The 72,089-nt window shown below is 38.1% G+C and overlaps 5 protein-coding genes across 5 annotated transcripts; all 5 read left to right on the top strand.

Moving 5' to 3' along the window:
• The first annotated feature begins 16,814 nt into the window (after positions 1 to 16,814).
• On the top strand, positions 16,815 to 17,973 carry LOC149155772 (glutathione S-transferase U19-like). Its single transcript, XM_089445996.1, has 2 exons — positions 16,815 to 17,209; positions 17,435 to 17,973. Exons 1-2 carry the CDS (start codon positions 16,883 to 16,885, stop codon positions 17,798 to 17,800), a joined length of 693 nt encoding a protein of 230 aa, XP_089302122.1. The 5' UTR covers positions 16,815 to 16,882; the 3' UTR covers positions 17,801 to 17,973.
• A 7,045-nt stretch (positions 17,974 to 25,018) lies between these two features.
• Positions 25,019 to 26,231, top strand: LOC149155771 (glutathione S-transferase U19-like). The gene is made up of 2 exons (XM_089441152.1): positions 25,019 to 25,419; positions 25,645 to 26,231. The coding sequence occupies exons 1-2, from the start codon at positions 25,093 to 25,095 to the stop codon at positions 26,008 to 26,010; spliced, it is 693 nt and encodes a 230-aa protein (XP_089297278.1). The 5' UTR covers positions 25,019 to 25,092; the 3' UTR covers positions 26,011 to 26,231.
• A 6,991-nt stretch (positions 26,232 to 33,222) lies between these two features.
• On the top strand, positions 33,223 to 34,434 carry LOC149155770 (glutathione S-transferase U19-like). The gene is made up of 2 exons (XM_089441151.1): positions 33,223 to 33,622; positions 33,848 to 34,434. The coding sequence occupies exons 1-2, from the start codon at positions 33,296 to 33,298 to the stop codon at positions 34,211 to 34,213; spliced, it is 693 nt and encodes a 230-aa protein (XP_089297277.1). The 5' UTR covers positions 33,223 to 33,295; the 3' UTR covers positions 34,214 to 34,434.
• Positions 34,435 to 41,429: 6,995 nt separating this feature from the next.
• On the top strand, positions 41,430 to 42,637 carry LOC149155769 (glutathione S-transferase U19-like). Its single transcript, XM_089441148.1, has 2 exons — positions 41,430 to 41,825; positions 42,051 to 42,637. The coding sequence occupies exons 1-2, from the start codon at positions 41,499 to 41,501 to the stop codon at positions 42,414 to 42,416; spliced, it is 693 nt and encodes a 230-aa protein (XP_089297274.1). The 5' UTR covers positions 41,430 to 41,498; the 3' UTR covers positions 42,417 to 42,637.
• A 26,937-nt stretch (positions 42,638 to 69,574) lies between these two features.
• Positions 69,575 to 70,616, top strand: LOC149155768 (glutathione S-transferase U20-like). Its single transcript, XM_089441147.1, has 2 exons — positions 69,575 to 70,043; positions 70,154 to 70,616. Exons 1-2 carry the CDS (start codon positions 69,720 to 69,722, stop codon positions 70,532 to 70,534), a joined length of 705 nt encoding a protein of 234 aa, XP_089297273.1. The 5' UTR covers positions 69,575 to 69,719; the 3' UTR covers positions 70,535 to 70,616.
• Positions 70,617 to 72,089: the final 1,473 nt, after the last annotated feature.

The following is a 72,089-nucleotide window of genomic DNA, read 5'->3' as shown; positions in this document are numbered from 1 at the left end:
ATGACTGTTCCAATGTTTTCGCCGTTGTCAATTTACCTGGAGTGCATTGGGAAATCATGTTAGACAAGTAGAGAGTATTATTAACCAATTCAACCAAGTTACTTGTGGTTGATTTGCATCTTGAAATTGCCCTCTCTTCTTTCATTAACTGGGACTGCCATTCTGTAAATAATATTTCTTTATGTGATTCTAAAATCCTTGGTAAATTTGCCGCTTGTCCTTGATCGGTATCTTGCCACTCAAGAAACTCAGTTAATGTTTCATCAACTTGATCCAAGTCTGTTCTAGCTTTTTCTGATTGTTTACTTATTGATGTCGTTAAATCGCATAATGGTTCCGCCTGGGCGATTTGTTGGCATAAAAGCTTGATCTGTGTTATTAATGCCTTATTTATCTGTAATGCCTCCGATTTGAATTCGGCTATCTGTGGAAGATCCTTTGTCTTCTCTAGTTGGGCTGATAGTTGAACAATCTGTTCATCTTTTAACTTTAGCATTTGTTCATTTACTGCCCTTAGTTGTGCCAATGCCTCAGACAACTCTTTCTACTTCTGGACTGCGCTGTGATCAATTCTCTGTTTCTCTTCCTGCAATTGTTGAGTTAATTGATTATTTATTTGCTGTTGTGTCAACAATTGCCGTTCTGCCTGCTCTGCCTTCTGCTGTGCTTCTGTTAGTTGTGCTTGCAATAAAAATATCTCCTGGTCTTTTGTTTTTAATAAAAGACTCACCTCTGATGCCTTATCTATTGTTGCTGCTGAATAGGCTCCAACATATTGTGATAGTTTTGTTAGGTCATCAGAGGGGTCAAATTCCTCCTTCCAAACCACATTGCCCGTGACCATTTGTTCTGGGAATAGGGAAGTTTGATCAGTCCTTCTCCTCTTCCTCTGTCGTTTTACCACAACTTTGTGTCTTGGGCTATAGAAGACATCCAAGGGAGGAATTTCTTCTATCTGCAAGATAATTTGATCGGAGGGATCCTTTGGGATTATTTCTACTTCCTTCAAACTGGGTAGGCCGTTGGTTCCACTTCGAACCTGTTTTGAAGTGGTCTCCTGTGTATCTGTTTGTTTTGAAGTTTCGGTGTCCTTTGAGCATTCAAGACTACTGATAATTGAATCAAATTGCTGCCATTCCTGGAGCAATTTGGGATCAATTTGAGTATCTACATTTACCTCTATGTTGCTCTGTTCCTGCTCTTTAGTCTGGGTTTTCTCTTGTACTTTCTCCTATTCTTCTGTTGTAACTGGAGGTTCCTTAGGATGTTGCTGTTCAGGCTCGCTTGGTCTTGTTGCTGGGGTTGTTGCCAATAGATCTAGAGGCAGAGTTTGCAACCTCTGTTCTCTAAGTTTGTTGAATTCAACTAACCCTTCATCTTTGTATTCCATTATGGCCAGAGATTCAACTTGATACATTGATTCAGCTGAGAGAACAGGTCATCAAACTTATCTTCTATATGATCAAACTTTGTCAATTTGGCCTGTTCGAGTGCATTATAGGTGACCTTGTTAGGATCAAATCTCCTATTAGGGAGAGTCGCTAGAGTTAATGACTTCATCTTCGTAGCTTCTTTTTCTGCATGTTTGAAATCATGCAAAGTGTAGACACCACATCTTAGAGGAAAGGAGGGCCAGACCTGCTTCTTATTTTTCTTTAGAGTTTGTGTAACTCCTTCTGCAATAATCTGATAGGCTATCTCCCTTGCCAGCAGTTTATCAGGTATGTACAAACGAAGGACATGAGGTTCGGCTTGGCTGCCGAAAATTCTTACATAAGTAAATTTCTCCTCTCCGAACCATCTTCCTATTGATGTCAAATCAATCCCCGCTTGGTAAGAAATTTTGGGAGCAGGTTTATTAAAAATAGAATAATGAATGGATAACATGAAGCCGTTGCAGACTTGGTATAAATGGTGCTTATAGGAAGTCTTCCACAATTTCTGATGGTATATGTGAATTGGCGTGGGGTCTTGTGTAGTCCACCTCCAGCTGAGTACAGGAAACTCAGAATTAAAACACAGGGTATATAGTATATAAGCATTGTAGTAGAATGGGGGTATAAGCCTTTCGGAGACATAAGTTTTAGTTCTAAAATTAAGAACTGTTGTCGCTAGCTTATCTGACAGTATGGTTGCCCAATCCATTATCTCACTATTACACGCCGCTTCCATCAAGGGAACCATTTCAATGGTGAAATTAGCGGAATCTTGCAACCCCCACAATCTACACATCATTATCCCAGCATAACAATACGGAGAACATAGAGAATCAACAGAGTGCTTACCAGAAGTTTCATGCTTATGTTTCGCTGGATTTTGCCTCCACTCCCGAATGGGTTCAGATTCAGTTTCGTTCTCATTTTGGAATTTCTCCAGAAATGCCTTGTTGTAATTTTTCTCTGGCTCAGGCAAATGATACATTTGCCTTAAATCATTAGCCTTGAATGAACCGAAGATTCTCCCATCTCTGGTGTAGAAGGTTCTGTCTGTGATTGGGATTTCCTCAATTGCCCATTTCACTACATCCGTATATGGGAGAATTTTTTCCCGAGCTGCTATCCGATGAAGGAAAGAGTCGGCCAAGTCTTTTAAAGTACCACAGATTTTCGACTGGAACCTGCTGTAGCTTGTATTGCTGTCACCTTTGGTTCTTTGACCTCGATCAAATTATAGGTACTTTGCCAAGTGGTATTGCCAAGTCCTGAACATGTAGTATAAAAATCAATCCTTTCTTTTTAGTTGCTGGATCAGTGACGACTTGTCCTGTGGCTGGTGCAGCGGAAGCGATTGCGGTTTTCTTAGACTTCTTCCCCATTCTGCTTGAATCTATTACTTCGAAAGAATTCTACACATTAGTGGAAATAAGCGTAACACAGAGAATTGGTAGTGAAAATCAAATATGAGTGAAATATATTGATAAATGCACGATGAATGATTAACTTAAAGTGGCCACGGATACAATCTATGAGAAGATTTTTAAATTTACTATTTCATTAAATGGCCGTTAAAACCTGCCAATCCTTTAAATGCCCATCATATCGCTTATCGGCCGAATGATTTGTTTAAGCGTGCCTTGGATGTTTTGGCGGTTGAGCACAGGTGAATCACTGTTTGAAAGATAAGGCCTTTAATACGAATTAATCGTAATATCCCTGCTTTAACAGTTTTTGAAGTTTGCACTTTTGACTTTATCGCAATCGGGCATCAGGGGAAAACTTAAATCTTTATATTGACACCTTTTGGAATTCCCGATTGCCGATAGCGATATCGCATCGCATCACATCAGGAGTATTGACTGGGGCACTTTAAAATGCATGCATGGTATATCTCCGATCGCCGATAGTGATATCGCATCGCATCGGGGCGAAAGGGGACTTGATCGCATCGCAATTGGAGCAAAAAGCACTTGATCGCATCGCAATCGGAGCAAAAAACACTTGATCGCATTGCATCGGAGCGGAAGGCACTTTTGTTATGGGAACTTATTATTGCCGATATTCGATAGCCTATTGCATGTTATCGCGTCGGAGAAAACCAAATGGGCCTTTAAGTTATGCCTGCTTTGTCATTGTGATATGCGATCTTGCGATTTCTTTATCGCAATGATAAAAGATTAATCATTTCTATTATTGGTTTGTAAAAAAAAAGGTTTTTGTAATGTTTTCATTTTGTTTTCGGGCCTTTTTTGAATGATACAAAGTTGATACCAATTAAAAAATAAAAAGGGACCCATTTCATATTATAGTTTTGTGAATAAAACTTGGTATGAAATGGGGGGTTGTTGTACAACACAACAGGTATGTAAATAATTCTGCAGCTTCTTGGAGTGTTGTATGCTTTTTACCCATTTCATTCCATTGATAGGAAGGCCTGTGATTGTTGCCAGGATTACTTCAGTAACTGTTATGGGCCTGCCTTTGACTGTTGTGCTTTCATTCTGTAAATTCTGCAAGAATTCCAAAGTTATGTTGTCATTAAACCCTTGTAGCTGAGCAAAATATTGTGCCCAACCTACATGTTCTAGAATTACGTGTACTTTCTCAGTGATTTTTAATAGTGTAGGCTCGTTGCAGACGGAGTTGCCACCCATATTTTCTATTTTTATGAGAACAGTTGCAATTCTGCATGCAAGACTATTGAATCCCAAAATTCTCATGATGAAACAATATATATTATGTTACTTGCAGAAGTATAGACAAAGGAAGCTTAACATACAATATTTGTGAATCATATCCTATCAAATCAATGTATGGTATGACCTTCCCCCTCCAATCAAAAAAAGGTCGACCACGATCTATTAAGCGTGGGAAAAAGGGAAGATATACAGAGTTAGAAATACGATGGGAATAATTCATATGAGCCATATGGGGAAAATTAAATGTAGTAAATGCATAGTCATACGACTGGTTAAAAATATCGTGATCATTAAAGCATAGGAGAGATATATCTCATGAGAAAAGATTTTCTTTTTGGGGAATCCGTAATGAATTCTGACAACATACTTTTTGAAATTTATTATTGCTTACGTCGCGTAAACAGAAAATGTTGATGTGTTCGTATGATATAAATATGCCACCCATACGAGTTATTTAAATACACACTTAACAAAGGTGATTTCTCCTTGTTTTTTTTAATAAAGAAATCCTAATGGCATAGTAAAGAGATGGCAATTCAAATTATACTCCAATACCACAAACAGAGCCACTACTACCAGGAGGCATCCATAACCTCGACAGGGTTGCCTTTTAACCCCTAGATGAGCCAATATCCTTAACTTATAGTTATAAAATGATTTTCCTCAAAAAGGCCATTGTGTTGGCATGATAATCCAGATAGTAACAATGCCACTCACCAGATCATAACAAAGTGAACATGTTGGCTTGTGATGAGACCTCCTATCCTTTGACATTTAATGTCAAAAAGGCCATTACTCTGGTGTGGTAGCCATAGTGGGAACATAATTTATGTTAATCTCCTATGATCATGGTAGGCTGGATCGTGATGAGACCCCCTATCCCTTTGAGAAAAAATAGCTTGGCATATGTCCACAATTATTTTATTTATTAAGGGAGGTTCATCATCTCCTTAAGAATTAGGGATGGTGTAAGAAGTAAGAAAAATGCCAAAGAAAATATGCCTTAGTTCCTTTATTATGTTTTTGAAGGGAACCACCATTTGAGTGTGTAAAACAAGGAAAACCAGTATGGTGGTGATAAATCATGAACGGTTTATAATATGTTCGAAAAACCAGGCATAAATCAGATATATACATGGATAAGACATGTAAAAAGATATTCACCAAAGGTAAAAAGAATCATGATAATCTAAAGATTAATGTTTTTTAAAGGTTTAAATCGAAATTCATAACCAACGAAATGACCAACATGTACATAACATCAATTGGCTGAAGGGAACATCAACACTTCTTTGGAAGGGAACAACAAGCGATCTTTTGAAAGGGAACAACAATTGTTTCTTTGGAAGGGAACAACAAGCGCTCTTTTGAAAGGGAAAACCAACTATTTTTTGGAAGGGAACAACAAGCGCTTCTTTGAGAAGGGACAACAACTATAATGAAGGGGACAGTAGTCATACCTTTGAAAGGAACAACAACTGTACCTTTAAAGGGAACATCAACTGTGTCGAAGGGATAGTAACTGTACCTTTGAAGGAAACATTAGTCGTGCCTTCGAAGGAACAACAATTGGATTTATAAAAACTATGTTTATACCAAAATTTCAATATGCTGAAAGGAAACAAGGAAAAAATAATTTTTTTAACCTGATTTCAAGAAAAATATATACACTATTTACAATATAGGAAAAAAACAATTTTCATGGAAACGAAGTTGCTGGGTTACCATCCCCTATAGCTACGATTTGAAGAGAAGGATCACTACTTACCTGCTGATAAAAAGAATCCTTTGTGAGTGCCTGATGATAGAGGCGTAGTCGATGTCCATTCACCTGAAAAGGAGCACCAGACCTGTCGATGGTTATTAAAGTTATGGTGCCATTGTCGTGCACTTCTTGAATTTCATAAGGTCTAAGTCACCTTGTTTGTAATTTCCTGGGAAAGTCATGGAATCTGGAATCATACAGGAGTGCCCAATCACCTTTCTAAAATGATTTCCTTTTGATAAGTCTATCATGCCACTTAGCCCTTTGTTGTTGAATAATAGTTATGTGTTGGAAAGCAAGTAAGAGTGCTTCATCTAGTTCATTTAATTGCTATAGGCATTGTGTTTGGGCCTCTGTAAGATCCATTCCAACCTCCTGGGATGTCTTAAGAGTCCTTATCTCAAATTTTATAGGGAAAATAAGGTATTTTCCAAAAACAAGCTGGTAAGGGGAGTAACTAGTAATATTGCGCCATGTCATGCGATAGGCCCATAGGGCTTCTGGAAGCTTAGCATCCCAGTTCTTTCGATTTATTGAGACTTTTTTCGTTAGGATTGCTTCCAATGCCTTGTTGGTGCTTTCTACTTGCCCATTTGCCTGTGGGTGGTAAGGAGAGGTAACTATGTGTTTGATATGATGATTTCATAGAGTGGCCGAGATTTTATGTTCTGTAAACTACGGTCCTCCATCTGTTATTACCTCCCTTGGTAATCCATATCATACAAACAATTCAAAGAGAAATTTGATCACTGTTTCTTCCGTGGCCCATGGCAAAGCTACTGTTTCTACCCATTTAGTCACATAGTCTGTGGCAACCAGTATATAGACCTTTTGATTTGATGGTGGATTAAAGGGGCCAACAAAGTCCAGTTCCCATCTTTCAAAGGGTTCCACCACCAACTGAGGCTGCAATGGCATCTCGTCAGCTTGGCCAGGATGACCCATCCTCTGGCAGTTGTCACAGGCTTGAACATATTTCTTTGCATCTTTAAATATGGTGGGCCAATAATAGCCCATCTGAAGGACTTTATGTCCAGTTCTACGATCTGCAAAGTGTTTGCCACAGGGTTCATCATGGAAAGCTTTCAGGATGTCATAAACCTCGTCTTCTCGAATTCACCTTCGAATCTGTAGCTCGGAACCGGTGTGAAAAAGGTACCCGCCAATCTAGGAAAATCGGGCGCTATGTTGGATAATTAGTTTCCTTTCCTTTGGTGATAGATGTGCTGGTAATTTTCCGACTGCTAAACAATTTGCTACATCTGCATACTAGGGTGATTTGATCATTACAACGAACAAGTGTTCATACGACAACTGGTCATCTACTGGTAGAGGATTATTTTTCTTAGGCACTCGAGACAAGAAGTCCGCAACAAGGTTTTCTTTTCCTAGCCGATCCTTAATAGTGATATTGAACTCCTATAGTAACAATAGCCATCGAGTTACTTGTCCATTGGTGATTGGTTTATTGGCCAAATACCTTATAGCAGAGTGGTCAGTATACAAAAAAAACTGGATAGCCTATTATATAATGTCTAAATTTATTGAAAGCATATATAAAAACTAAAAATTCTTTTTCTGTTACTGTATAGTTTAGATCAGCAAGGGTAAGATTTTTGCTAATGTAATAGATGGTGTAGGGCTTCCTATGCTCTTCTTGTCCAAGAACAATGCCTATAGCTATATCCGATGCATTTGAGGAGATGTGGAAAGGTAACTCCCAGTTCGGACCTCATAATACTGGTGTTGTCGAAACCAATTTCTTCAGTTCTGCGAAAGAAATATCACATTTGTCAGACTAGTCAAATTCAAAATTACCCATCAGAGTATATAAGGGTGAAATTATTTTTGAAAAATGTTCTATAAATCTACAGTAATACCCTACATACCCAAGGAAACTACGTACCTCAGTTTGTGTGTGGGGTGTAGGCAGTGAAAGGATTACCTCTATTTTCACTGGGTCTACCTGAATTCCAGCTGCAGAGATATAGTGTCCCAAAACCACACCTTCGGTCATCATCATGTGGCACTTTTCATGGCTTAAACATAACCTGGTAGCAATACATCGCTCAAGTAATTTCTCTAGATTCTGTAAAGCCTAATCAAATTCATCTCCATAGGGGGTAAAATCATCCATATATACTTCACGTCCTTCGTTAATCAGATAAGAGAAAATACTTAATACCGCCCTCTAAAATGTGGCTGGGGCATTGCATAATATGAAGGATAAAAATCTATATGCGAATGTACCCCAAGGGTAGGTGAATGTAGTTTTATCTTGGTCTTTCGGGGCAATCTGAATTTGGTTATAGCCGTTGAAAGCCATCGAGGAAGGAAAAAAACTACTTCCCTGCTAAGGTGTCAAGGACTTGATCAATGAAAGGAAGAGGGAAATGGTCCTTTTGGGTGGCTTTATTAAGCTCTTTGTAGTCGACACAAATTCGTCACTTCCCATTTTTCTTGGGAACGACTACCAATGGGGAGACCCACTGACTATCTGAGATGGGATAAATAAAATTTACATCCAATAGCTTTTGTAGTTCCTGTTTCACAATTTCTCTAAGGTGCGGATTTAACCTCCTATGAGGCTATCAGATGGTACAAACATCTTTCTCAATATAAATATGATGAGTACATAGCTGAGGGTCAATGCCTTTCATATTTGAGTATTCCCAGGCAAAAGATTCTTTATATTTCCTAAGAATCTGGATTAGTCTTTGTTGCTAATGACTGTCCAGACTATCATTAATATTCATAGTTTTTCTTGGTTCAATCTCAATTGGCCTACTGTTATGAACAACAGTTGTAGGTATATGCTGGTAATCAAATTCCTTCAAGGGGCCTCCTTGTGCTTCATTATCAAGGATGAGTTTTAGCATTTGGCACGTTGGATTATTCATAGAAATTGGTTTATTAATGAAGATGCTAATTACATAATCTTTCGTTTGATTCTTAAATCCAAGAGCTTCTTCCAATGTGAGAGGAGAGCATATATTTTCTTCCAGATATCTAGGTGGGTGTAATTGAAGATTTACAATAGGTAGACTTGGTTTGGATGGGGGATACAAAATAAGTTTTTTCACAACATTGTCTTTAGTGATTGTCATGCTGCCTGTGTGACATCCTATATAAGTATCTGTTGTTGCTAACCAAGGTCGACCTAATATCAAAGGGTGTCCATCTAGCATACTTCTTGGGTTAATGACTAGGAAGTCCACAGGATACTCCCAAGAATCAACGAAGACGGTTACATCTTGTAAAGTGCCTTCAGGCTTAACTATTGATATGTTGGCAAGTTCTAATAAAGTTGAGGTTGGTTCTAAAGATGTAATACCCAGAACATTACAAGTTTTAGCAGTTAGAATATTGATGGCTGCTCCCAGATCTACTAGTGTGTTTGGAAAAGTGTAGCCTTGTATCTGAACAGTCACTACAGGATTTCCTGGATCTTCGTACTTAATCGGTGCTTGTTTTCCCAAGATCAGGTCAGATAGAGTTCCTACTACATGAACAATTGACAGATTTTTCAATTTTCTTCTAGGTTTCTTCCCACATAATTCTTTAATTTTTTTGGCATAAATTGGGATGTCTTGTATGGCCTGGAGGAGCAGGATATTTATACACAAGTTTTTCAATTCCCTTACAATGTCAAAATCAAGATAGACAACTAGTTTAGCTATCGCAAGTATTTCAGGGAATGGGGGAGAAGAAATTATAATTTTATCAGGATTTTGCTGTTCGATTGTGTCTCCTCCCTGCTCTATTTCTGTAGTAACCAAAGTCGAAGGATTTATTGTAGTTTTTTTTTCTTTGTCATTTTATTGTTTTTGATCTCTACTTTCTTGTGGAGTAATGATGTGCCCTGACCTTAACCAGAGCTCATTACATTGTATAAGTTCCGTTTCATAATTTGAATTCTCAATGATTTGTACATATTGAACTAGTCTATTGTTAGGATTCGGATTTGGTTGAGTCGACAGTTGGGGGCGTATTGGAGGTTGATGGTTATGAGGTAACTGAAATGGAGCTGGCAAGGTGGCATGAGATTGAGAAACCATCCCCATTGGTGGATTAGTCAATCGCATAGGGAACTGACAATTTTGGGACTAATTTGGATTTTGAGTAGTGGAATTAGCCCACTTTGAAGGATAGGAATTATTGACTGGATTTTTCCAAAAGGGGGCAGAGTATTGTGAATTTGGCCAGCTAGGTCTTGCAAAGGGTTGGCTTGGCTAGGGTGACATGGGACATGATTGGGGTTTCCAGGAAGAGAAGGATGGTTTCCCTTGCCATGTCGTTCTAGGATTTTGTTGTTGATTATATTGCACAGAAAAGAATAAACATTGGTCTTGCAACGTACCTGTGGGTCGGGCTTTCCATTTTTGATGTTGATACATCAGGTATGATGGCTCTGTCTCCTCCTCGACTTCTTTAAACACTGGTTTTAGCCCTAGAAGCAATGGAAATTGATATGTTGTGTGGTCCTTGGTACATATAGCACATGTCCGAATCAAGTATAGGGGACATTCCCTTTGACTGTTTTCTTTCGACAACATGGGTAGAATATGGCTAGTGTTTGTTCTGCTTCAGCCTGCCTTTACCTGGCCTGTAAAACGTCTATTGTGTAGTCAGCATGCCTAGGATGTCAGTTTTGAAATCTTCTAGGAGGTTTCCGACCTCTGTCCGAGTTACGCTCCCACCAGGAGCTTTGCTGCTTCTAATGATAAGATCTCGTCCTCCTGCTCTGGTTCGTGTGCTGCCCCATGAACACCTGATACACAATTGAATAATGTCATCATATCCTTCTTGATAAATATCACCTTTCCCCATTAAATTTAATGTTTCCACCCATTCATATTTCATCCCTTTTATCATAGAAGCTTTTAATACTTCTTTTGGTAATGTAGCATAGGGCGACCTCTATAAATTATACTGAAACCTTTCTACATATTCTTCTAAGGTTTCATCATCTTTTGCAGTCATTTTAAAGATTTCATCCTTCAGATCCCTAGTCCTACAATAGTATTGGTAATTAGTAAGAAAAGTGTTTTTCATCGCATCCCAAGAATTGATAGTACCCCCACCTAAACCCATAAACCATCTTGAGGATGCTCCCTTTAAGGTGGAAGGGAACAACTTCAATTTTTGAGGGTTGGTGGTGTAGTCATATCCTCTACACAGGATATTGAACTAAAAAAGGAAAGCATTCAGATCCTCTGAGGTCATCCCATGAAAAGTAGGAATGCTTTGTAAGGGGATTGCTTTCATCAGGGCATTGGCTACCGGATTGACTATAGGATACTCTAAAGTCAAGGTCTGGCCTTGAGTTGGTTGATTCACCATTTGATCAAAGATGTGCCAATAATATTCATGGATCTCTTGGTTAGGAGGTGTTATTTGGGTAGAAGGAATACTCAAAATTCGAAGAGGCATTACCGCACTACTTAAGTCTGGGATGTCAGGTACTTCTTTTCCAACCAAGACCAAATGAGACCCAAATTCATATGATTGTGGATTTGCTTCAGCAGCTCCACTAGTTTCTCCTTCTCCTTCCTTTAAATTACAGAAATTTCCCTCTTGTGAAGGACCATAGTGTAGATCATTCATATTTTTAAAACTGTGCTCAAATCCTTCAGTTTTACTGTGGATCTCGGCGTAAGATGCAGTTGGTGACTCTGTCACTTGAGGGATCAAGGTAGATCCCTTCCCAGATACTGTTCGGGGTCCTACTGTCACCTGAGATCCAGCTTTTTGAATGGTTTCATCTATAAAAGTAGTTCTCCCAAGGGTCATCGATCCCTAGGATTTTGTGGTTTTTGGTAATGGATTATGATCTATAGGTGTCTTTCTTCCCCTAGTCATGCATACCTACACAACCTCTGTGTATCAACTGAAAGAGGGAATTAGGCACAAGATTTTTACTTGTTGCGTGCATAGGTTCTTACCTCCCGCCTTCAATACCCAGTTCTCTTCAGAGATACAATCCTATTATTATCCTAACAACCTCCCCGACAACGATGCCAAAATGTTGGGCAATTAAGATGACCTCAGAAATCGATCTTAATCCTACATTAATGTATCAACTTGGGATTCATTTTTCTATTTCAATGTTGTTGGCATTGTCTGTGCGATAAAATATCAGAGGTTGAAATGTAAGTAACTAATCCTAAATCTTAACCAATCGTTGCAGAAAACAACTTAATCACTCAGCAATCACTGACTTGTAAATTCTAATGCAGAAAGTAAATTAATCTATGGTTCACACTTGGAGAAATAGATAAATCGAAAACCGAATTTAGACAAGAATATTAATCTAGGATTCAAATGCAGAAAGGGAATTAAGCTAAGTTCAATAATCAAATTCACACAACTTTTGCTAGTTCTTGCATATCAAAGGAAACTGCTTAAACCATGCCAATAATTGAAAGCATTCCAAAATTGGAAATAATTAAATGTGCAAAACCTATAATCGTAGGAAGTAAATTTAGAAAGGGAACAACAATTAAAATATAAGACTTAATCTACCTCAGATTATAACGAGAACTGCAAAGCAAATATCAACAGAGAAAGTAAATAAAATGATACAGTCAAGTAGTGAATCTTCTAGCAACTGGGCCCAAAGTCTCCAGAAGGGACTGCGGTAAAATCTCAATGCACGAGTTTAATGTAAAAACTTCACTTCTTCATTAACTGTCAAAATAGATTACATAATTGTTTGCAACCTTTAAGGCTAAATTATGACTCACAGTCTTACTTTAAGAAAAAATAATGAAAAGTAAAAGTCCTCTTCTTTTCTATTTACTAGTGTTATATATTTCCTAAGGAATGCTTAGTAAATTAGAGCTTATCCTAAGGATCAGAAGATCCTCAGGATTGCTCAGCCTAATTACCAGATCTTTAGTAGTAATTCCGCATCTCACTGCCTGTTCTTAGCTTGGCTTGCGCAACTCAAATAATGACTGTTCCTTTTTTTGACACTGTTTTCTTATCTGAAGGAACATGTCCAATTCAGTCATCCTACACACAAATTAGCGAGATTTAGGACTTACAACGCTAAAAGTATATAAATCATTTGACAATGATTTTTAATTGTTTTCATTATTCTTTCTGCCACAACATCCTTAAGATAAATGAAAAGTGATTGAAATCATGTTATTAACCAAGTAAATAAGGAGGAAAATCATACCTTTTCCTCGACCCAACAATTACTTTTCTTTGTCAATGACTTGGGTTGGTTGGCTAGAGGTTGGCTAGAGGTTGGTTCTTCTTGCTTTGTCCCTTGTTTTTCAAGTTTGGGTTGCCTTTCTAGGGTTTTGTTGTATTATATTTGCAAACAAGAATTCCCACTAATATCCCTCTACCTCAGTTTATGATCAATTTTGACTGCATATTGATCAGCAACTCCTAGTGATGAGGTGTGCGAGAAATCCAACTCTTTTTGGATGTACCTATGTAAACCATTGCAGTAATTAAAAAATAGGTGTCACTCATAGTCTTTGATACCCAATTTTTTAGCATAAGGTATGGAAAATATTGGTGTACTCTAGCACAATATGGTCTCTTTCCTATAGCAACAGTGTCAATCTCGTGTATTGGTAACCATAGTTCCTTATAAGGTAGAATTCCTCCTTAAGGGCATTGACAAAAGATGCCCAAGTGGGTCATGCATTTAATATCGTAGATGTGTCTTCTTTGTGTCTCTTACAGTAACCTACCCACCAATCTTTAACATGGGAAGGGATTTTAGGAGCACAAATGTGATTTTCTCATTGTCAGATTTTTTTTGGACAAAGTAACAACCCTCTAACATATTTAACCATTTCTCCAAAGCACTGATATCTATTTTCACATCAAAGTTAATTTGTACCTTGAATGGTTTCGCACCTCCAAAATGGTTGTTGGTTGAAGGTGCCTCAACTATTGTTGGAATTCAACAAAGGATCTGCGAAAAATTGTCCATTGTCTGATAATTCTATTGCACAAGTGCTTCCTTAAGTAAAAGTTTGATAACACCTCCCACTATGTCACCTCTCTTTGCTTCTTCCATGGAAGGTCACTTAGGTTGGTGAGAGTGATTGTTCCCAAGTTAAATTAGCTCAAGACCTAACTATTTGTACCTTGACCTTGTCAAGGACATGTATCGAGAAATAACCAGGAGAAAATTGCTCTAATACCACTGATCTAGGTTGTACAAGGAAAGAAATGAAAGGTAGGAAAGGAAATGAAGCACATGTGAAAATCCAACTTCTATTAATAAATGATCAAAATGAGTCCAATCCTCCTTAAGTTATAGGATTCCTTGAGGGGTTTCATCTTCATAATTGGTTGATTAAATCTTACTCAAAACCCTAATTCTGGATTTTTTGTCCAACTGCCCAAAAACTTTCCCAACAATGGGTATTTTTTGGGTTTTCCCCTTTTTAGGTGGACTGTAGCCTACAGGGAGGGATAGGTTAATGAGTTCTATTTATCCTCAATTCGTTGAATGATAAATCTTAGGGGTAGAGGCCATCAAGACAGGTAGTGTGCTTTGGCCTAGGCTCAGGAAGACGCAACCATTTTTAACTTTGTTCCTCCTAATATCCACAAGGAAACTCACAAGCTCGAAACCCTCACCACTAGTGACCGCCAGACATACTCAGTCTCAAAGATCATGGAGGAAGTAGTCAACTTAGGTTCTTGACCCTGGTCATACTAGGGGAAGACAAATTATGTCACCCTCCATTGGCAGTTGAAAACTCTTTTGGGCAGAGTTTCAAAAGAGAAACATAAAGCCCGAAATGATATAATCTCTTTCTTAAATGAGATTAAGAGGGTGCAGTGACATCAACACTCTTGTTTGGCAAGCTTGGATGCTCAAATGGGGCATGTGGAAAGCCATTTGTAGTATGAGCTCAAGCCCTCTGCCCTTGCCGGTACCAGTGCTTAGGACCCTACTCCAATGACTTCCTCCAACTCTTCATCACTTGACATGATCTACTTTAGTTTTTTTTATTCTTTATGTTACTTAGTTTCTATTTGTTCTAGTTTTTTTTAGCAACATACACTTTATTTTGACACTTATTATCAAATTATCAATCAACTGATTTTGGTTTCCCCTTGTGGAAGATTGAGACTGATAATAGCATGAATTGTGATGAAATGTGGCCGCTGGGATGATGTAATGTGAATGTTTGAAGCAATACAAATTAACTTACAAAAGAAAAAATAAAATTATAAAAATATATATAATATTTCTTTTTCATTTTAATTTTGCTCATTATAAAGTCATAGTCTAACTAGTCTACACTTTGGAGGCTTTTAGGGTACATTTTTTGGTGAAATTTGTCACAATTTGTTGGAATGACCTTGAGTGCTTAAGGGGTTTAAACCATTTATGCATTCAAAAACAAATTTTAAATAATAATAATAAAATCTAACCAAAAATTGTTTTGTTAGACCAGAAACTCTAAAGCATTGAATAATTAAACAATGCTATATATATATATATATATATTAGAGGAACCTGCCTTAGGCTTAGCTCTTTACTTGACACATAGCTATTAGTAGGTCTTTGGTAGCTATTAGTACCCCTCGGCGGTCTACAACCTCTCCTCCTCTTCGTAAACCACACAACTCGGGGATTTGAACTTCAGTTTTCTCAACTCACCTTACTTCATCAATTGATCTGTCCCTAAAATGTTATTATTTTAATATTAAAATTATATACAATAATATTTTAAAAAATCAATAAAATAATATAAATTGTTGGATTCCTCTCATGAATGTAGTCGTAAATTTTATATTTAAATAAATTTATATATAAAAAGAATGAAATTCTATAAACATACTAAAAAGATTAATAGTAGAAAATTTTTGATCTTAAAGGTAAGGTAAAGTTGAATGTTCATTATAGTTTCCATGGAGGTAACTCAAATTATTGGTCATTCAAATTCGTTTTTATTAAAATATTAAATGTTTTTGAATTTTTTTAATTAAAATTTTGTGATATAATTTTGAATAAAATGTTGTTTTTGAATGTAGACATTTTTTAATGTGATTGTAAATTTTAATGATTTAAAATATATTTTTGAATGGATAAAGAGATTTAGGCTTAGGTATTTGAATTTGTCAGATTATACAATTTAAATTTGGTTTCATAATTAGATAGAAAAATGATCTAACCACCAAAAATAGTATCACCAACATTATAAGATATGCTTATTGAAATATTTTAATTCTCTCAAAAATCACTTTAAGCCTCAACTCTTTTATTTAAGATTTTTACGTAAAACACAAATTAAATTCCACACAAATCACCCATTGATACACTTCATATATTAAAAAACAAGTTTACACCTCATAGATTTAAAAATAAAAACTTGAGCCTACTGATAGTATTATATGTCCTCGTGATGTGCACAGTGTTCTTCGTTTTCATGAGCCTACTGATAATAAAAAAAGAGCATGGAATACCTCGAAGGAGTCTAGATAGGTTTAGACTTTGACGTTGTCAGGCAAAGCATATTTTTTTCACCCATTTTTAATAAAATTGAGTATAGGATATTTTAATGGCCGCCGGCCATATGTGCTCTGAGAGTCATTATATCTATCAATAAAATAATAAATTGATTCCACCATCTATAAACTTTCGATCAGATTTAGGGGGATATCTAAACAATTATGTTGAACTTTTCGCACTGAAAGAAAAAGCTTTGCATGTTCAGATCTGGTCAAGAATTAAGTGATACTGAGTATGATTCTTTATCTTTCGCTGATTCTTATAAGGGAGCCACCATGACTATAATAATAAAATTTCAATTATATATTGAGGATACATTTACGAAAATGACACCAAACAACCTTTCACCACTTACCATTCTGTTGACTATTATGTTCTCAAGACTGGACTGGCTATACTGGAATTCAATATAAGCATTCCCACAAGGTATCATGAAGCTCGGCCATCAAGGAGGGCAATCCTTAGTACCCACTTGCCGAAGATGGGCGAGAGGGAGGAGCAAGTAAAAGTGTTGAGCCAATGGCCCAGTCCCTTCTGCATGCGAGTTTTGATTGGGTTGGAAGAGAAAGGGGTGAGATATGAATACCAAGAAGAAAATGTTCTCGCCTGCAAGAGTGAGCTGCTGCTACAGACGAACCCCGTCTACAAGAGAGTACCCGTTCTCATCCATGAGGGCAAGCCCATTTGCGAGTCTGTCATCATTCTCCAATACATCGACGAGGTCTGGCCGGGCTCTAATTCTTTCATGCCCTCCAATCCATATGACCGAGCCCTGGGAAGATTCTGGGCAGACTTTATGGACACTAAGGTAATCCAACGATTATATTTTCATTGCATTTTTTTTTCAACATAGTCTTGTTGGGGGTTGGATCATAAAACCTGGGACTATTTTCATAGCATTTATCTCTGATATTTGTATGAGGTATCTAATTTATCTGAAATGGTGTGGTTTCTTTCGGTTTTTGGAAAATGTTGTTCATAGGATTTTGAAATGAGGTATCTAATTTATCTGAAATGGTGTGGTTTTATTCAGTTTTTGGAAAATGTTGTTCAAAGGATTTTGAAATGCACCGGTGAAGCTCAAGAAGAGGGTACGCGCTACATGTTAGAATGCCTGGGGCTGCTAGAAGGGGAGCTGTCAGCAGGTGGAGGTAAGCCTTATTTTGCAGGGGACCAGTTTGGGTTCCTGGACATTGTATTGATTCCCAATTCCCCTTGGTTCTATGCACTGGAAACGCTCGCCAAATGGAAAATACCATGGGATGGTGAGTTCCCTAGGCTTCAAGGGTGGATGAAGAGATGCTTGGAGAGGGAGAGCGTCAAGAAGATTCTTCAGGATCCTCTTAAGGTCTCGGAATATGCCATTCAACTAAGGAAGGCATTTGTCACCTCCGATTGACTGACAATCTTAAGTTGTTGCAGCATCGTTGATATATATATTGAGAGTATGGAGTGGAATAGAGTAGAGAGACACACACTAGATTTTGAGATGTTTGAAGTCCCCCTTAAGAGTGAGAATGCATCAGACTGTTGTGTTCAATCAGTGAATAATTTTATATATACAGTTTGTCACAGTTGTGTTGAATGGTTTCAATAATTATAGTTACGACTTGCAAGTAATTTAACCAGTGCAACATTAGGACTATCTGTTTATGGATGGGAAGTCTTGTGTTGAAGATAAGCTTGTTGTGCAGAGTGATGTAAATGCTCTCGGTTGTTGTTGACACTCTGTGTTACTCTATCTTTTGTTCTGTTCCGTGTTTCTTTTTTCAATATATTGGTATTTGAGGAAGTTTTAATCGGTTTTGGGGGTTTATATTGTTGTCTTTGAGATGGCTAGCATCAGTGGCTTATGGTAACAAGTACCACATTGTGATGGAAATAATTATGTAGTCATCTTGAAAATGGTTTACCTAATCCTCTAGACTAATGCTCATTTAGGTTAAAAAGAATATGTTGAAAGAGAATAGGAAGAAGGGTGCTAAGGCTTTCTAAAATTTATACAAACAACTATAAGAGATGCCATTTTTTCAAGGATGGCAATTGCTACAAAATTCAAGTAAGCATGAGAGACTTTGTAAAATGCATACCAAGGAATGAACACTGGGGTTCACTAAATGAACCTCTGTCATATCGCGTGCGTTTATGGCATACTAAACAATACTCTTAATTTGACTACATATTGGAAAATACTTTTAAAAATCACATTATTTAACCCCCTACCAATATGAACCCAATACACCTCCCCAATTTGAAAAACCCCTACTTTCACTAGATATTGTAGGTATCCATTTTTCATTAACATTTTTTATACCCTTTTATATTTTTTCATTAACTTTGAGCTCCATTTTTTACACCTGCCAATATAAAAATTCTTTACCTCCTATATATTAAGTCAATTTTACCCCAATATATATCCCCCAATATGAACCCACATGGTATGGTATTGCTCCCCTAGTGAAGCCCTTGTGGGAATGAACAAGGTAATGTTGGTCAAGTTACAAATCTTAAAATAAGATATTGAAATTTTGCTAATGAAGGAGTCCGAGTTAGTGGATGATTTGTTTACCCACATTATGAACTTGGTTAATCAAATTAGAGCTAATGGCGACACTCATGAGGTTCAAAGAATCATAGAAAATACCAAGTTTCCTCCTAGATTTGATCCTATGGTTGTAGTAATAGAAGACAAAGGATTTAACTCAAATGTTTCTTGATGAGCTTATGGATTCCTTGCACATCCATGAACAAAGGCTAAATATATTAGCTACCATTTCTTCTAAGCAACCTTTTAGATATCAAGTTTATGCCAAGGGAGGAAGAAGAATATACAAAATAGAGATGTTGCTTCTAAAGAAAATGGAAGTCGAAGTTTTAGTATCAACCATGAAATTGGAAGAGGAAGGGTTAATGATAATTCACATAGGAGATTCTCACAAAGTATGACAAATCCACTATTCAATGTCATTATTGTGAAAATGTTGGACATCATACATCTAATGTAACAAAACACAACACAATATATATAAGAAAAATGCAAATTTCATCTAAAAGTGAAAAGAAACGAAATCTATTTATCATTTGCAATGAAGTAGAAGAAATTAATAAGGATGTCTGGTAGTTAGATAGTGGTTATAGCAACAAATGAGTGGAAACGAAGAAATGATTTCTACCATTGTTGAATTTGAAATGTAAGGTGAGAATGAAAAATAAAAACTTCCATTTGCACCAACTAAAGTGACATTAATTTCTAAGATGTATGCTATGCCCCCTGTTTAAAACATAACCTCACTCATGTTGGAAAATTAGTTCAAAAGGAATAGAGGTTTGTGTTAAAGAATGGAGAATACATTATTTTTGATAAAAATGATAGTAATAATCAAATTGCAATAGTTAACATGAAAAACACAACAATTTTTCCTTTAACCATAAAGAGTGAATTTTTTCTTTGCATTCAAAATTGACACAATGGGCCAACCTAGGTTGTGGCATCTAAGATATGGTCACTTGAATTTCAATGGGATGAATTTGTTGTATAAGAAACAAATGGTAAAAGGAAAACCTTTGGTTGAACCACATACAAAAATATATGAGGTTTTCAATAGCAACATAGAAATGCTTTTCCCTTTGGTAAATCATGGAGAGCAAGAGATCCACTTCAGTTGATTTATATAGATTTTTATGGTGTTGAAAATGTAACTAGTTTCAGTCTTCATAGTTGTTGTACTCATTTCAATATGTATTTAATGTAACAAACAAAAGAAGAAAATAACAAGATATTATTTTAAAGCATGGGTTTCATGCTCATTATTGATGGCTTATAGGAAAAAAACATGTTCTTCATGCTTCTAGGGTTTGTTAGGTCTTAGGATTTATTGTCATGAGTCAAAGGAGTCAACATCATGTTTATAAGACCCTTCCAAGAAAAATGTAATTGGAAAAATAATTTATTTTGAGTTTAGAAAGTCTTGGAAACTCTAAAAGCACAAGTCAGCCCTGGCAGTTACAAGTTGGCCTAAAGAAGGGAATTCGACCCCTTTGAAAGGCTATATAAAGAAGTAGTTCAACCTGATTTAGCATCCACTCACTCACAAGTTTTATCTCAAGAAGGAAGTTCAGTCTATAGCTGGGAAGAAGAAGAAGACGAGAGAAAAGGTCTAGGAGAAGAAAGGAAGAATGAAAATCTTATTTTTGGGCTCAATCTCTCTCACACATGTGAAGGATTAGGGTTTCTGCAGCTTCCAAGAAAGGCCAAAATTGCAAGACTGTGTTGCAATAAGATGAAGTGCAATATCTTGTTGTTGGGAGGAAGAATACTCTATCTTGACCTCGTTGACCTTGGGAGGAGTTGTCTTGCTCTAGGAAGGTCTCAAGAGGAAGTTGAACTAGGGTTTCTGCAGCAACAACAAGGGTCGAAATTGTAGGTTGAGTTGCAATGTTGAAGCTGGTAGGTCGAACTTGCAGTGTTGAAGCTGATTGGTGCAGAATCAAGAAAAGACTTGTTGGAAGGGATGACTTGGTAATTGGAGAAGGACTTGGTCTAGGGATTGGGTCTTTGTTATCTCATTGGAAGAAAATTCTATAAGAAGAGAAAAGTTTACTGGGTTTTCCCCTTGGAGGGGTTTTTCCCTAGTTGAGAACCTATTTTTTTGTGTCCTTGTTGTTACTATTTCGTTCTTGATATTTTCTTGATGAAGATATATAACTAAAGAACAAAATGAGATTAACTAAGTTCATAAGAAAATATTAAGGTTAAGGAAAATTGATTTGATATGTTGCCACTCTGAATTTTCTAACATGGTATCAGAGCTAAGGTGAATTAGAAGGTAGCTAGAAGGACACAAGAAGTAGAAAGCTTGTTAATCTAGAAGAAGGGCTTTCTTGTCAAGGATGATCATTTGTGAAAGACCTACATATCTGGAAGGAGGGTTTATACATTGAAGAAGATCAAGGTTATCAAGCTCTCATCAAAGGAATGCTTGAGAGGGAGATTACAAGGAAGGTTGTCTCTTGAAAGAAGGAAATATATATAGGCTCATTGGGAGGCATCTTTGAAGGGAGCATAAAAAGGATCTTGGAAGCTATTGTTGGAGGAATCTTAAGAAACATATTTCAAGGACATTGTTGAAGGTTCTTCAAAGGTCTTGAGGGCGTCAAGAAAGGTTGAAGACATCATCAAGGAAGAGGAGAATCTTGGTTATCAATGAACCGAGCAAAGACAACACTCAAGAACTAGATAAGTACAAGAAAGGGGAAGTAAGGACATAAAGGATCATAGTTGAATCAATCAAGGATCCTCTTGTTCCATTTGTCGCAAATTTTAAAACTTCCAATGCTATGTACGATAAGTTAGTGAAGGTGTACTCTATAAGTACATTGAGACAAAAGATGTCTTTGTGGAGTAAATTGTACAAGATGAAGAAGTCAAAGGATGAGGACATGACATCCTTTCTAATGAAGATCTCTCAATTAAGAGATCACTTGCAAGGGCTAGGGGAGACTATTTCTGACTCGAAAATGACCATCTATGTACTAAATGCATTGCCACCAGAATGGAGCAGCTTTGCAACCAACATCTACTCTAAGAAAGATTCAACTCCATTTTATGAGTTGTGGGCACAATGCATTTTGGAGGAATCGGGGATTAATGTGAAATATGGCATTTGATCAAATGGATAATCTCAAGCCTATCTATCTTAAATCAATAAGATGAAGAAGGGGAAGTTTGGAAAGTCCAAGAAGAAAGATATGTCCAAGGTTCAATGCAACCTTTTAGATCTCAAGTTTTTGTCAAGGGAGGAAGAAGATTATACAAAATAGATATGTTTCTAGAGAAAATGGAAGTGGAAGTGTAATATTCCTAATTAGCTATGGCTAATTGGAATATTCGATTTTGTTCGATTTTTGCCTTTTATAGTTATTTGTAAATAAAAAGTGAGGAAGGGGGAACATAACTCACTTTAGAATAAAAAGTCACTTCCTAGGTAGCACAACGTTGTGACTTAAGGGGGAACCAAGGGGGCCAAAGGGGGACGCAAAAATGGGGCCCACGCAGACACATGGAGGGACTGCGCAGGAGGGAAGGAACACATGGCAAGAAGGGCAATCACGCAGGAGAAAGTGAGCCTAGGGATTGTAAGAGGCAGAGGCTATAAAATAAAGAGGAACCCCCTCATTTGGGATCGTTCTGGTTATGAGCATTTGTGATAGTCATTTCGACTTAGAGCACGCTGGCTGTTTAGCTAGTCTGCAACACTGTTTAGTGCATTGAGTGTCTCCGTTCGGAGAATCACCCTTAGCCCTGGGGGACTTCGAGTGCCTGCTCGGGCAAGGTATTTCCATTGGCATTCCAGCAGTAGTTTCATCAGCATTTCAGCAACAGTTTCATCAGCATTTCAGCAACAATTTCATTAGTGTCTTTGAGGAACTGCGCAGAAGCCCAAGGGGGTGATTTTCGGGGGTCGGCCATTTCAGAAAATCTTCTAGGTTTTAAAGTAGAGTCCGATTCCAGAGTTTCAGCGTTTTCTGAGGAGGGGAGCAGCCCCAAATCCTCATTTGATTTCCAGCAGCAACAACACGATAGTTTTCCAGCAACTGGGACGCAGATCAGTGTGAGGCCATTCTAGGAAAGCTTTCTGGGTTTTTCTGGGTTTCTTGAGTAGAGCCCAAATCCAGAGTTTTAGCTTTTTCCGAGGAGGGGAGCAGCCCCAAATCATCATTTGTTTTCTAGCAGCAACAACAGCACAACAACAACATCCATGCAGAGAGGCCATTCTTGTCATTCTAAGAGTATTTCTTCACTTACCTTGTGCAAGTTGAGGTGCCATCTGTCTAATCACCTCTTGTACTCATTTATTGCTTAGTATAATAAAATGGGTTAGCATTTCTCGCTGCATTTCTTGTGTATCCGCTTATATTTCCGGTTTACATTATTATATGTTGTTCCACTGTTATTTTATCACTTCTGGGTTATTATATCATTTGCACGTATTTGGTTGGAGTTTTGTTGGGGTTTGAGGAATATTCCGGGTTAGGGATATTACAGTGGTTTCAGAGCATAGGTCTGGCTCAGCCTGTGGAGCTAACAATCTATGACACCGAGGGAAAAACCCTATATCTGTTACAGAGATCAGAGATACAGAGACACTGGGTGTAGGTTGGAGAACACTTACGGAGAGGGAAACTATGTTCCGGTGGTGGACGCAGAATAGGAGGAGCTTGTGGTGGACGCAGAACAGGGGGATCTGATGGCAGATGATGACGGGAAGAGATTTGCAGATATGCTCCTCAAATCCATGCAGGATCTGTCGAGGCAGATTGAGGTGATGGGGCAGAGATTCACGGCAGTAGAGGCCAGACAGCGTGAGAGCCCACGGGTTTTTCAGGTTGGTGAGGGATCGGGCGCATCCCACCATTTGCCAGAGCAGCGTGATACTGCGCAGCAGGTGGCCTCACATGCCCCTACACGCTCTACCATGCCCACTTTCTTAGGAGCCGACACGGGGGCCGTAGCCCAGCAGGAGGCAGAGCCTAGACATATGGGCGATTATTTTGCAGAGTACCAGGCCTATGGGCAGGAGTTTAGGGAAGCCCTCTCATTCAGAGATTTTGTTCAGCTCCAGTGGGATAGTAGACCCCGCGACCATCATAGAGGGTATCAGCATTACCATGATAGTGACACCCACCGTACAGCGAGTAGATTCCACTTGTCTACGTTTGATGGTTCATCAAACAGTTCGGCAAAGTCTTGGGTGGAGAAGCTGGACATTAATTCCAGCTTAACCAGATGTCGGAGATAGAGGCCATCAAGGTGGCAACATTGAATTTGGATGGTGAGGCCCAGGATTGGTGGTTTCATGGGATGGTTACACTAGGGCGCTCCACACTGACGACATATGTCGAGTTTACCAAGAGACTGATGGAGCGATTTGATCAGAGGGATCCAGAGCAGCATTTTGTTGAGCTGACAAGGCTCAAACAGACAGGGAGCCCACAGACCTACATTGCAGATTTCTTGAGGGTCTTTGATGGTGCCAAACCTATCCCTACTGATAATAAAAAAGCATGGAATACCAAAATACTTAGATAGTATTATATGTCCTCGTGATGTGCGCAGTGTTCTTCGTTTTCATGAGCCTACTGATAATAAAAAAAGAGCATGGAATACCTCGAAGGAGTCTAGGCAGGTTTTGACTTTGACGTTGTCAAGCAAAGCATATTTTTTTCACCCATTTTTAATAAAATTGAGTATGCTATATTTTAATGGCCGCGGATATGTCGTCTGAGAGTTATTATATTTATCAATAAAATAATAAATTGATTCCACAATCTATAAACTTTCGATTAGATTTAGGGGGATATCTAAACAATTATGTTGAACTTTTCGCACTAAAAGAAAAAGCCTTGCATGTTCAGATCTGGTCAAGAAGTAAGTGATCCTGAGTCTGATTCTTTATCTTTCGCTGATTTTTATAAGGGAGCCACCATGACTATAATAATAAAATTTCAATTATATATTGAGGATACATTTACGAAAATGACACCAAACAACCTTTCACCACTTACCATTCTGTAGACTATTATGTTCTCAAGACTGGACTGGCTATACTGGAATTCAATATAAGCATTCCCACAAGGTATCATGAAGCTCGGCTATCAAGGAGGTCTATCCTTAGTACCCACTTGTCGAAGATGGGCGAGAAGGAGGAGCAAGTAAAAGTGTTGAGCCAATGGCCCAGTCCCTTCTGCATGCGAGTTTTGATTGGGTTGGAAGAGAAAGGGGTGAGATATGAATACCAAGAAGAAAATGTTCTCGCCTGCAAGAGCGAGCTGCTGCTACAGACGAACCCCGTCCACAAGAGAGTAAACGTTCTCATCCATGAGGGCAAGCCCATTTGCGAGTCTGTCATTATTCTCCAATACATCGACGAGGTCTGGCCGGGCTCTAATTCTTTCATGCCCTCCAATCCATATGACCGAGCCCTGGGAAGATTCTGGGCAGACTTTATGGACACTAAGGTAATCCAACGACTATATTTTCATTGCATTTTTTTTTCAACGTAGTCTTGTTGGGGGTTGGATCATAAAACCTGGGACTATTTTCATTGCATTTATCACTGATATTTGTATGAGGTATCTAATTTATCTGAAATGGTGTGGTTTCTTTCGGTTTTTGGAAAATGTTGTTCATAGGATTTTGAAATGAGGTATCTAATTTATCTGAAATGGTGTGGTTTCTTTCAGTTTTTGGAAAATGTTGTTCATAGGATTTTGAAATGCACCGGTGAAGCTCAAGAAGAGGGTACGCGCTACATGTTAGAATGCCTGGGGCTGCTAGAAGGGGAGCTGTCAGCAGGTGGAGGTAAGCCTTATTTTGCAGGGGACCAGTTTGGGTTCTTGGACATTGTATTGATTCCCAATGCCCCTTGGTTCTATGCACTGGAAACGCTCGCCAAATGGAAAATACCATGGGATGGTGAGTTCCCTAGGCTTCAAGGGTGGATGAAGAGATGCTTGGAGAGGGAGAGCGTCAAGAAGATTCTTCAGGATCCTCTGAAGGTTTCAGAATATGCCATTCAACTAAGGAAGGCATTTGTCACCTCCGATTGACTGGCAATCTTAAGTTGTTGCAGCATCGTTGATATATATATTGAGAGTACGGAGTGGAATAGAGTAGAGAGACACTTACTAGATTTTGAGATGTTTGAAGTCCCCCTTAAGAGTGAGAATGCATCAGACTGTTGTGTTCAATCAGTGAATAATTTTATATATACAGTTTGTCACAGTTGTGTTGAATGGTTTCAATAATTATAGTTATAATTTGAGCTTCAGCCTTCACGACATGCAAGTAATTTAACCAGTGAAACATTAGGACTATCTGTTCATGGATGGGAAGTCTTGTGTTGAAGATAAGCTTGTTGTGTAGAGTGATGTAAATGCTCTCGGTTGTTGTTGACACTCTGTGTTACTCTATCTTTTGTTCTGTTCCGTGTTTCTTTTTTCAATATATTGGTATTTGAGCAAGTTTTAATCGGTTTTGGGGGTTTATATTGTTGTCTTTGAGATGGCTAGCAGCAGTGGCTTGTGGTAACAAGTACCACACTGTGATAGAAATAATTATGGAGTCATCTTGAAAATGGTTTACCTAATCCTCTAGACTAATGCTCATTTAGGTTAAAAAGAATATGTTGAAAGAGAATAGGAAGAAGGATGCCAAGGCTCTCTAAAATTTATACAAACAACTATAAGAGATGCCATTTTTCCAAGGATGGCAATTGCTACAAAGTTCAAGTAAGTATGAGAGACTTTGTAAAATGCATACCAAGGAATGAACACTGGGGTTCACTAAATGAACCTCTGTCATATCGCGTGCGTTCATGGCATATTAAACAATACCCATAATTTGATTACATATTGGAAAATACCTTTAAAAATCACATTATTTAACCCCCTACCAATATGGACCCAATACACCTCCCCAATTTGAAAAACCCCTACTTTCACTAAATATTATAGGTATCCATTTTTTCATTAACATTTTTTATACCCCTTTATATTTTTTCATTAACTTTGAGCTCCATTTTTTACACCTGCCAATATAAAAACCCTTTACCCCCTATATATTAAGTCAATTTTTCCTCAATATATATCCCCCAATATGAACCCACGTGGTATGGTATTGCTCCCCTAGTGAAGCCCCTGTGGGAATGAACAAGGTAATGTTGGTCAAGTTACAAATCTTAAAATAAGATATTGAAATTTTGCTAATGAAGGAGTCCGAGTTAGTGAATGATTTGTTTACCCACATTATGAACTTGGTTAATAAAATTAGAACTAATGGAGACACTCATGAGGTTCAAAGAATCATAGAAAATACCAATTTTCCTCCTAGATTTGATCCTATGGTTGTAGTAATAGAAGACAAAGGATTTAACTCAAATGTTTCTCGATGAGCTTATGGATTCCTTGCACATCCATGACCAAAGGCTAAATATACTAGCTACCATTTCTTCTAAGCAACCTTTTAGATATCAAGTTTATGCCAAGGGAGGAAGAAGAATATACAAAATAGAGATGTTGCTTCTAAAGAAAATGGAAGTCGAAGTTTTAGTATCAACCATGAAATAGGAAGAGGAAGGGTTAATGATAATTCACATAGGAGATTCTCACAAAGTATGACAAATCCACTATTCAATGTCATTATTGTCAAAATGTTGGACATCATACATCTAATGTAGAAAAACACAACACAATATATATAAGAAAAATGCAAATTTCATCTAAAAGTGAAAAGAAACAAAATCTATTTATCATTTGCAATGAAGTAGAAGAAATTAATAAGGATGTTTGGTAGTTAGATAGTGGTTATAGCAACAAATGAGTGGAAACGAAGAAATGATTTCTACCATTGTTGAATTTGAAATGTAAGGTGAGAATGAAAAATAACAACTTCCATTTGCACCAACTAAAGTGACATTAATTTCTAAGATGTATGTTATGCCCCCTGTTTAAAACATAACCTCACTCAAGTTGGAAAATTAGTTCAAAAGGAATAGAGGTTTGTGTTTAAGAATGGAGAATACATTATTTTTGATAGAAATGATAGTAATAATCAAATTGCAATAGTTAACATGAAAAACACAACAATTTTTCCTTTAACCATAAAGAGTGAATTTTTTCTTTGCATTCAAAATTGACACAATGGACCAACCTAGGTTGTGGCATCTAAGATATGGTCACTTGAATTTCAATGGGATGAATTTTTTGTATAAGAAACAAATGGTAAAAGGAAAACCTTTGGTTGAACCACATACTAAAATATATGAGGTTTTCAAAAGCAACATAGAAATGCTTTTCCCACTTCAGTTGATTCATACAGATCTTTATGGTGTTGAAAATGTAACTAGTTTCAGTCTTCATAGTTGTTGTACTCATTTCAATATGTATTCAATGTAACAAACAAAAGAAGAAAATAACAAGATATTATTTTAAAGCATGGGTTTCATGCTCATTATTGATGGCTTATAGGAAAAAAACATGTTCTTCATGCTTCTAGGGTTTGTTAGGTCTTAGGATTTATTGTCATGAGTCAAAGGAGTCAACATCATGTTTATAAGACCCTTCCAAGAAAAATGTAATTGGAAAAATAATTTATTTTGAGTCTAGAAAGTCTTGGAAACTCTAAAAGCACAAGTCAGCCCTGGCAGTTACAAGTTGGCCTAAAGAAGGGAATTCGACCCCTTTGAAAGGCTATATAAAGAAGTAGTTCAACCTGATTTAGCATCCACTCACTCACAAGTTTTATCTCAAGAAGGAAGTTCAGTCTATAGCTGGGAAGAAGAAGAAGACGAGAGAAAAGGTCTAGGAGAAGAAAGGAAGAATGAAAATCTCATTTTTGGGCTCAATCTCTCTCACACATGTGAATGATTAGGGTTTCTGCAGCTTCCATGAAAGTCCAAAATTGCAAGACTGTGTTGCAATAAGATGAAGTGCAATATCTTGTTGTTGGGAGGAAGGATACTCTATCTTGACCTCGTTGAACTTGGGAGGAGTTGTCTTGCTCTAGGAAGGTCTCAAGAGGAAGTTGAACTAGGGTTTCTGCAGCAACAACAAGGGTCGAAATTGTAGGTTGAGTTGCAATGTTGAAGCTGGTAGGTCGAACTTGCAGTGTTGAAGCTGATTGGTGCAGAATCAAGAAAAGACTTGTTGGAAGGGATGACTTGGTAATTGGAGAAGGACTTGGTCTAGGGATTGGGTCTTTGTTGTCTCATTGGAAGAAAATTCTATAAGAAGAGAAAAGTTTACTGGGTTTTCCCCTTGGAGGGGTTTTTCCCTAGTTGAGAACCTATTTTTTTGTGTCCTTGTTGTTACTATTTCGTTCTTGATATTTTCTTGATGAAGATATATAACTAAAGAACAAAATGAGATTAACTAAGTTCATAAGAAAATATTAAGGTTAAGGAAAATTGATTTGATATGTTGCCACTCTGAATTTTCTAACATGGTATCAGAGCTAAGGTGAATTAGAAGGTAGCTAGAAGGACACAAGAAGTAGAAAGCTTGTTAATCTAGAAGAAGGGCTTTCTTGTCAAGGATGATCATTTGTGAAAGACCTACATATCTGGAAGGAGGGTTTATACATTGAAGAAGATCAAGGTTATCAAGCTCTCATCAAAGGAATGCTTGAGAGGGAGATTACAAGGAAGGTTGTCTCTTGAAAGAAGGAAATATATATAGGCTCATTGGGAGGCATCTTTGAAGGGAGCATAAAAAGGATCTTGGAAGCTATTGTTGGAGGAATCTTAAGAAACATATTTCAAGGACATTGTTGAAGGTTCTTCAAAGGTCTTGAGGGCGTCAAGAAAGGTTGAAGACATCATCAAGGAAGAGGAGAATCTTGGTTATCAATGAACCGAGCAAAGACAACACTCAAGAACTAGATAAGTACAAGAAAGGGGAAGTAAGGACATAAAGGATCATAGTTGAATCAATCAAGGATCCTCTTGTTCCATTTGTCGCAAATTTTAAAACTTCCAATGCTATGTACGATAAGTTAGTGAAGGTGTACTCTATAAGTACATTGAGACAAAAGATGTCTTTGTGGAGTAAATTGTACAAGATGAAGAAGTCAAAGGATGAGGACATGACATCCTTTCTAATGAAGATCTCTCAATTAAGAGATCACTTGCAAGGGCTAGGGGAGACTATTTCTGACTCGAAAATGACCATCTATGTACTAAATGCATTGCCACCAGAATGGAGCAGCTTTGCAACCAACATCTACTCTAAGAAAGATTCAACTCCATTTTATGAGTTGTGGGCACAATGCATTTTGGAGGAATCGGGGATTAATGTGAAATATGGCATTTGATCAAATGGATAATCTCAAGCCTATCTATCTTAAATCAATAAGATGAAGAAGGGGAAGTTTGGAAAGTCCAAGAAGAAAGATATGTCCAAGGTTCAATGCAACCTTTTAGATCTCAAGTTTTTGTCAAGGGAGGAAGAAGATTATACAAAATAGATATGTTTCTAGAGAAAATGGAAGTGGAAGTGTAATATTCCTAATTAGCTATGGCTAATTGGAATATTCGATTTTGTTCGATTTTTGCCTTTTATAGTTATTTGTAAATAAAAAGTGAGGAAGGGGGAACATAACTCACTTTAGAATAAAAAGTCACTTCCTAGGTAGCACAACGTTGTGACTTAAGGGGGAACCAAGGGGGCCAAAGGGGGACGCAAAAATGGGGCCCACGCAGACACATGGAGGGACTGCGCAGGAGGGAAGGAACACATGGCAAGAAGGGCAATCACGCAGGAGAAAGTGAGCCTAGGGATTGTAAGAGGCAGAGGCTATAAAATAAAGAGGAACCCCCTCATTTGGGATCGTTCTGGTTATGAGCATTTGTGATAGTCATTTCGACTTAGAGCACGCTGGCTGTTTAGCTAGTCTGCAACACTGTTTAGTGCATTGAGTGTCTCCGTTCGGAGAATCACCCTTAGCCCTGGGGGACTTCGAGTGCCTGCTCGGGCAAGGTATTTCCATTGGCATTCCAGCAGTAGTTTCATCAGCATTTCAGCAACAGTTTCATCAGCATTTCAGCAACAATTTCATTAGTGTCTTTGAGGAACTGCGCAGAAGCCCAAGGGGGTGATTTTCGGGGGTCGGCCATTTCAGAAAATCTTCTAGGTTTTAAAGTAGAGTCCGATTCCAGAGTTTCAGCGTTTTCTGAGGAGGGGAGCAGCCCCAAATCCTCATTTGATTTCCAGCAGCAACAACACGATAGTTTTCCCGCCACTGGGACGCAGATCAGTGTGAGGCCATTCTAGGAAAGCTTTCTGGGTTTTTCTGGGTTTCTTGAGTAGAGCCAAAATACAGAGTTTTAGCTTTTTCCGAGGAGGGGAGCAGCCCCAAATCATCATTTGTTTTCTAGCAGCAACAACAGCACAACAACAACATCCATGCAGAGAGGCCATTCTTGTCATTCTAAGAGTATTTCTTCACTTACCTTGTGCAAGTTGAGGTGCCATCTGTCTAATCACCTCTTGTACTCATTTATTGCTTAGTATAATAAAATGGGTTAGCATTTCTCGCTGCATTTCTTGTGTATCCGCTTATATTTCCGGTTTACATTATTATATGTTGTTCCACTGTTATTTTATCACTTCTGGGTTATTATATCATTTGCACGTATTTGGTTGGAGTTTTGTTGGGGTTTGAGGAATATTCCGGGTTAGGGATATTACAGTGGTTTCAGAGCATAGGTCTGGCTCAGCCTGTGGAGCTAACAATCTATGACACCGAGGGAAAAACCCTATATCTGTTACAGAGATCAGAGATACAGAGACACTGGGTGTAGGTTGGAGAACACTTACGGAGAGGGAAACTATGTTCCGGTGGTGGACGCAGAATAGGAGGAGCTTGTGGTGGACGCAGAACAGGGGGATCTGATGGCAGATGATGACGGGAAGAGATTTGCAGATATGCTCCTCAAATCCATGCAGGATCTGTCGAGGCAGATTGAGGTGATGGGGCAGAGATTCACGGCAGTAGAGGCCAGACAGCGTGAGAGCCCACGGGTTTTTCAGGTTGGTGAGGGATCGGGCGCATCCCACCATTTGCCAGAGCAGCGTGATACTGCGCAGCAGGTGGCCTCACATGCCCCTACACGCTCTACCATGCCCACTTTCTTAGGAGCCGACACGGGGGCCGTAGCCCAGCAGGAGGCAGAGCCTAGACATATGGGCGATTATTTTGCAGAGTACCCGGCCTATGGGCAGGAGTTTAGGGATGCCCTCTCATTCAGAGATTTTGTTCAGCTCCAGTGGGATAGTAGACCCCGCGACCATCATAGAGGGTATCAGCATTACCATGATAGTGACACCCACCGTACAGCGAGTAGATTCCACTTGTCTACGTTTGATGGTTCATCAAACAGTTCGGCAAAGTCTTGGGTGGAGAAGCTGGACATTAATTCCAGCTTAACCAGATGTCGGAGATAGAGGCCATCAAGGTGGCAACATTGAATTTGGATGGTGAGGCCCAGGATTGGTGGTTTCATGGGATGGTTACACTAGGGCGCTCCACAGTGACGACATATGTCGAGTTTACCAAGAGACTGATGGAGCGATTTGATCAGAGGGATCCAGAGCAGCATTTTGTTGAGCTGACAAGGCTCAAACAGACAGGGAGCCCACAGACCTACATTGCAGATTTCTTGAGGGTCTTTGATGGTGCCAAACCTATCCCTACTGATAATAAAAAAGCATGGAATACCAAAATACTTAGATAGTATTATATGTCCTCGTGATGTGCGCAGTGTTCTTCGTTTTCATGAGCCTACTGATAATAAAAAAAGAGCATGGAATACCTCGAAGGAGTCTAGGCAGGTTTTGACTTTGACGTTGTCAAGCAAAGCATATTTTTTTCACCCATTTTTAATAAAATTGAGTATGCTATATTTTAATGGCCGCGGATATGTCGTCTGAGAGTTATTATATTTATCAATAAAATAATAAATTGATTCCACAATCTATAAACTTTCGATTAGATTTAGGGGGATATCTAAACAATTATGTTGAACTTTTCGCACTAAAAGAAAAAGCCTTGCATGTTCAGATCTGGTCAAGAAGTAAGTGATCCTGAGTCTGATTCTTTATCTTTCGCTGATTTTTATAAGGGAGCCACCATGACTATAATAATAAAATTTCAATTATATATTGAGGATACATTTACGAAAATGACACCAAACAACCTTTCACCACTTACCATTCTGTAGACTATTATGTTCTCAAGACTGGACTGGCTATACTGGAATTCAATATAAGCATTCCCACAAGGTATCATGAAGCTCGGCTATCAAGGAGGTCTATCCTTAGTACCCACTTGTCGAAGATGGGCGAGAAGGAGGAGCAAGTAAAAGTGTTGAGCCAATGGCCCAGTCCCTTCTGCATGCGAGTTTTGATTGGGTTGGAAGAGAAAGGGGTGAGATATGAATACCAAGAAGAAAATGTTCTCGCCTGCAAGAGCGAGCTGCTGCTACAGACGAACCCCGTCCACAAGAGAGTAAACGTTCTCATCCATGAGGGCAAGCCCATTTGCGAGTCTGTCATTATTCTCCAATACATCGACGAGGTCTGGCCGGGCTCTAATTCTTTCATGCCCTCCAATCCATATGACCGAGCCCTGGGAAGATTCTGGGCAGACTTTATGGACACTAAGGTAATCCAACGACTATATTTTCATTGCATTTTTTTTTCAACGTAGTCTTGTTGGGGGTTGGATCATAAAACCTGGGACTATTTTCATTGCATTTATCACTGATATTTGTATGAGGTATCTAATTTATCTGAAATGGTGTGGTTTCTTTCGGTTTTTGGAAAATGTTGTTCATAGGATTTTGAAATGAGGTATCTAATTTATCTGAAATGGTGTGGTTTCTTTCAGTTTTTGGAAAATGTTGTTCATAGGATTTTGAAATGCACCGGTGAAGCTCAAGAAGAGGGTACGCGCTACATGTTAGAATGCCTGGGGCTGCTAGAAGGGGAGCTGTCAGCAGGTGGAGGTAAGCCTTATTTTGCAGGGGACCAGTTTGGGTTCTTGGACATTGTATTGATTCCCAATGCCCCTTGGTTCTATGCACTGGAAACGCTCGCCAAATGGAAAATACCATGGGATGGTGAGTTCCCTAGGCTTCAAGGGTGGATGAAGAGATGCTTGGAGAGGGAGAGCGTCAAGAAGATTCTTCAGGATCCTCTGAAGGTTTCAGAATATGCCATTCAACTAAGGAAGGCATTTGTCACCTCCGATTGACTGGCAATCTTAAGTTGTTGCAGCATCGTTGATATATATATTGAGAGTACGGAGTGGAATAGAGTAGAGAGACACTTACTAGATTTTGAGATGTTTGAAGTCCCCCTTAAGAGTGAGAATGCATCAGACTGTTGTGTTCAATCAGTGAATAATTTTATATATACAGTTTGTCACAGTTGTGTTGAATGGTTTCAATAATTATAGTTATAATTTGAGCTTCAGCCTTCACGACATGCAAGTAATTTAACCAGTGAAACATTAGGACTATCTGTTCATGGATGGGAAGTCTTGTGTTGAAGATAAGCTTGTTGTGTAGAGTGATGTAAATGCTCTCGGTTGTTGTTGACACTCTGTGTTACTCTATCTTTTGTTCTGTTCCGTGTTTCTTTTTTCAATATATTGGTATTTGAGCAAGTTTTAATCGGTTTTGGGGGTTTATATTGTTGTCTTTGAGATGGCTAGCAGCAGTGGCTTGTGGTAACAAGTACCACACTGTGATAGAAATAATTATGGAGTCATCTTGAAAATGGTTTACCTAATCCTCTAGACTAATGCTCATTTAGGTTAAAAAGAATATGTTGAAAGAGAATAGGAAGAAGGATGCCAAGGCTCTCTAAAATTTATACAAACAACTATAAGAGATGCCATTTTTCCAAGGATGGCAATTGCTACAAAGTTCAAGTAAGTATGAGAGACTTTGTAAAATGCATACCAAGGAATGAACACTGGGGTTCACTAAATGAACCTCTGTCATATCGCGTGCGTTCATGGCATATTAAACAATACCCATAATTTGATTACATATTGGAAAATACCTTTAAAAATCACATTATTTAACCCCCTACCAATATGGACCCAATACACCTCCCCAATTTGAAAAACCCCTACTTTCACTAAATATTATAGGTATCCATTTTTTCATTAACATTTTTTATACCCCTTTATATTTTTTCATTAACTTTGAGCTCCATTTTTTACACCTGCCAATATAAAAACCCTTTACCCCCTATATATTAAGTCAATTTTTCCTCAATATATATCCCCCAATATGAACCCACGTGGTATGGTATTGCTCCCCTAGTGAAGCCCCTGTGGGAATGAACAAGGTAATGTTGGTCAAGTTACAAATCTTAAAATAAGATATTGAAATTTTGCTAATGAAGGAGTCCGAGTTAGTGAATGATTTGTTTACCCACATTATGAACTTGGTTAATAAAATTAGAACTAATGGAGACACTCATGAGGTTCAAAGAATCATAGAAAATACCAATTTTCCTCCTAGATTTGATCCTATGGTTGTAGTAATAGAAGACAAAGGATTTAACTCAAATGTTTCTCGATGAGCTTATGGATTCCTTGCACATCCATGACCAAAGGCTAAATATACTAGCTACCATTTCTTCTAAGCAACCTTTTAGATATCAAGTTTATGCCAAGGGAGGAAGAAGAATATACAAAATAGAGATGTTGCTTCTAAAGAAAATGGAAGTCGAAGTTTTAGTATCAACCATGAAATAGGAAGAGGAAGGGTTAATGATAATTCACATAGGAGATTCTCACAAAGTATGACAAATCCACTATTCAATGTCATTATTGTCAAAATGTTGGACATCATACATCTAATGTAGAAAAACACAACACAATATATATAAGAAAAATGCAAATTTCATCTAAAAGTGAAAAGAAACAAAATCTATTTATCATTTGCAATGAAGTAGAAGAAATTAATAAGGATGTTTGGTAGTTAGATAGTGGTTATAGCAACAAATGAGTGGAAACGAAGAAATGATTTCTACCATTGTTGAATTTGAAATGTAAGGTGAGAATGAAAAATAACAACTTCCATTTGCACCAACTAAAGTGACATTAATTTCTAAGATGTATGTTATGCCCCCTGTTTAAAACATAACCTCACTCAAGTTGGAAAATTAGTTCAAAAGGAATAGAGGTTTGTGTTTAAGAATGGAGAATACATTATTTTTGATAGAAATGATAGTAATAATCAAATTGCAATAGTTAACATGAAAAACACAACAATTTTTCCTTTAACCATAAAGAGTGAATTTTTTCTTTGCATTCAAAATTGACACAATGGACCAACCTAGGTTGTGGCATCTAAGATATGGTCACTTGAATTTCAATGGGATGAATTTTTTGTATAAGAAACAAATGGTAAAAGGAAAACCTTTGGTTGAACCACATACTAAAATATATGAGGTTTTCAAAAGCAACATAGAAATGCTTTTCCCACTTCAGTTGATTCATACAGATCTTTATGGTGTTGAAAATGTAACTAGTTTCAGTCTTCATAGTTGTTGTACTCATTTCAATATGTATTCAATGTAACAAACAAAAGAAGAAAATAACAAGATATTATTTTAAAGCATGGGTTTCATGCTCATTATTGATGGCTTATAGGAAAAAAACATGTTCTTCATGCTTCTAGGGTTTGTTAGGTCTTAGGATTTATTGTCATGAGTCAAAGGAGTCAACATCATGTTTATAAGACCCTTCCAAGAAAAATGTAATTGGAAAAATAATTTATTTTGAGTCTAGAAAGTCTTGGAAACTCTAAAAGCACAAGTCAGCCCTGGCAGTTACAAGTTGGCCTAAAGAAGGGAATTCGACCCCTTTGAAAGGCTATATAAAGAAGTAGTTCAACCTGATTTAGCATCCACTCACTCACAAGTTTTATCTCAAGAAGGAAGTTCAGTCTATAGCTGGGAAGAAGAAGAAGACGAGAGAAAAGGTCTAGGAGAAGAAAGGAAGAATGAAAATCTCATTTTTGGGCTCAATCTCTCTCACACATGTGAATGATTAGGGTTTCTGCAGCTTCCATGAAAGTCCAAAATTGCAAGACTGTGTTGCAATAAGATGAAGTGCAATATCTTGTTGTTGGGAGGAAGGATACTCTATCTTGACCTCGTTGAACTTGGGAGGAGTTGTCTTGCTCTAGGAAGGTCTCAAGAGGAAGTTGAACTAGGGTTTCTGCAGCAACAACAAGGGTCGAAATTGTAGGTTGAGTTGCAATGTTGAAGCTGGTAGGTCGAACTTGCAGTGTTGAAGCTGATTGGTGCAGAATCAAGAAAAGACTTGTTGGAAGGGATGACTTGGTAATTGGAGAAGGACTTGGTCTAGGGATTGGGTCTTTGTTGTCTCATTGGAAGAAAATTCTATAAGAAGAGAAAAGTTTACTGGGTTTTCCCCTTGGAGGGGTTTTTCCCTAGTTGAGAACCTATTTTTTTGTGTCCTTGTTGTTACTATTTCGTTCTTGATATTTTCTTGATGAAGATATATAACTAAAGAACAAAATGAGATTAACTAAGTTCATAAGAAAATATTAAGGTTAAGGAAAATTGATTTGATATGTTGCCACTCTGAATTTTCTAACATGGTATCAGAGCTAAGGTGAATTAGAAGGTAGCTAGAAGGACACAAGAAGTAGAAAGCTTGTTAATCTAGAAGAAGGGCTTTCTTGTCAAGGATGATCATTTGTGAAAGACCTACATATCTGGAAGGAGGGTTTATACATTGAAGAAGATCAAGGTTATCAAGCTCTCATCAAAGGAATGCTTGAGAGGGAGATTACAAGGAAGGTTGTCTCTTGAAAGAAGGAAATATATATAGGCTCATTGGGAGGCATCTTTGAAGGGAGCATAAAAAGGATCTTGGAAGCTATTGTTGGAGGAATCTTAAGAAACATATTTCAAGGACATTGTTGAAGGTTCTTCAAAGGTCTTGAGGGCGTCAAGAAAGGTTGAAGACATCATCAAGGAAGAGGAGAATCTTGGTTATCAATGAACCGAGCAAAGACAACACTCAAGAACTAGATAAGTACAAGAAAGGGGAAGTAAGGACATAAAGGATCATAGTTGAATCAATCAAGGATCCTCTTGTTCCATTTGTCGCAAATTTTAAAACTTCCAATGCTATGTACGATAAGTTAGTGAAGGTGTACTCTATAAGTACATTGAGACAAAAGATGTCTTTGTGGAGTAAATTGTACAAGATGAAGAAGTCAAAGGATGAGGACATGACATCCTTTCTAATGAAGATCTCTCAATTAAGAGATCACTTGCAAGGGCTAGGGGAGACTATTTCTGACTCGAAAATGACCATCTATGTACTAAATGCATTGCCACCAGAATGGAGCAGCTTTGCAACCAACATCTACTCTAAGAAAGATTCAACTCCATTTTATGAGTTGTGGGCACAATGCATTTTGGAGGAATCGGGGATTAATGTGAAATATGGCATTTGATCAAATGGATAATCTCAAGCCTATCTATCTTAAATCAATAAGATGAAGAAGGGGAAGTTTGGAAAGTCCAAGAAGAAAGATATGTCCAAGGTTCAATGCAACCTTTTAGATCTCAAGTTTTTGTCAAGGGAGGAAGAAGATTATACAAAATAGATATGTTTCTAGAGAAAATGGAAGTGGAAGTGTAATATTCCTAATTAGCTATGGCTAATTGGAATATTCGATTTTGTTCGATTTTTGCCTTTTATAGTTATTTGTAAATAAAAAGTGAGGAAGGGGGAACATAACTCACTTTAGAATAAAAAGTCACTTCCTAGGTAGCACAACGTTGTGACTTAAGGGGGAACCAAGGGGGCCAAAGGGGGACGCAAAAATGGGGCCCACGCAGACACATGGAGGGACTGCGCAGGAGGGAAGGAACACATGGCAAGAAGGGCAATCACGCAGGAGAAAGTGAGCCTAGGGATTGTAAGAGGCAGAGGCTATAAAATAAAGAGGAACCCCCTCATTTGGGATCGTTCTGGTTATGAGCATTTGTGATAGTCATTTCGACTTAGAGCACGCTGGCTGTTTAGCTAGTCTGCAACACTGTTTAGTGCATTGAGTGTCTCCGTTCGGAGAATCACCCTTAGCCCTGGGGGACTTCGAGTGCCTGCTCGGGCAAGGTATTTCCATTGGCATTCCAGCAGTAGTTTCATCAGCATTTCAGCAACAGTTTCATCAGCATTTCAGCAACAATTTCATTAGTGTCTTTGAGGAACTGCGCAGAAGCCCAAGGGGGTGATTTTCGGGGGTCGGCCATTTCAGAAAATCTTCTAGGTTTTAAAGTAGAGTCCGATTCCAGAGTTTCAGCGTTTTCTGAGGAGGGGAGCAGCCCCAAATCCTCATTTGATTTCCAGCAGCAACAACACGATAGTTTTCCAGCCACTGGGACGCAGATCAGTGTGAGGCCATTCTAGGAAAGCTTTCTGGGTTTTTCTGGGTTTCTTGAGTAGAGCCCAAATCCAGAGTTTTAGCTTTTTCCGAGGAGGGGAGCAGCCCCAAATCATCATTTGTTTTCTAGCAGCAACAACAGCACAACAACAACATCCATGCAGAGAGGCCATTCTTGTCATTCTAAGAGTATTTCTTCACTTACCTTGTGCAAGTTGAGGTGCCATCTGTCTAATCACCTCTTGTACTCATTTATTGCTTAGTATAATAAAATGGGTTAGCATTTCTCGCTGCATTTCTTGTGTATCCGCTTATATTTCCGGTTTACATTATTATATGTTGTTCCACTGTTATTTTATCACTTCTGGGTTATTATATCATTTGCACGTATTTGGTTGGAGTTTTGTTGGGGTTTGAGGAATATTCCGGGTTAGGGATATTACAGTGGTTTCAGAGCATAGGTCTGGCTCAGCCTGTGGAGCTAACAATCTATGACACCGAGGGAAAAACCCTATATCTGTTACAGAGATCAGAGATACAGAGACACTGGGTGTAGGTTGGAGAACACTTACGGAGAGGGAAACTATGTTCCGGTGGTGGACGCAGAATAGGAGGAGCTTGTGGTGGACGCAGAACAGGGGGATCTGATGGCAGATGATGACGGGAAGAGATTTGCAGATATGCTCCTCAAATCCATGCAGGATCTGTCGAGGCAGATTGAGGTGATGGGGCAGAGATTCACGGCAGTAGAGGCCAGACAGCGTGAGAGCCCACGGGTTTTTCAGGTTGGTGAGGGATCGGGCGCATCCCACCATTTGCCAGAGCAGCGTGATACTGCGCAGCAGGTGGCCTCACATGCCCCTACACGCTCTACCATGCCCACTTTCTTAGGAGCCGACACGGGGGCCGTAGCCCAGCAGGAGGCAGAGCCTAGACATATGGGCGATTATTTTGCAGAGTACCAGGCCTATGGGCAGGAGTTTAGGGAAGCCCTCTCATTCAGAGATTTTGTTCAGCTCCAGTGGGATAGTAGACCCCGCGACCATCATAGAGGGTATCAGCATTACCATGATAGTGACACCCACCGTACAGCGAGTAGATTCCACTTGTCTACGTTTGATGGTTCATCAAACAGTTCGGCAAAGTCTTGGGTGGAGAAGCTGGACATTAATTCCAGCTTAACCAGATGTCGGAGATAGAGGCCATCAAGGTGGCAACATTGAATTTGGATGGTGAGGCCCAGGATTGGTGGTTTCATGGGATGGTTACACTAGGGCGCTCCACACTGACGACATATGTCGAGTTTACCAAGAGACTGATGGAGCGATTTGATCAGAGGGATCCAGAGCAGCATTTTGTTGAGCTGACAAGGCTCAAACAGACAGGGAGCCCACAGACCTACATTGCAGATTTCTTGAGGGTCTTTGATGGTGCCAAACCTATCCCTACTGATAATAAAAAAGCATGGAATACCAAAATACTTAGATAGTATTATATGTCCTCGTGATGTGCGCAGTGTTCTTCGTTTTCATGAGCCTACTGATAATAAAAAAAGAGCATGGAATACCTCGAAGGAGTCTAGGCAGGTTTTGACTTTGACGTTGTCAAGCAAAGCATATTTTTTTCACCCATTTTTAATAAAATTGAGTATGCTATATTTTAATGGCCGCGGATATGTCGTCTGAGAGTTATTATATTTATCAATAAAATAATAAATTGATTCCACAATCTATAAACTTTCGATTAGATTTAGGGGGATATCTAAACAATTATGTTGAACTTTTCGCACTAAAAGAAAAAGCCTTGCATGTTCAGATCTGGTCAAGAAGTAAGTGATCCTGAGTCTGATTCTTTATCTTTCGCTGATTTTTATAAGGGAGCCACCATGACTATAATAATAAAATTTCAATTATATATTGAGGATACATTTACGAAAATGACACCAAACAACCTTTCACCACTTACCATTCTGTAGACTATTATGTTCTCAAGACTGGACTGGCTATACTGGAATTCAATATAAGCATTCCCACAAGGTATCATGAAGCTCGGCTATCAAGGAGGTCTATCCTTAGTACCCACTTGTCGAAGATGGGCGAGAAGGAGGAGCAAGTAAAAGTGTTGAGCCAATGGCCCAGTCCCTTCTGCATGCGAGTTTTGATTGGGTTGGAAGAGAAAGGGGTGAGATATGAATACCAAGAAGAAAATGTTCTCGCCTGCAAGAGCGAGCTGCTGCTACAGACGAACCCCGTCCACAAGAGAGTAAACGTTCTCATCCATGAGGGCAAGCCCATTTGCGAGTCTGTCATTATTCTCCAATACATCGACGAGGTCTGGCCGGGCTCTAATTCTTTCATGCCCTCCAATCCATATGACCGAGCCCTGGGAAGATTCTGGGCAGACTTTATGGACACTAAGGTAATCCAACGACTATATTTTCATTGCATTTTTTTTTCAACGTAGTCTTGTTGGGGGTTGGATCATAAAACCTGGGACTATTTTCATTGCATTTATCACTGATATTTGTATGAGGTATCTAATTTATCTGAAATGGTGTGGTTTCTTTCGGTTTTTGGAAAATGTTGTTCATAGGATTTTGAAATGAGGTATCTAATTTATCTGAAATGGTGTGGTTTCTTTCAGTTTTTGGAAAATGTTGTTCATAGGATTTTGAAATGCACCGGTGAAGCTCAAGAAGAGGGTACGCGCTACATGTTAGAATGCCTGGGGCTGCTAGAAGGGGAGCTGTCAGCAGGTGGAGGTAAGCCTTATTTTGCAGGGGACCAGTTTGGGTTCTTGGACATTGTATTGATTCCCAATGCCCCTTGGTTCTATGCACTGGAAACGCTCGCCAAATGGAAAATACCATGGGATGGTGAGTTCCCTAGGCTTCAAGGGTGGATGAAGAGATGCTTGGAGAGGGAGAGCGTCAAGAAGATTCTTCAGGATCCTCTGAAGGTTTCAGAATATGCCATTCAACTAAGGAAGGCATTTGTCACCTCCGATTGACTGGCAATCTTAAGTTGTTGCAGCATCGTTGATATATATATTGAGAGTACGGAGTGGAATAGAGTAGAGAGACACTTACTAGATTTTGAGATGTTTGAAGTCCCCCTTAAGAGTGAGAATGCATCAGACTGTTGTGTTCAATCAGTGAATAATTTTATATATACAGTTTGTCACAGTTGTGTTGAATGGTTTCAATAATTATAGTTATAATTTGAGCTTCAGCCTTCACGACATGCAAGTAATTTAACCAGTGAAACATTAGGACTATCTGTTCATGGATGGGAAGTCTTGTGTTGAAGATAAGCTTGTTGTGTAGAGTGATGTAAATGCTCTCGGTTGTTGTTGACACTCTGTGTTACTCTATCTTTTGTTCTGTTCCGTGTTTCTTTTTTCAATATATTGGTATTTGAGCAAGTTTTAATCGGTTTTGGGGGTTTATATTGTTGTCTTTGAGATGGCTAGCAGCAGTGGCTTGTGGTAACAAGTACCACACTGTGATAGAAATAATTATGGAGTCATCTTGAAAATGGTTTACCTAATCCTCTAGACTAATGCTCATTTAGGTTAAAAAGAATATGTTGAAAGAGAATAGGAAGAAGGATGCCAAGGCTCTCTAAAATTTATACAAACAACTATAAGAGATGCCATTTTTCCAAGGATGGCAATTGCTACAAAGTTCAAGTAAGTATGAGAGACTTTGTAAAATGCATACCAAGGAATGAACACTGGGGTTCACTAAATGAACCTCTGTCATATCGCGTGCGTTCATGGCATATTAAACAATACCCATAATTTGATTACATATTGGAAAATACCTTTAAAAATCACATTATTTAACCCCCTACCAATATGGACCCAATACACCTCCCCAATTTGAAAAACCCCTACTTTCACTAAATATTATAGGTATCCATTTTTTCATTAACATTTTTTATACCCCTTTATATTTTTTCATTAACTTTGAGCTCCATTTTTTACACCTGCCAATATAAAAACCCTTTACCCCCTATATATTAAGTCAATTTTTCCTCAATATATATCCCCCAATATGAACCCACGTGGTATGGTATTGCTCCCCTAGTGAAGCCCCTGTGGGAATGAACAAGGTAATGTTGGTCAAGTTACAAATCTTAAAATAAGATATTGAAATTTTGCTAATGAAGGAGTCCGAGTTAGTGAATGATTTGTTTACCCACATTATGAACTTGGTTAATAAAATTAGAACTAATGGAGACACTCATGAGGTTCAAAGAATCATAGAAAATACCAATTTTCCTCCTAGATTTGATCCTATGGTTGTAGTAATAGAAGACAAAGGATTTAACTCAAATGTTTCTCGATGAGCTTATGGATTCCTTGCACATCCATGACCAAAGGCTAAATATACTAGCTACCATTTCTTCTAAGCAACCTTTTAGATATCAAGTTTATGCCAAGGGAGGAAGAAGAATATACAAAATAGAGATGTTGCTTCTAAAGAAAATGGAAGTCGAAGTTTTAGTATCAACCATGAAATAGGAAGAGGAAGGGTTAATGATAATTCACATAGGAGATTCTCACAAAGTATGACAAATCCACTATTCAATGTCATTATTGTCAAAATGTTGGACATCATACATCTAATGTAGAAAAACACAACACAATATATATAAGAAAAATGCAAATTTCATCTAAAAGTGAAAAGAAACAAAATCTATTTATCATTTGCAATGAAGTAGAAGAAATTAATAAGGATGTTTGGTAGTTAGATAGTGGTTATAGCAACAAATGAGTGGAAACGAAGAAATGATTTCTACCATTGTTGAATTTGAAATGTAAGGTGAGAATGAAAAATAACAACTTCCATTTGCACCAACTAAAGTGACATTAATTTCTAAGATGTATGTTATGCCCCCTGTTTAAAACATAACCTCACTCAAGTTGGAAAATTAGTTCAAAAGGAATAGAGGTTTGTGTTTAAGAATGGAGAATACATTATTTTTGATAGAAATGATAGTAATAATCAAATTGCAATAGTTAACATGAAAAACACAACAATTTTTCCTTTAACCATAAAGAGTGAATTTTTTCTTTGCATTCAAAATTGACACAATGGACCAACCTAGGTTGTGGCATCTAAGATATGGTCACTTGAATTTCAATGGGATGAATTTTTTGTATAAGAAACAAATGGTAAAAGGAAAACCTTTGGTTGAACCACATACTAAAATATATGAGGTTTTCAAAAGCAACATAGAAATGCTTTTCCCACTTCAGTTGATTCATACAGATCTTTATGGTGTTGAAAATGTAACTAGTTTCAGTCTTCATAGTTGTTGTACTCATTTCAATATGTATTCAATGTAACAAACAAAAGAAGAAAATAACAAGATATTATTTTAAAGCATGGGTTTCATGCTCATTATTGATGGCTTATAGGAAAAAAACATGTTCTTCATGCTTCTAGGGTTTGTTAGGTCTTAGGATTTATTGTCATGAGTCAAAGGAGTCAACATTATGTTTATAAGACCCTTCCAAGAAAAATGTAATTGGAAAAATAATTTATTTTGAGTCTAGAAAGTCTTGGAAACTCTAAAAGCACAAGTCAGCCCTGGCAGTTACAAGTTGGCCTAAAGAAGGGAATTCGACCCCTTTGAAAGGCTATATAAAGAAGTAGTTCAACCTGATTTAGCATCCACTCACTCACAAGTTTTATCTCAAGAAGGAAGTTCAGTCTATAGCTGGGAAGAAGAAGAAGACGAGAGAAAAGGTCTAGGAGAAGAAAGGAAGAATGAAAATCTCATTTTTGGGCTCAATCTCTCTCACACATGTGAATGATTAGGGTTTCTGCAGCTTCCAAGAAATTCCAAAATTGCAGGACTGTGTTGCAATAAGATGAAGTGCAATATCTTGTTGTTGGGAGGAAGGATACTCTATCTTGACCTCGTTGAACTTGGGAGGAGTTGTCTTGCTCTAGGAAGGTCTCAAGAGGAAGTTGAACTAGGGTTTCTGCAGCAACAACAAGGGCCGAAATTGTAGGTTGAGTTGCAATGTTGAAGCTGGTAGGTCGAACTTGCAGTGTTGAAGCTGATTGGTGCAGAATCAAGAAAAGACTTGTTGGAAGGTATGACTTAGTAATTGGAGAAGGACTTGGTCTAGGGATTGGGTCTTTGTTGTCTCATTGGAAGAAAATTCTCTAAGAAGAGAAAAGTTTACTGGGTTTTCCCCTTGGAGGGGTTTTTCCCTAGTTGAGACCCTAATTTTTTGTGTCCTTTTTGTTACTATTTCGTTCTTGATATTTTCTTGATGAAGATATCTAACTAAAGAACAAAATGAGATTAACTAAGTTCACAAGAAAATATTAAGGTTAAGGAAAATTGATTTAATATGTTGCCACTTTGAATTTTCTAACATGGTATCAGAGCTAAGGTGAACTAGAAGGTAGCTAGAAGGACATAAGAAGTAGAAAGCTTGTTAATCTAGAAGAAGGGCTTTCTTGTCAAGGATGATCATTTGTGAAAGACCTACATATCTGGAAGGAGGGTTTATACATTGAAGAAGATCAAGGTTACATCAAGCTCTCATCAAAGGAATGCTTGAGAGGGAGATTACAAGGAAAGTTGTCTCTTAAAAGAAGGAAATATATATAGGCTCATTGGGAGGCATCTTTGAAGGGAGTATAAAAAGGATCTTGGAAGCTATTGTTGGAGGAACCTTAAGAAACATATTTCAAGGACATTGTTGAAGGTTCTTCAAAGGTCTTGAGGGCATCAAGAAAGGTTGTAGACATCATCAAGGAAGAGGAGAATCTTGGTTATCAATGAACTGAGCAAAGACAACACTCAAGAAATAGATAAGTACAAGAAAGGGGAAGTAAGGACATAAAGGATCATAGTTGAATCAATCAAGGATCCTCTTGTTCCATTTGTTGCAAATTTGAAAACTTCCAATGCTATGTACAATAAGCTAGTGAAGGTGTACTCTATAAGTACGCCGGGACAAAAGATGTCTTTGCGGAGTAAATTGTACAAGATGAAGAAGTCAAAGGATGAGGACATGACATCCTTTCTAATGAAGATATCTCAATTAAGAGATCACTTGCAAGGGCTAGGGGAGACTATTTCTGACTCGAAAATGACCATCTATGTACTAAATGCATTGCCACCAGAATGGAGCAGCTTTGCAACCAACATCTACTCTAAGAAAGATTCAACTCCATTTTATGAGTTGTGGGCACAATGCATTTTGGAGGAATTGGGGATTAATGTGAAATATGGCATTTGATCAAATGAATAATCTCAAGCCTATCTATCTTAAATCAATAGGATGAAGAAGGGGAAGTTTGGAAAGTCCAAGAAGAAAGATATGTCGAAGGTTCAATGCAACCTTTTAGATCTCAAGTTTTTGTCAAGGGAGGAAGAAGATTATACAAAATAGATATGTTTCTAGAGAAAATGGAAGTGGAAGTGTAATATTCCTAATTAGCTATGGCTAATTGGAATATTCGATTTTGTTCGATTTTTGTCTTTTATAGTTATTTGTAAATAAAAAGTGAGGAAGGGGGAACATAACTCACTTTAGAATAAAAAGTCACTTCCTAGGTAGCACAACGTTGTGACTTAAGGGGGAACCAAGGGGGCCAAAGGGGGATGCAGAAATGGGGCCCACACAGACAAATGGAGGGACTGCGCAGGAGGGAAGGAACACATGGCAAGAAGGGGATCACGCAGGAGAAAGTGAGCCTAGGGATTGTGAGAGGCAAAGGTTATAAAATAGAGAGGAACCCCCTCATATGGGATCATTCTGGTTATGAGCATTTGTGATAGTCATTTCGACTTAGAGCATGCTGGCTGTTTAGCTAGTCTGCAACACTGTTTAGTGCATTGAGTGTCTCCATTCGGAGATCTCACCCTTAGCCCTGGGGGACTTCAAGTGCCTGCTCGGGCAAGGTATTTCCGTTGGCATTCCAGCAGTAGTTTCATCAGCATTTCAACAACAGTTTCATCAACGTCTTTGAGGAACTGCGCAGAACCCCAAGGGGGTGATTTTCAGGGGTTGGCCATTTCAAAAAATCTTTATGGGTTTTTCTGGGTTTTTTAAGTAGAGTCCGATTTCAGAGTTTCAACCTTTTCTGAGGAGGGGAGTAGCCCCAAATCCTCATTCGATTTCCAGCAGCAACAATAACACGATAGTTTTCCAATAGCTGGGACGCAGATCAGTGTGTGGCCATTCCAGGAAAGCTTTCTGGGTTTTTCTGGGTTTCTTGATTAGAGCCCGAATCCAGAGTTTCAAATTTTTCTGAGGAGGGGAGTAGCCCCAAATCATCATTTGTTCTAGCAGCAACAACAGCAGCATCCACGCAGAGAGGCCATTTTTGTCATTTTGAGAGTATTTCTTTACTTGCCTTGTGTAAGTCGGGGTGCCATCTGTCTAATCACCTTTTGTACTCATTTATTGCTTAGTATAAAAAAATGGCTTAGCATTTCTCACTGCATTTCTTGTGTATCCACTTATATTTCCGGTTTACATTATTATATGTTGTTCCACTGTTATTTTATCACTTCTGGGTTATTATATCATTTGCACGTATTTGGTTGGAGTTTTTTTGGGGTTTGAGGAATATTCCGGGTTAGGGATATTACAGTGGTATTAGAGCATAGATCTGGCTCAGCCTGTGGAGCTAGCAATCTATGACACCGGGGGAAAAACCCTATATCTATTACAGAGATCAGAGATATAGAGACACTGGGCGTAGGTTGGAGAACACTTATAGAGAGGGAGACTGTGTTCTGGTGGTGGATGCAGAATAGGAGGAGCCTGTGGTGGACGCAGAGCAGGAGGTTCCGATGGCAGATGATGACGGAAAGAGATTTGCAGATATGCTCTTCAAATCCGTGCAGGATCTGTTGAGGCAGATTGAGGTGATGGGGCAGAGATTCATGGCAGTAGAGGCCAGACAGTGTGAGAGCCCACGGGTTTTTCAGGTTGGTGAGGGATCGGGTGCATCCCACCATTTGCCAGAGCAGCGTGATACTGCGCAGCAGGTGGCCTCACATGCCCCTACACGCTCTACCATGCCCACTTTCTTAGGAGCCGACACGGGGGCCGTAGCCCAGCAGGAGGCAGAGCCCAGACATATGGGCGATTATTTTGCAGAGTACCAGGCCTATGGGCAGGAGTTCAGGGATGCCCTCTCATTCAGAGATTTTGTTCAACTCCAGTGGGATAGTAGACCCCGCGACCATCACAGAGGGTACCGACATTACCATGATGGTGACACGCACCGTGCAGCGAGTAGATTCCACTTGCCTATGTTTGATGGTTCATCAAATAGTTCGACAAAGTCTTGGGTGGAGAAGTTGGACATTTATTTCCAGCTTAACCAGATGTTGGAGACAGAGGCCATCAAGGTGGCAACATTGCATTTGGATGGTGAGGCCCAGGATTGGTGGTTTCATGGGATGGTTACACTAGGGCACTCCACACTGACGACATATGCCGAGTTTACTAGGAGACTGATGGAGTGATTTGATTGGAGGGATCTAGAGCAACATTTTGTTGAGTTGACAAGGGTCAAACAGACAGGGAGCCCAGAGACCTACATTGCAGATTTCTTGAGGGTCTCTGTGATGGTGCCAAACCTATCCACGGCACGGAGGGTCTATATGTATGTTGAGGGGTTAGCAGAGCCACTTCGGGGTTTAGTCTGATCCACTAAACCAGCCACACTCCAGAATGCTATCAGCAGGACCCGGGACTTACAGGATGTCTTACCCAGGACCCGGACACCTTACCCCAGAGACAAACTTTCCAGTCTAAGGGGAAGGATGTGAGGATTCCACCTCCAAAGGGGAATCCAGGACGAGTGCAGCTTGACGATGATGCCAGGTGGGAGCTGAAGAAGAAGCGGTTGTGCTTCACTTGTCAAGAGACATGGGCACTAGGACATAGATGTGCTGCTAGTAAAGCACATTTTATTGAGGTCTTCTACGAGAGAAATGGAGAAGAGGATGACGAGGAGGAAGTGGAGGCAGGAGATAGCCATGCCATACAGGGACCTTTGCCACCTCCACCACCAACAGTAGGTGGTGCATCTTTTGCACCCACTGGAGGGGCCCTTGCAGTGTTGCAGGGAGTTCCCAAGTATCTGACGCTATGCGTACGAGGGACAATACGTGGCCAGTGCGTATCAGTTTGGTTGATAGTGGGGCAACCCACAATTTCATTGATGCCTAGATGGTTGAGCGGAGAGTTATACAGACAGAGAGCTTCGATGGGTTTTCAATCTTGGTCCCAGGAGATCAGACCATGACATGTGCTCGTTATGTTCTAGAGCTTTCGGTGACTATAGGCACCTACACATTCACTGACCACTTTTTCGTGGTCGATATTCTGGACACCAACATGATACTGGGTGTTCAGTGGCTTATCACTCTAGGGAAGGCCACGATAGATTGGAAGACCCTGGAGATGGAGTGGGATGATGAGAAGACAGGGAGGCATGAGAAGATACGGGGACAACACACATATCCGCCTTAGACTGTCTCGGCTCATCGGATGGAGGCAGTCTTCCGAAAGGGAGACATAGAGTGGGCAGTGGAGCTGTGTGCATCAGAGGTAGGAACTACAGGGCAGACGGTACACCCAGAGATACAGTCTATCCTTGATCGGTATGCCATAGTGTTTGGGGAGATTCCACCAGGACAACCACCAGATCGGGGGTTTGAGCACACCATCGAGCTTGAGCAGGGCATACAGGCCGTGATTACCACCCCCTATAGGCACCCCAAGGCCTATCGGGATGAGATTGAGCGGGCTATCCAGGAGTTGCTTGCATTTCTAGATTTCACGCAGCCATTTATTTTGGAGTGTGATGCGTCCAGAGACGGGATCAACGCAGTATTGATGCAGGGAGGTTACCCTGTAGCATTTGAGAGCCAGAAGCTCCTTCCACATGAGAGGTTGTATTCCATATACGACAAGGAGATGCTGGCCATCATGCATGCATTGACTAAGTACCGGCAGTATTTGGTAGGCAACAGGTTCAGGGTGAGGACTGATCACAACAGCCTCAAGTTATTTTTGGAGCAGAAGCAGCTACAGGAGAGGCAGCAGAAGTAGATCAGTAAGATCCAAGCATATGACTTTGACATTAAGTATGTCAAAGGTAAGAACAACGTGGTAGTAGATGCCCTTTCATGTAGACCAGCCACATTGTCTCTTATGAGCTTGGATACAGATTGGAGGGCTCGACTCTTAGTAGAGTACTCTAAGGACAAATTTGCATGTGAGGTTTTGGATGGGCAGGTGGTAGATGACAGGTACAGGGTGGTCGATGAGATCATCTACTACAGGGACCAGATCTTCTTGACTGAGGGATCTCAGCTCAAGAAGAAGATACTCCAGGCATCACATGATTCCCCATTTGCAGGACATTAGGGTTTTACCAAAACCTACAGGGCCATTAGGGAGAGGTTCTCATGGAAGGGCCTCAAGGAGGACGTACTCCAACACATCCGGGAGTGCGATGTTTTCCAGAGGAACAAGGGAGAGATGAGCCATCCCGCAGGATTATTGCAGCCTCTTCCCATTCTGGAGGGGAAATGGGAGAGTATTTCGATGGATTTCATCACAGGGTTGCCCATGGTACAGGGCAAGGATTGTATCTTTGTCGTTGTTGATCAACTGACAAAGTACACACATTTCTTTGCCATATCCGCACACTATACAGCAGCACAGGTGGCTGAGATATTCTTCAGGGAGATATTCAAGCTACATGGTCTTCCTAAGACCATTGTTAGTGACAGGGACAACCGTTTCATGGGAGGGTTTTGGCAGGAGCTTTTCTGATTGGTGGGGATGGAGTTGACACCAAGTACCAGCTATCACCCACAGACGGATGGACAGACAGAGATAGTTAACAAGTGGCTGGAGGGCTACTTGCGTAACTATGTCAGTGGGCAGCAGCGAGCATGGCTGAAGTGGCTGCATCTGGGGGAGTACTGCTACAATACTTCACATCACATGTCCATTGGTATGTCACCATTCTATGCCTTGTATGGGTATCATCCTTTATCTTTTGTCGACGTGATGTTTGGTGATAGCAGGGCTCCTAGAGCCAAGATTTGGATCCAAGAGAGTCAGGATATCCTCCGAGCTCTCAAGGATAACATGGCTACAGCACAGAACCAGCAGAAGCTGTATGCCAACAGGGGTTGGGTGGAGAGGCAGTTCGAGGTAGGGGACATGGTCTACCTACAATTACAGCCATACCGACAGTCATCGCTGAACCAGAAGGGGGCTGAGAAACTCAAGCCCCACTTTTATGGGCCATACAGGGTGATACGCAGGATTGGACAGGTTGCATATGAGTTGGAGTTGTCCCAAGGCAGCAAGATTCATAACATTTTTCATGTATCATGCCTGAAGAAGGAATTGGGGCAGCAGGTGACCGTGATGGATGAGCTACCACCCATGGATGATGAGGGGCATTTGGTATTGTAGCCGGAGACTATCATTGACTCTAGGGAGAGACGGTTGCGGAGCAGGACGGTCCAAGAATTCTTGATGAGGTGGAAAAATTTGCCGGATGAGGATGCCACTTGGGAGAGTGAGGAGATCTTACAACATCCATCACTTCAGTTGCTTGAGGACAAGCAACATTTTGCCAGGGGAGACTGTAATATTCCGAATTAGCTATGGCTAATTGGAATATTTGATTTTGTTCGATTTTTGCCTTTTATAGTTATTTGTAAATAAAAAGTGAGGAAGGGAGAACATAACTCACTTTAGAAAAAAAAGTCACTTCCTAGGTAGCACAACGTTGTGACTTAAGGGGGAACCAAGGGGGCTAAAGGGGGACGCAGAAATGGGGCCCATGTAGACACATGAAGGGACTGCATAGGAGGGAAGGAACACATGGCAAGAAGGGGATCACGCAGGAGAAAGTGAGCCTAGGGATTATGAGAGGCAAAGGCTATAAAATAGAGAGGAGCCCCCTCATTTGGGATCATTCTGGTTATGAGCATTTGTGATAGTCATTTCGACTTAGAGCATGCTGGCTGTTTAGCTAGTCTGCAGCACTGTTTAGTGCATTGAGTGTCTCTGTTCGGAGATCTCACCCTTAGCCCCGGGGGACTTCGAGTGCCTGCTCGGGCAAGGTATTTCCATTGGCATTCCAACAATAGTTTCATTAGAATTTCAGCAGCAGTTTCATCAGCATTTCAACAACAGTTTCATTAGCGTCTTTGAGGAACTGCGCAGAACCCCAAGGGGGTGATTTTTGGGGGTCGGCCATTTCAGAAAAACTTTCTGGGTTTTTTTGGGTTTTTTAAGTAGAGTCCGATTCCAGAGTTTTAGCATTTTCTTAGGAGGGGAGCAGCCCCAAATCCTCATTCGATTTCTAGCAGCAGCAGCCGCAGCATGATAGTTTTCTAGTAGCTGGGACGCACATCAGTGTGAGGCTATTTCAGGAAAACTTTTTGGGTTTTTCTGGGTTTCTTGAGTAGAGCCCGAATCCAGAGTTTCAGATTTTTCCAAGGAGGGGAGCAGCCCTAAATCATCATTTGTTTTCTAGCAGCAGCAACAACATCCACGCAGAGAGGCCATTCTTGTCATTCTGAGAGTATTTCTTCACTTGCCTTGTGCAAGTCAAGGTGCCATCTGTCTAATCACCTCTTGTACTCATTTATTGCTCAGTATAATAAAATGGCTTAGCATTTCTTGTGTATCCGCTTATATTTCCAGTTTACATTATTATATGCTGTTCCACTGTTATTTTATCACTTCTAGGTTATTATATCATTTGCACGTATTTGGTTGGAGTTTTGCTGGTGTTTGAGGAATATTCCGGGTTAGGGATATTACAGGGAGTTTTAGTATCAACCATGAAATAGGAAGAGGAAGGAGCAATGATAATTCACATGGGAGATTAGCCTGCAAGGATGGAAGGGTGTTCATAAAATTAATTGCACTTTGAAAGATCAGGGAATCTTGGGGAATAGTGGAAACAACAAACAAAAATCTCATTTGTAATGGACCCTCCATGGGAAACACTGATTATTAGCTATGAAAACTAGACTGTACTTTTGAAAGCTTTATAAGCAATATCAATCTTCCATTGTATAGGAAACATAAATAATATACGATTGAAAGAAACAAACAAAGGTAATCTCCTGTCAGAGTTCAGAGATAAATTAGTTAACGAGGAAAGCGACCGCACAAATGAAAGCTATATCACATGGTCGTGATGTGAAAAGAAATTTAACTGTATATATTTAGTTTTTTTTGTTTGGTGTATATTTTAAATAAAATAATATAAATTTATTTTAATTAGTTTTAATGAATCTTAATCTTATATTTAAAAGTGTTTCAAACTTTTATATTTAAAGTTTTAATTTTTCCATTAAAAAAATAAATATAGGGTTATGATTTTTTTTGTTTTTTTGAAGGAAAAACCATGTTAAATTGTGGTAGGATTAATTGGTAAGCCATGGTTAGAATAGGTACAAGAATAAGTGTGGTAACTAAAGGGCGCAACATGGCATCACCACAACAATTGACTCCTACCTCCCCACCTAGTAATGGGGAAAACATCACAACACCAGAACAAATACCAGCTGGAGAAGTGTTGAACTTAATGAGATCATTCCAACACATGTCTAAGGCATTAATAAACCGTTTGGAATGGGAGAATGGAGGACCTGTCATACAAAATGAAGCACCCCAAAACACTACAAGAAATTATGTACGTCGAGATTTGGAAAAGGTAAAATTTCTAGAGTTTTGTCGGTCCATGGATGGTCAATCTGTAGAAGCATGGTTAGAAAACATGGCTATGTGCTTTACCCTGAGAGATTACACCTCAAATATGAAGGCCAAGATGGGTATATTCCAGCTAAATGGAAACACACTACTTTGGCGGAAGACCTTATTAACCCAATTGGGGATGGATATATCAGAAGTAACTTGGGAACTATTTGAAGAAAAATTTAGAGAACGTCACCTGTCTGAGGAGTTCCTTGAGAGGCAGCTAAATGAATTCAATGCATTAAAGCAAGGGAGTCGCTCACTACCATAGTATGAGGCTCATTTCATGGAATTAAGCTATTATGCCCCTCATTTAAACACAAAAAAGATCAAGGTGAAAAAATTTGTGTATGGACTAAATGCTAACATTTGGGCCAGGGTTAGAATCTTAATGCCTCACAGCTTGCACGAGGTAGTTCAAAGGGCAATCATTGTACAAAAGGATATCATGAGCAGTGGACCTAGTAAGTCAACAAGGTCCACAAGATCAGGAGTACCAAGTGGAATCAGTATGGAACATAGAAATTTTCAAGGGGGTCCTGTGCTCAATAATCAAAGGTGGTCAACAGGAAATCAGAGAACACCATATAGGCATCCAGCTCAACATTAGCTTAGAGTACCTCAACAAACTCATCAACCACAACAGCATCAGCCTATGTGACAACACCAAGTCACACCACCTTAGCACCGATCCCAACAGTCTGGCTCCTTCCAACAAAGTTCCATACCAACTCCATGTTCAGTTGGTAGTAGGAGCCAATCTCTTAAGAGGGGGTGTTGGACTTGTGGAGGTCCTCACTATGAGAGGGATTGCCCTCAAAAGATAGGTAATATCAACTCAACTAAGAATGCAACTATGGTGGGGGATATGGGGAAGGATCATCACATCCATGCAGTGGTGAACAATCGCTAGGTCAAACACCAGTCCACTGTGTTGGAAACCTCAGGTAATATTGATGGTATGAGTTTTGTCATTTTAATAGATCCAAGAGCTCCTGATTCATTTCTTTCTCTAAATTCGTTATCAAGGGTTAAACATAAAGCAATTTCACAAAATGAATTTAGAGAAGTAGAAATGGCATGTGGTATGAAAAGAAATGTAGGAAGAATGGTAAAGGATTGTGAGGTGGACCTGGGTGTATGTAAGACCAAGTTATCCTTGTACTCTACAATTTTAGGAGTTTATGACATAGTTATAGGAATGGACTGGTTGGAATGACATGAAGCACTCCTAGACTACTAAGACAAGATTCTACATTTCACAAACGATGACGACCAAAGAAAATCATTAAGGGGAAAAAACCGAGGGGTGTCCCTGAGGTTCATCTCCTCCATACAACTAATGAAATATAGGCGAAAGGGATGTCAAATGTTCTCGATGTTAGCTCTAAACAATAAGGGTGATTTTGAAAACCTTGATAAACATCCATTTCTTGTTGAATTTAAGGATGTATTTCCCGAAGAACTACTCGGGCTACCCCCAAAAAGGGAAATTGATTTCACCATCGACCTTAAACCAGGCAATGAGCCTATTGCAAAGGCACCCTATCATATGTTGGCTCTAGAGATAAAGGAATTGTAGATCCAATTAAAGGAACTATTGGACTTGGGGTTCATATGACCTAACATATCTCTGTGGGGAGCCCCTGTGATTTTCGTCAAGAAGAAGGATGGGTCTTGGCGACTGTGCATTGACTACCGCCAGTTGAACAAAGTGACGATAAAAAATCAATACCCTTTGCCAAGGATAGATGACTTATTTGATCAAATGAGGGGGGAATCTGTGTTTTCAAAGATAGATTTGAGGTTTGGATATCATCAGTTGAGAATCTAGGAAGAAGATATCCTGAAGACAGACTTTAAGACAAGATTTGGGCACTATGAATTTGTAGTTTTACCCTTTTGACTGACAAATTCTTCGGGTGTTTTCATGAGTTTGATGAACGGAATATTTCGTGATTACTTAGAAAAGTTTGTACAAGTCTTTATCGATGACATTTTGATGTACTCAAAGACCCCAAAAGAGCATGACGAATACTTGACGATAGTTCTACAATGTCTTAGAGAAAACCAATTATACGGGAAGTTGTCAAAGTGTTCCTTTTACCAAACCAAGATTCATTATCTTGGACACATTATCTCTAGGGATGGTATTGTAGTAGACCCGGTAAAGATTGAGGGCATCATGGAATGGCCAACACTAACCAATGTTCATGAAATGCGAAGTTTCATGGGCATGGCAAGGTATCATCGTAGATTTGTTGAAGGGTTTTCAAAGATAGCAAGCCCCATTATTGAGCTCCAAAGAAAGAACAAGAAATTCATTTGGAATGAAAAATGTGAAGAGGCATTCCAAAGGTTAAAGGTGTTATTAACAACAACACCAATTTTGAAGGTACTGAATATGGAACAAGAATTTTTTGTTTGCACTGATGCCTCCAAGGAAGGACTGGGTTGTGTGTTGATGCAAGAAGGAAGAGTAATAGTTTATGCATGAAGGAAACTTAGAACCCACGAAGAAAACTACGCAACCCATGATCTAGAAATGGCAGCAATTGTTTATGCACTAAATATTTGGAGACACTACCTTCTAGGAAGGAAGTTTGATCTTAGGACTGACCATTGTGGGCTACAACACATATTCACCCAAGACCACTTAAATGCAAGACAAAGACGATGGTCTAAGCTAATTAGTGAATGATTTTGATATCACTTACATAAAAGGAATCGTAAATAGGGTGGATGATGCTTTAAGTAGGAGACCTTAGATATTTTCAGTGATTCCCTTAAAGACAAATTTGAGGGAGAAACTGCTTGATTTACAATTTAAAGGCACCTAGTACCAGGAGGTTAGAAACAATTTGAGGGAGGATGAATTGAGGGTCCCAAAATATGAAGAATATTCCCTTGATAATGATGGGCTAATATGATTTCGGGGAAGGATATATGTACCACCAAATGAAGATATACTCCAGTTAATCTTGAATGAAGCACATCACGTAGTATACATGGCACGCCTTGGTGTTAAGAATATGAGTGCGGACCTGAAACCACTCTTGTTTTGGAAAGGGATGAAGAAGGACATTGTAAACTTGGTAGCAAGATGATTAGAGTGTCAACGAGTAAAAGCTGAACACAGACATCCGACAGGGTTATTGCAACCCCATGAGATACAAAAATCTAAATGGGAGGTTATATCAATGGACTTCATTGTGGGACTACCAATGACCTCAAGAAGACATGATTCCATATTTGTAATGGTGGACATGTTAACCAAGAGTGCCCATTTCGTACCAGTTAAGACTACATATAAGGCACCAGAAATAGCTAGAGTTTTTATTAATGAGATTATGAGATTGCATAGAGTGCCTAGGAAGATCATATATGATAGGGGAGCAGTGTTTACAAGAAGGTTTTGGATCAGTTTCCAAGAAGCTTTGGGAACCCAGTTGAACTGCAACACTGCTTATCACCCTGAGACAGATGGGCAGACAGAGAGGACTAATAAAATTCTCGAAGACATGTTTCGGATGTATGTGATGGACCAATAGAAGATATGGGAGGAGTTTTTACCCCTCATGGAATTTGCATTCAATAACAGTTATCAGAGTTCCATCAAGATGGCACTGTTTGAGTTCTTATATGGAAGACCTTGCAGAACACCTCTCAGTTGGGATTGACTAGAGGATCGAGTATTAATAGGACCAGAAGTGGTGCAAGAGATGGAAGAAAAAATGACTATTATTAGAGGAAGGCTAAAAGAAGCAAAAGATCGAAAATATATATATATATATATGTTGATGCTCATTGGGTAGACCGAAGTTATGAAGTGCGAGATAGGGTATTCCTGAGAGTAAGGCCACAAAAAAGCTCTATAAGATTCAGAAAGGGAGAAAAATTGTCTCCACAGTTTGTGGGACCTTTTGAAATCTTAGAAAGAAAAGGGTCGGTGGGATATAGGCTTGCCTTACCTCCATCTTTAGCATGTATGCATGATGTGTTTCATATTTCTAATTTGCTTCATTATATTTCAGATCCTTCGTATGTTATTGAATTTGGTCATTTTGTAGGTTTCATATGAGGGAATAGTAATGGCCGAATCAGTTCGCATACTGGAACAACAAGCTTTGTGGCTTAGACGACAGTCAATGGACCAGGTTATGGTCCAGTGGGACAATTATAGTCCCAGTTCAACTACTTTGGAGGATGCCGAGGAGATGCGTCACCATTTTCCTTATCTATTCCAAGGACTTCGAGACGAAGTCTATTATTAAGAGGGGGTGTATGTAGTGCCCTGCTCTAGTTGGCTGACAATGATATGACTTTAACATTTATTTAGCCCTAAAGCTCACACTCTATTCTTTGAGGACCTCAGGTTAAGGATCCAGACACATGAATCTATTATTAATGGTTGTGATGTTTATGTATGTTCTCCATTGATATTATGATGAAGATATCATTAATGGTTATGAATGTTATTTATTGGTATTATGATGATCGTAGCATTAATGGTTATGCATGTTCTTTATTGATATTATGATGATGGTAGCATAAATGGTTATGTTTGGTCTCTATTGAAATTATGATGATGATAATAGTAAAGGATATGTATGATCTTTATTGATATCATAATGATGATAGCTCTGATGGATAGGTATGTTTTCTATTTATGTTACGATGTCAATAGCTTTGATGGATATGTATGCTTCCATTTGATGTTATGATGATGATAGCCATGATGGATGGGTCCCCTATGTTACCTACTTCCATTAGTTCTCGTCCACAATGAACAATGATGTGAATGGCTAGGTGATATTGATGATGCTATTATGACGATGACTAACACTGAGAAACCATGTTACTGATGATTATTGAGTATGGCAAGAAAACCACCAGAGGCGATCGCATATGATGAGTTGATGGCACCTGGTTTGATGAAAATTTATATTTTGTCTTTGAAATTCTAAGTCAATTTCGAAAACCTGCTATATATGTTTATCTATATTCTGATGATATGTTAGTGGTTGCAGGCACATATATTAGTTTCTTGGCTGAATGACTCACATATGGGTGATGGGGTTGTACAATTGGATGGAACTACATGGGAGGGGTGGGGCAGTGTCCCTGATCTCACCCACAAGCAATCCCGTCCTGACTTGGGTTGGAAAGGTTGAAACACCTTCACCTTGAAGATCACGATGCCATGAGGACATGTCCCAAAGTTGGGTCGCTCATGAGGATTTTATCAAGGGGCGCACATCAAGGTGGATTCCTTGATCCCTGACACCATTAGTCTCACTATAGAAGGCAACATAAGAGATGATAGTGATCTTTATCATTGCACCCATACCCCCTCGTAGCCACTGAAGGCTTGAAGGGAAAGTGGCATGGAACCCTTGGAACTTCAAGGGAATTTCTTGAAGGACATGACCAACTTGGCACCCTTGGCATCATAAATAAACTATTAGGCATGACACCCTTGGAACTTCAAGGGAAGTTCTTGAAGGGAACGACCAAACCTGGCACCCTTGGAATAATTTAAAATTAATAAATATAATAGAGATATGAAAAACCAGGTAAATTCACATCAAGGGTAAAGGATGTTAGAAACTGAGGTAATTAAATCAAAAATAAAACTTGGGAAGAGGATCATAGGAAGAAATAAAATATTTTACCTTAAAAACTCTACCCTTCCCATGTTGGAAAATATTAGGTAGATAATGTAATTTAATTAGGTAAAAAGGGGAAAGAGGGACATAAATGTAAGGATAAATATTAATCATAAAATAGTTAAACCTAATTAAGGGAAGAGGATGGTGAATTAAAATAAGATTAATAAATTAAATATTGAGAAATTCAGAGAACCTCCATGTGGAAGCAACCAACATAAGAATATCCATCGAGGAGATAACTTGAGTTAAATTAGGGAGTAGATAGGGGATCAAATCTTGACTTATCAATTGAATTAAGTAATGAACACAAATTAAGGAGTAAAAAAGGGGATCAAGAGACAACTAAGAGAAGAAATAGGAATCTTTTTGAGGTGAGGAAAAATGTTATTTTTAAATTAAAATTTAGGTAAATAATTTTGGAGATCCTTGATGAGAGAGTGACACATGGGTAGGTGAATAATCAAAATATTGGATTAACAAAAATAATTAATTATGCATGAAATGCCAAGTGTCACCTATGAGGATTCCTATAAAAGAAAGGGTAGGCCATGGGAGAAGGGAATTTTTCTTTACCCTATTGTTGGATGGATTAGACCTGTTAGAGTAGTGACTACGAGCTATAATGAGTTTGGTGAGGTAGAGGATTTTAGAGAGGGGACTCTTGAGCCAAAGAGTGCTCTCCTCTACCAGCTATTACATTCCTCCATTGTACAACCCCGTTGCATCTCGGGGGTCCGTGGGGAAGGAGAGTACCCAAGAAGTAGGCTGGTAGTTCAACTAGTGGGTCATTGCATTCGGTTTAAGCATGTCGGCTTTCACACTTGGGGGCGACCGACAAAAAAGGATGGCAATTAGTAGCAAGTCAATTTGAATCTCGTCTCCTAGTGAACGATACCTATGTTGTTATAATATTCTTTTGCATGAATTCATTATGGTTTTAGTTAATCACATGTAAATTAGATGATATGTTCGATGAAGTAAAATTCAGGAAAGTTTTATATAAAGTTTTCTTGAGTTCCCAATGGTACATTTTTTATGCTTGTATTTTTTAATATTTAGTTTTTTTTTTTCATAGGCTTGGCTCCTACAGTTTCCTAGAATAATGATTATACTAACCACAGTAGCATTAGCAGGTTAGTAAAGTGTTGGGATATAATTATCATATTTCTATAAGAAGGCTAACAAAAATGTTGTGATTGATGCCTTATCCTGGAAATTTTTCAATCCCTCTTTTCATTATCCTTACTTGCTCTATGTTGGCTCATGGAATCCCATAGAGAATGCATAGAAAATAACTCCGTGGTTGAACTTATCCAAATTCTTAAAGAAGATCCCGTCCCTCCTAAATGGTATACATTGTAGAAAGATTTATTAATGTATAAATGGAACCTTGTTTTGATAAATAATTCTGTGTTAAACAAAATGTCTAAGACTCTAAGATAAGTTGCATCCCTCACTTATAATGGGTCAATATAGCTTTCATAAAACTATAAAAGGGAGAATTGTTCATTTTTATAGGAGGGCATGGAAATAGACATCTACGAATTTTTAGTGGCATATGATAATTTCCAAAGACAAAAATATGAGATAGTGAAGGTTCTAGGGTTATTGCAACCACTACCAATCCAAAGAAAAATATGGACTAACATTTCTATAGATTTTGTCACTGGACTCCCAAAAGTGGGTAATAAATCAATGATGATGGTGGAAGTCAATTTTCTATCCAAATATGCTCATTTTTTAGCATTATCACATTCATTTGTTCCCTATTTAGTTGCAAAAGCCTTCATGGATCATATTTTAAAGCTACATGGCGTTCCCACTTCCATTGTCTCTGATCGAGACACCACCTTCACTAGCAAATTTTGGTAAGAATTATTGAAACTTCAGGGTACCCAAATAAAATGAGGAAAACATTTCATCCCCTAATATATGGCTAAACAAAAGTGGTCAATAAGTTGTTATCAACCTATTTGGGATTTTTTGATTTTGAAAAGTGCTCCAATGGGCATAAAGGCTCCTCCTCATCGAATGGTGTGCAATACCGCTCATCATGAAGCTACTAAAATGACATGATATGGTGTATTTTATTAACACGACCCCGTATAAATTATCTCTTATTAACTAGAAATCTCCATTGGTTAATGTTATGGATAACACATTTTACAAAAAACGAAGCCATTCTTTATGCACTTAAGGATAAATTCGTCACAGCTCAAAATAAAACAAAAAAACTCACTTAGAGTGGTATTTAACAAAAGGGGATTATTTATTTATTTCATCTTCAATGTTATAATCAAACATCACTCAAAGCTACCACAAAAATCTAGCACCAAAATTCTATGGACTATATACGATCGCTCAACACATTAGAAAAATGACTTACAAGATATTTATTCTAGCTCACTCTAAGAGTTATCCAATATTTCATGTTTCTTGTTTAAAGAAGGTAGTAGGATCATATTATAAGATTCAAAATAACTTACTAGATCTTGATGAAGAAGGATCCATTTCAATCTAGCTAGGAACAATATTGGATACCCAAGAGCATTGTCCATCCCTAGGGATAATACTTTTTTGAATGGGAGTGCATGTTTAGGTTCTATTCTAACCTCCATATGTTAGGATGCTTAAGATTTAGTTAATTGATGTGTGTTTTTGTACGAATAAGACCTAACAAATAGTAATGGATAATTATTTAATGTAGAAGGGTCAACTTGTAAGAATAAAATTGCAGTAGAAAATAATCATTAACGAAGAAAAATAAAACACATAGCAACAAAACACCATAATTATACTAGAAACTGTATTAAAACACGTAACATTGAAATACCATGATTATACTAGAAAATCTAATAAAAAACATAACAACAAAACACCATGATTATCTTGGAAATCTTAAGTCGAGAAAAATATCTCATAATAGATCTATTACTCTTGGACAAAAGGCATCTTATAATAGAGCAATCAAGCCATTAGATAGGACATTTTACATTAAATACCATGGGAAAAATGATTTACTGAAACCTTTTTCTTATAGACCATTAATAATAAACCCATTAATCATCATATCAATATGACTCTATGACTAAGTCAAGTTTAACTTAACATTCCCCACATTAAACTTGACTTGGGTTTCCCTTGACCAAATCTAGGTAAGCCAACCAAGTGAGCCTTCACCACTCACCTCTAGGACCTACCACACTCAAAACATATAAAAAGGTATCTCACATGTTACCCTTATTACCTAGGTCCATATCAAAACTTTACCATTGATTTACCAAGGGTATACATGTCTTACCAAGTGTTGTATTTGTATTTCCATTTACATGCAAATTGTTTTATTTTCATTAATCGTTTTTGTTGTTGTTGTTGTTCCAATATAGACACTTACACGACCATCCTCTCACCTTTGCACACCTAGCACTCTCCCCATGTTGTCAAAAACCTTGGTAAATAACTCTAGTTTGAACTCAATATCTAGGTATAGTGTAGTACTTATGCCACCATCCTCTCACCTTTACACACTCATTTCTCTCTTTATTTTGCCAAAAAACTTGGTGATAAAGAACTCCAATGACCTCAATATCTAGTTTCAACACCCATAAGTGATCTCTACTTATTCAGGCTCATACTCTTTCATGTGCATTGTAAATTCTTCTGTCAGAACACTAATAGCCACATCACATGACACTCAATATATTTCTTCATCATCTTATATAACAATGGGATTAAACTACTCTATGAGTCTAAGTTAATCCTGCTCTAATACATTTGTTATTAATGCAATGTGAGAGAAAACAATAAATAATCAATAATAATAAAATAATGGAAATAAAACACCATAATTATGTTGGAAACCCTAACAAAACACCATAATTATGTTGGAAACCCTAACAAAACACCATGATTGTCATGGAAACCCTAAATTAGAAAACTAGCTCATGACAAATATGTTAATCTTAGCAAAAAGGTATTTTACATGGAGTCATTGATCCATTTAATAGGATATATTACATTAAATACCATGTGTTATTGAGACCTTGACCTTGTAAACTAACAATGATAATCCCATTAATCACCCTATCAAAACAAGTCTGTGATTTAGCCAAGTTTAGTCTAAAACTTATTTATTCAATATGGCCTACTAGATGGTTGGTATTCATGAATAGTGGGACCATAAGTAGTTAGCGTATTTTAATTGGAATATTTATTTTAAAATCTAGGAGCATATGTAGTTTTGTTTCAAGTATTGTGTATTTGGAACTTTTCTGAGTGAAAAGGTTTTCTCATTGTAAGAGGCAAGTGACCATTCCTTTCTTTATTCTAAATATCATTAATACAAGGTTTTGATTTGCATATTTTATCTCACTATATCTTTTATCTAGTTTTTTTGCACTTATTAATTATATATTACTTAGTGAGTGTTTAAAGTTTAAGGATAATGAACACTCCAATAACTTCATAAACTTTGTGAGGGATGCATTTTGGAAAAAAAAATAGAAATGTTATTCCCTCAAATAAATCATAGAGAGCAAGAGCTCCACTTGAGTTGATTTAGTGAGATATGTATGGTCTTATGAAATCCCTTTTATTTGCATTAAAGGAAATTTCAACCTAAAATTGTCCATGTAATATTCATGTACATAATATGTAAACCAATCAAACTCCTTTAAATTTAAAAAGAGGTACATGTAAATATTTTGGAGGTAAGATAAAACTATATTTTTTTTTAATTGTATTTTTGGCTTATCTCCTTATAGGTTTACTCAAATTTCAAGTGTAGGCACTCGTTGGATACAAAATTAAATTTCACATCCAACGAGTACCTATTATGCATACTTCTAAGAAGACCCACATTGATAAAAATTGAAGATACAATTAAAAAGTGTGCGCAACACTCTTTTTTAATGTATCTTCATTTTTTATCAATGCAGGGCTTCTCATAAGTATGCATAATGGGTACTCGTTGGATGTGAAATTTAATTCTACATCCAACATGTGTCTATACTTGAAATTTTAGTAAATCTATAAGGAGATAAGCAAAAAATACAATAAAAAATTTATTTTTCTTCTTTTCCTTCCAAAATTCATAACTATTATTTTATTATTTTTCATTAGAAGGTCACTTTTAGGCTGTAATTTCCTCTAATGCAAGATTTATAAATGATTTTAATAGAAAAATACAGGTCTATTTATTAAATAATAAATCTAAGGCCTTTGAAATTTTCAAACAATTGAATGCTCTAGTTGAAAAACAAAGTGGATACTTCATAAAGGTACATGGGAATGTTAGTGTGGCGGAATACATAACAAATGGGTCTTTTCCCTATTGCAAAGAACATGGAATTAAGAAGAGATTAACTACCAAATATACATGACAATAGAATGGTGTGGAATAAAAGAAAAAAAGAAATATTCAAGAAATGGCTAGGAGTATGCTAAAGGATATTCCTAGTGAATTTAACACATTGGTATCTTTCTACCTGTATTGAAGAGTATTAGAAGGAGAGAATATATTCAAGTCCCAATCGATCATAAAGAAGAAATTTCTTCCCTATGTTATGTAGGGTAATGGAAGAAGGTACCATATGTTCAAAGGTTAGATGAGATGCTTGGAGTGCTCTTAGTGTGTAGATTGGTTGATCCATGAGAGAATTTGGGTTGGCTTGAGGGAGTTAGAAGCTTATGTTATGGTTCCTTTTCCCTCATGGATTCAAAGCTTGGTTTGGGATTGTCATTTTCACTAAATGTCTATGGTTGGGTGGAAAATTACTTGTATGCAACCAATTTCTTGGACTTTTTCCATTAAAAGATAAGTGTTTTGTCTATATATATATGATTATGTAGTTGAATGTTATCTATTGACATATAAATGTGTATTTTGCAGGTTGTGTGTGTGATTATGTCTAATTTTGATCATAGGCACCTGGTTTCCATGTAAAATTATTACTCTATGCTTGTTTATTTTATTGCATTTTATTATTTTCAGTGTGTTTCATTTACTTATTTGTAGACCTCTGTGGGAGATTTAATATGTTGGGATCAATGATGGTGTCTTAAATTTACTTATTTGTAGACCTCTGTGGGAGATTTAATATGTTGGGATCAATGATGGTGTCTTAAAGGAAACAAAATTTGATGCCATATTTAATGGCTACCCATCCTAGGTTTAGGACTATTTCGCAAGTAAGGACACAATAACAAGCAACCCACTTCTGTAAACCAAATGGCAATCAAAAGTTGAATTATTAAACATAAGAAATTATCATCAATGTAATTTTCAAGATAGTTATGTACTCTTTCATCACAATCATTTAAAATTTGTATCTAACCCTAATTATTTATTTATAACTTTAAATGAATTCACAATCATTTAAAATTTGTATCTAACCCTAATTATTTATTTATAACTTTAAATGAATTCAACCTTTATATGTTGCTCAACATACTACTATCTTCGTATATAGTAGCTCAACCATGATCTTATTGATGTTAATATTCCCTTATATGTTTCAACTCCACAAGATCTACGTAAAATATCTAAGTGATTTTGGATAGTAAGTATATCCATTTCCATTAAAATGGAACCCATTACATACCAATAAACTAAAACTTTATGTAATGTTTCTTTTCTGATCCATTTAATTTGTGTAATCCTTATTTTCTAATCCATTAATCTACTTGATTTATTTTACAAGAAGACTTTACTTTTGCACATAAAGTTGGTAGAGTATTTCTTTCTAAGTTGAATTAACTTTTTATATTCTTTCCTTTCCAATCTATTAAATTTTTACATATTACAATAATTTCTTTCTAATTAATTATTTTTGGAAAATTTTTAAAATTAAAATTAAAATTTATAACTAATTTTGATTTTTTTTCAAAAATATATTATAAATTTTCATTTTTATAAATTTCTTTATCATAAGATAATAAATTTTAACCCTAAAATCAACCAAAATTATAATTATAATTATAATTATAATTATATATATATATATATATTGTAAATCTTGGCAGGTCCATCCATTTTCTATTATATATTAGACAAATTCACACCACACAGATTGACTGGGTGGCCTCAACTTACCCCGTGAGGAAGCCAAGTCTGTTGGCCGTCGGTTAGCATTATATGCCATCCAAAAACAAAATTGCTTCAGTCTTTCTAGCAAAGCTGGGTAAGTCCCAGTCTCGTGTCCAAATACTATATAACTGTAAAAACTGACGTATGCAACAAGAAATTTAAAAGCTACCTACATAAACAAAACTAAGCATGATGAGTCTAGTCTTTCTGCTCATTCTGCTCATTAGAGGCAAAGGCTACAAGAGCAAGATCTCCAGTAGTTTCCCCTGGAATTCCATACAACTCCAAGATGCAAGGGATGTGACGGTCAATAAAATCCATCTTGATGTCCTGTTTGTGCAGCTAAAATAGGATTTTCTCCATGTCTTTTTTATAATTGGGTAGGCCTTGCATTGTGACTGCCATCGCCATAGAGATTTGTTCCATTGCTTTTCCAAGCAGACTTTTCATCAATAAGTACAAGTACAAGGTGTGTTTGAACTGCGTAATTCTACCTCGTGTATTCCCTGGATCGGGAACTATCGTCCTCCGGTCTTCTATCTCCTTGTCTGGTTCACTTTCATGTTTTATCTTTGCTTCCGAGTCGTCAATCAACTTCCAGATTACTTCATTCATTTCATCCCGGTATGTCACTGCTGCCTCTGTTATGAGGTGCTCAACAGGCTTACGGCCCCTGCGGCCTTTTGTCGTGCTCGACCTCTTGGTTGCCCGATGGGCCGGGCCCCTACTGCCACAACCATGCCCTCTCTTTGCTGGAGCCATACTTTGTTCAGTGATGCCCTGTGGACAGTCAAACAAAGTTAGGTCCATCAACCCATTCGCATCATCCCGATGCAACTGTTCATACCATGCCTCTCTGCCATGCTTCGCCTTCTGTGGGTTAAGGTATCCCAGTGCCCACAAGTGGCCAGGGGAATTGGGTTTCGAGTGCGGTTCCCCGGGCTCCTCACAATGCCCCTCCCCCTTGCCATGGTGCAATTGCCTGTCATCCCACTGCAGCTGGAGCCAAGCCCTCAGGCCCATCCAGAGCCTAGCTTTGCATTTGCTATCATACCTGCTTGCAACTCCCTCAGCCAGTAGTTGCCCACCATGGTTATGCTTGCCCCTTTGTCCCATATACCGCCCAGGGTCCCTAGCTGCGCCCTTGCTACCATGCAGATGCCCATTTTCCCAGGGTTTTCTCAGCATTCTACTGACATGGCTAATATCCCGACCCCCTGCCCGTGACTCTTTCCTACCTCTCCCTTCACCACTCAGCCCCCCAGACATGGCACGCTCGTTATCCCCTATTCCCCTGGTCTGAGCAACTAAGTAGGGGCCTGTGTCTCTGCTCGACCCAGCATTACCAATGTCGCTGCCGAGACTCTGACTTAAATGCAATAAAAACAAAACGCAGAGCCAGGCCATGGCCCTCCCTTTCCTCCCCATGTTTCTCCCATACAGTGCTAAGCCCCATTGGGATAGCCTCTTGCCCCTCCCTTCCTTTGAGCGAAACCCCCACTAGCTCATGTAATTGATGTAGGAACTCAACTAGATAATAGAAATGATGCAAGAACGACACTGATATACGTCCCAGGGAACCGTTGCTAGTCCGAAACCAATGTGCCTTTGCCCCTCTTCAGCTTTGAGTCGCCTTCCGTCTCCACTACATTTTTCTCTTGCCCGACACGTCGAATGCCATACCCATCTCTGCCACCTTGCCTTATTCCTCCCTCTACTACCTTTGCCAGCCCACTGACCGTGCATTCATGGCTAAAGACACCACACCCCCTGCCTAACATGTGGGGGATGACAGTAGTTATTATCCTTATACAAACCGTATGACATCAAAGCCTATTGCCTCTAACACCCTCTCTCATCCCAATCGAGAGAAATTATAAAATATTTTAAAAATGATTAAAATTCATTAATTTTTTTACACTTTCAAATAAAATTAAATTCTCAAAATTTCTCTATATTATTTAATCCATTAAAAAAAAATTATATACAACACATTTTTACAATATTATTATTATTATTTTTATTTATTCTCTTTCTACTTATGATATATACACAAATTTATTTTCTCCCATCTTACTTTTACCTTAATCTCTTTTTTCTTTTTAACTTCATTTTAAACTTTATATCCCATCATTTTCTATAAACTTTTCAAATGGATTTTCTCCTTTCTTTTCATCTTTGTTTGTTTTTATTCATATTTTATTTTGTATTATTATATAATACTTTAATTAAAAAAATATTAGAAAGTACATTGTCTTTATGTGGAATATTAGAAAGCATACCATGTAAGTGTATTATTTACTATTTTAATAAAAGACAATAGGTAACATTATTTTGTTTTTATACCAATTTTCTTTTCCTGACATCACTTCTCAAATCATCCAAATATAAGACTTTTTCTAATAGGAATAAAGTTTTACACTGACCTAATTTTATATAATGAACTAATATTTTTAAATTTTATTTAATTATATATGTCATCTCTTACGTAAAAGATATGTCAGCATTACATCATCAAAGTATATCTAAATTCGTCCACATTCATTTTTTCTCCTGGCATATTAATCCATTTATGACTAGTGCAGTGTGGGCAGGCGGTCAAACTGATAGATACTCAGAATACTGGTGAAACATAGAAAATTCAATATAAGTACCTGGGTAATCCAACAGAATTTCTGCAAGCACGCAAGGGCATTTAGTCATTCATTCATACTTGCCTGCTTCCTGTAATTTTCATATTATTTTCAGGTGCCGAGAATGGGCGAAGGGGAAGAGCAGGTGAAGGTGTTGAGCCAATGGCCCAGTCCCTTTGCTATTCGAGTTTTGATCGGACTGGAAGAGAAAAATGTGAGATATGAATCCCAGGAAGAGAATTTCGCCTCTAAGTCTGAGCTGCTGCTGCAAACGAATCCGATTCATAAGAAAGTACCGGTCCTCATCCACAACGGTAAGCCTGTCTGCGAATCTCTCATCATTCTCCAATACATAGACGAGGTTTGGCCGGGCACCAATTCCTTCATGCCGTCAAACCCATATGACCGAGCCATTGCAAGGTTCTGGGCAGACTTTCTAGACACGAAGGTAACCCCATAACCACACCCAAACTAAATCATTTCATTGCATTTCCATGGCAGTTAGTAGTCGTATAATTGATGGATCTAATTTAACTGAAATGGTGTGGTTGCTTTCAGTTTCTGGGGAATGCTATTCATGGTATTTTGAAAACAACAGGAGAAGCTCAAGAAGAAGGCAAGCGTTATATGTTGGAATACCTTGGATTGCTAGAAGGGGTACTGAAGGAATTTTCTGCAGGCGGAAGTAAGCCTTATTTTGGAGGGGAGCAGTTTGGGTTTCTGGACATTGCATTCATTTGCCATACTTGCTGGTTCGAAGCAATGGAAACGTTGGGGAAATGGAAGATCCCGTGGGAGAGCGACTTCCCTGGACTTCAAGAGTGGATGAAGAAATGCAAGGAGAGAGAAAGCGTGCACAAAAGCTTCCCTGACCCTCACAAGATTGTCGAATATGCCATTACATTTAGGAAGGGATATCTCAGGTCTAAGGGACTGTAACACTTTTTTTTGAAGTTCCGCAACTATGGTTGGGTCATGTCCAAAGAAGGGATATCTCAGGTCTAAGGGACTGTAACAATTTTTTTTGGGGAAGTTCAGCAAGTATGGTTAGGTCATGTTTAAAAATGATACTAGGATAAGATAGGAATAGCAACTATGGTTGTGTCATGTTTAAAAATGACACTAAGATAGGAATAGCAACTATGGTTGGGTCATGTTTAAAAATGACACTAGAATTAGACAGGAAATTGAACTGAAATGATTTTTTAGGATATTTTTTATAGCCAATTTTAATGAAATGGCTTTTTTTATAGTCAATTTTAATGAAATGAATTTTTAAGAGTATTTTTTATAGTCAATTTTAATCAAAATTTAATAGGGATTTTTAAAAACTTGAGTTTAAATTGATTAACATATAAATTCTAGTGTCCAATAGTTAAGACGTTGAATCTATTTATGCATTAAAAAAATATATTATAGAAAACCAGAAATTACAATCTTGTTTGAAATTGTATCGCCCTATTTACACATCTCCAAGAACCTCCATAGTTAAGGATCTTGTTACATGTTTTTTTAAATGCATATATTTTTAACTTACATATTAATTTTGTTTAATAATAATAATAATTTAAGAAAAAAATCAAATTTAGTTAATTTTTACTAGTTTTTTAAAGTCCTGGAAATGTGAGATATATTACTAGCCATTTAATTTATATGGCTACAATGATTCCATTATAAATATATTTTATAGTATAAAATTATCACAATTATTATCAAATGAATGTAGTTTAGGTAATAAGGAGTCATTACTATCCTCTCCACCTTTAAAGTGTAAAATTTGAGAAATCTAAATATAAATATTTGATAAATTATATAAAGGTTAAAAAGTTGAAAAAAAATATTTATCTAAAATATGATTATTTATAAAAATTTGTGATTATGGCAAAAATAAATTAGGTTAAGGTTAAAAAGCTGAAAACATTGTCACTTGTTGACGTAGCATGTTATTCATGTAGAATTAATTTGATCAATGTTATGTGGATTTGTATAAAGTTATTTACATATTTATTGAGAGCAGTGTGGGATAGATTTATCTTTATTGAGAGCAGTGAGATAGATCTTTAGGGTTTAGGGTTATATGTTTGTGTTAAAGTATGAAGCAAAATAATATTTTTTAATTAAAATTAAAAGTGTTTAAGATATGTTTATTTTTTAAATTTATCAATTTTTATTACAGATTATAATATTATAAATAGTTATAAAATTTTATAATCACATTAAAAAATATTTATTTAAAAATATGATTAGTTAAATTTATTACTATTGAAAAAAGTAAATCATGTAAATGTTAAAAAATTTAAAACACTGTCCATTTTAGCATGTCAATATGTGTAGAGTTCTTTACATCTTTATTGAGAGTAATGTGGGGAGATTTTTCTGGTTTTCTGGGATTATGTTTGTGTTAGAGTATGAAGTAAAGTAATATTTTATTATTATTAAAATTAAAAGCATTTAAAATAGGTTTATTTTTTAAAATTATTTTAATTTTAAATTT

This window comes from Pinus tabuliformis, chromosome 9 (genome assembly GCF_031772625.1).
Source record: "Pinus tabuliformis cultivar Carrire ecotype Pingquan chromosome 9, CPIR1, whole genome shotgun sequence".
Classification (NCBI taxonomy): domain Eukaryota; kingdom Viridiplantae; phylum Streptophyta; class Pinopsida; order Pinales; family Pinaceae; genus Pinus; species Pinus tabuliformis.
The sequence above is the reverse complement of the archived record's forward strand: the minus strand, read 5'-3'. Positions and strand labels throughout refer to the sequence as shown.

Bases quoted from the DNA above. Each gene is read 5' to 3' on its own strand.
- LOC149155772 (XM_089445996.1), top strand. From the start codon at position 16,883: ATGGGCGAGAGGGAGGAGCAAGTAAAAGTGTTGAGCCAATGGCCCAGT. The intron at 17,210-17,434 runs GTAATCCAACGA...GGTTTTATTCAG, and splicing joins CAGACTTTATGGACACTAAG to TTTTTGGAAAATGTTGTTCA.
- LOC149155771 (XM_089441152.1), top strand. From the start codon at position 25,093: ATGGGCGAGAAGGAGGAGCAAGTAAAAGTGTTGAGCCAATGGCCCAGT. The intron at 25,420-25,644 runs GTAATCCAACGA...GGTTTCTTTCAG, and splicing joins CAGACTTTATGGACACTAAG to TTTTTGGAAAATGTTGTTCA.
- LOC149155770 (XM_089441151.1), top strand. From the start codon at position 33,296: ATGGGCGAGAAGGAGGAGCAAGTAAAAGTGTTGAGCCAATGGCCCAGT. The intron at 33,623-33,847 runs GTAATCCAACGA...GGTTTCTTTCAG, and splicing joins CAGACTTTATGGACACTAAG to TTTTTGGAAAATGTTGTTCA.
- LOC149155769 (XM_089441148.1), top strand. From the start codon at position 41,499: ATGGGCGAGAAGGAGGAGCAAGTAAAAGTGTTGAGCCAATGGCCCAGT. The intron at 41,826-42,050 runs GTAATCCAACGA...GGTTTCTTTCAG, and splicing joins CAGACTTTATGGACACTAAG to TTTTTGGAAAATGTTGTTCA.
- LOC149155768 (XM_089441147.1), top strand. From the start codon at position 69,720: ATGGGCGAAGGGGAAGAGCAGGTGAAGGTGTTGAGCCAATGGCCCAGT. The intron at 70,044-70,153 runs GTAACCCCATAA...GGTTGCTTTCAG, and splicing joins CAGACTTTCTAGACACGAAG to TTTCTGGGGAATGCTATTCA.